The sequence below is a fragment of the Pyrus communis genome, chromosome 4, assembly GCF_963583255.1.
Source record: "Pyrus communis chromosome 4, drPyrComm1.1, whole genome shotgun sequence".
Classification (NCBI taxonomy): Eukaryota; Viridiplantae; Streptophyta; class Magnoliopsida; order Rosales; family Rosaceae; genus Pyrus; species Pyrus communis.
In genome coordinates, this window is record NC_084806.1 from 24,840,377 (window position 1) to 24,891,734 (window position 51,358).

The 51,358-nt window shown below is 39.0% G+C and overlaps 1 protein-coding gene and 1 pseudogene across 1 annotated transcript; both read left to right on the forward strand.

Annotated features, from left to right (window-relative positions):
* The first annotated feature begins 17,631 nt into the window (after positions 1-17,631).
* LOC137732871 (RING-H2 finger protein ATL13-like) lies at positions 17,632-19,102 on the forward strand (annotated as a pseudogene).
* A 3,296-nt stretch (positions 19,103-22,398) lies between these two features.
* LOC137732395 (RING-H2 finger protein ATL56-like) lies at positions 22,399-23,220 on the forward strand. The gene has a single exon (XM_068471702.1). It carries the CDS (start codon positions 22,441-22,443, stop codon positions 23,065-23,067), a length of 627 nt encoding a protein of 208 aa, XP_068327803.1. The 5' UTR covers positions 22,399-22,440; the 3' UTR covers positions 23,068-23,220.
* Positions 23,221-51,358: the final 28,138 nt, after the last annotated feature.

Here is a 51,358-nt window from a genome sequence, read left to right on the forward strand (position 1 = left end):
TTTAGAACAACATTGAATCGGAGTAACACTGCCCATCCACAAATGGATGGCCAAATTGAAGTGACCAATCGGACGTTGGGAAATATGATTCGTTATGTATGTGTCGATAAACCTAAGTAATGGGATATGGTTTTCTCTCAAGTCAAATTTGCTTACATTAGTAGTGTGCATACAACAACCGGCAAGTCGCCATTTTTTATTGCTTATACTTCGATTCCCCATAATGTGGTAGATCTTTTAAAGCTTCTTCATGGCCCAGGAGTGAGTGTTGCAGCTGAACATATGGCAGAATGGGTTTAAGCAGTAAAGAACGAAGTTGCCGACAAACTCACTCAAACGAATGCCAAAAACAAGGCTGTTGTTGATAAACACCGACGCTCGAAGGTTTTTCAAGTTGGTGATTCAATCATGGTATTCCTTCGAAAAGAGCGTTTTCAAGTTCGTCAATACAGTAAGCTTCAGCCTCATAAGTTTGGCTCGTACAAGATTGTGCACAAAATCAATGTCAACGCCTATGTGGTGGATTTACCAGCATCAATGGGGATTTCAAGCACTTTCAATGTTGCTGATCTGCATCCTTTCCATCCCGACGATGTTCCATTATATCCTGATCACTCGAGGAGTTCTTTTCAAGGAGATGAAACTGACGTAGGCATAAAGAAACTGCTTGATGATGCAAGAGTCGTTTAGAAGGTCTTTATTAATAAATGAGGATTTATTGTTGCTTGTCTTTTCATTTTCTTGAAAACAAGTCTTTATAATATGCTTTTATGCCTTGTATTAGACAGCTTTTAAATCAATACAAAAATTTAGAAATGAGAGTTTCTTCACAACTTATGGTATTCCAGAGTTCTTTCAAGCGTGACTGTTCTTGATTTTTTTTCCCTGCAACTTCCGTTGTGTCACACATACATCAGACTTGAGAGCTTTTTGAGAAATTTGAAGTGATAAGGTTTTGATTAGTGTGGCAATATTCTTGTTCATGGAAGCCATCTCAGCTAGCATACCATCATTAGCACTTGTCGCATATGCACCCTCTTTAGTCTAACGTCCCCTTGTATTAAATTGATGTGAATTCTCTACAAGTTCCTCATACATTTCAATTGCTTCCTCATCACTCATCTTCATTAACATCCCTCATAAAATGCTTGGTCCTTTTCATCTATGAGTAGATTATGATGAGGACAATTGATGAGCAATTTATTAAAGTGATCCCAAGCCTCATGGAATGAGTCGCCATGTCTTTGAACGAATGACTGGATCTCTCATTTCAATTGTTTTTTCCTTTGCGCAGATAAAGACTTCTTTACATACATATGTCTGCGGTCAAGTACACAAGCCAATAATTTCTCAAAGAGATGTGAATCTTACTGTGGTCAGGCTTAAACTCAACTATTCCTTCGGTTTATATGTCCATGGTCCAGTAATACAAACAAGCAGAAATCCATTCAGTACCGTGAGAAACAGATTAACTACTTATCAACTTGGTCACGTCAAACAAATAGCTAATTTTCAAGAAGTCACACAAACTAATATTTGTCTACGGTCAGATCAAAATATAAGTTCATGATTCTCCTTCGCACAACATGAATAAAACCCAATTCAGGGTCCGAAATAATTTCAATATCAAAATCCTAGGTTACAGTCAAGCACAAAGAACCAAATATCAAAATTGCAATTCAACTAGTGAATGAAAATTAATCACCAATCTGAAATTTATGAATTAGACAATCAAATAACTAAGGTACTCATGATTAGGGCTTCCCCTTGCCTTAGCTAAGAGTTTATAATTGTATTAAAGGTTATAATTGTAATTTGATTGTATTAAAGATTATAATTCTATCAGGCTGTCTCTAATAGGGGGTTGAAAAAAACAATTTCAAAATTGGGGCCCAAAAACTCTCTAAGGGATGTGTTTTGAAAGTGGGGAATTTTGGATTTGGAAGTGGGAATCTAGAATTGCCTCCTACCCGGGACGGTTAAGGTAAGCAAGTGGCGGTATGAGCCATAGCTTGCTACTGCAACATGTGAAGAGGGGGAAATGTGGGTGATAGGATTAAAAGCACACCACAAAGTAGCACACAAATGTCCTATTGATTTTCCTTATTAACAGTAAGATTTGTTTTATCTAACTACTTAAAATGTCACAAAAACCGGGCTGCTGTCCCTACTGACCAGCCACCGAAAAATAATTATTGGACCGACTTACACTTATCTAAAGTCTACAAAATTTTATATGCAAATACTAGACACACAGAGCTACACTCATACAAATTTTTGGGATTTTTGGAGTTGATTTACAATTTAAATTAAATCGAACAAAAACAGAATAGAAACAGATTTTAAGTAGTTCACAAATTAAGAAAAACAAGTTAGGGGAATTGCTATCCACCACCAAATAATCATACAAACTCCTTTTATTTCCGGATGAAGATGCTCAAGTTGGCTCAATGTTAGAACTCAACCTATTACTCTTTCTTATGTAGTATGTTAAGAGAATGGTGTTTTCAACTCAACTTAGTCCCTAACATGCAATCTAGAATGGCATGTTCATAGATTTAGCAAGTAGAAATCATTAAGACCAAAAAGAGTTTGAGTCATCACAAGGCATCGTAAGTACTGGCATTGTCTTACTTATCCTAGAAATTGATTCACATGTTAATTGCAATTAACAAGTACTACTCTAGAACATATGTAGGTCCTCATTCGACAAGGGCAGGCACACACATATTCATAGCATTAGATCCTAGATATGCTTACTAAGTATGCATCCGTAGAAAACACATAAAGAATTCATCAATGAGACAAGTAGTGAACCAATTTTTATCCATTCATAAAAGTAATTCAAACGAAATGTCATAACAAACTTGCAATCATATCAGGGGCTTCAAAACAGCCCCTAACTACTAAAAATTAGTTACACATAATTCTCAAATCAAACCAAAAGAAAGACATGAGTTTGAGAAGATAAAACCAAAAGAAGAGAATGCCAAGATTTCCTCCTTCCTTTCCTTCCTTCCCCAATGCAGCAGCCTTGCCTTTTTTTCCTTGCTTTCCTTCCTCTTTTACTATCTTTTTTTTTTTCACTTTTTTTTTCCACTCTTTGCCGTTGCAACCTGCAGCCCTTTTCTTCTTTTTTACTGCCATAGTTTTTTCTCCATAACTCACCCCACTAACAGCCATTTAGTGATGACAATTAGTGAGAGGAAATGCTAAAACAATTGTAACTCTTTGGGCAGCCTTTATGCCCATTACTCCCACTTAATTTTCCATTTCCTTTGATATTTGAATAGGTGTCAGCTGGCTTGGTCTTGGCTGCATCAGTTTTGGCTGCTAGTTTTATTGGATTTATTGCTTTCAATGCTTTCTTGTCAGTTACAAACTGCTCAGCCTCTTGGGAACCTTTCAGTATTAAAATGATCATAACTTCTTCTAGAAACATGATATTAGTAATCCATGAAATGCTCCAGAAAATAGACATCCGTAGCTTTCCAAGCATATAAGGTTCATTCTCTAATTCATTCTGAGTTGTCCGCAACTTGCTTCCAAAGTCAGCTGACCTGTACAGGCAGTTTTGACGAATTTGTTACTTAAAATCCCACTAGTGCTATTTTCTTTTCTTTGCTTGACAAATCCTACAAAACACAAAAACAAAGTAAATAACTCAAAAAAATAAGGAACTAACTAAGAAAAGACAAGTGAATTTGATATAAAAATATATATAAATATAAGCTTATCAGTGGGCCCCATGCAGAATGATTGTTTGGATAGTGTGGGACCATGATTTTTTAGGACCGGAGTAAGGTTGATCTGAATACTGCTACCTTAAAAGTCCGGTCATGAACTACCAGCTCTGGGTAGAGTTGTATCAAATGATTCTGATATGGATTCAATCACATCCTATATATATTGGAGTCCCTACAATCTAGGGATACGCATGCGCCGCAAGTAATCACACTCTTAAGGGAATGCAATATCTATTTACTAGATATCCTTTTGGATTCTCCCAGCTTAGAACAAGGATTCTATCCTAAAAAGGTCACTCTCCCATTGTATACATACACTCATTTAAGGTTCAACTATGGTAATGAAATCTATCCACTTGAATTATCTTGCCCACTGCTTGAATCTCAAATCATTTACTAACTTGATCGTCGGAGAATCTCAAATCATTCTCTTTGGTCTTTCTTACGGTTGTTTACTGTTTTGCAGGTTGTTCCAAAAACCACACGAATTTATGCTCAACCATTGCTTATGGAGGTGCGCAAATTTGATTCCAATAGGTAGATGATAGGAGCATATTTATGCGACTTAAATGGCTTGTTCTCGTACATTTACGTTATGTTTCTTTAGTTATTTTAGTTCTTTATGCTTCTTTTGTGTGTTTTCAGGTTCTAAGGGCAAAGTATGCAAAAGGATGCCTTTTGGAGCCTTTTGGAGCAAATTAGAGATTGGAATGGATATCATATGCTTGGAGCCAAAAGGATGGACGAAATTGAAGACTTGAAGTAGGAAAGTTAAATCCTAAAAAGACCTCATGTTTGAGCATCATTGAAAACTCCTACGCATTTTAGAACACAAAAACAACATTCCTAGCAACCTTAGGATATTGTCGTGTGTTTCCTTGTGTCTCCCTTCCTTGCCATGCAAGGAAGGGCTTTGTTCCCTATTTTAAATACTTAAACACTACCACTTATCATTCACCACATATCATTCACCACTTATCATATCATACATTCATTTATCACTTATCATAATCATTCACTTATCACTTAACATATCATACACTTATCACTTATCACTCATAATCACCTACAACATCCACCTACTTCACCTACAACATCCACCTACTTCACCTACAAATGACATAGCCATATGTTCCCTCCACTACTCCTATAAATACCCTTGCATTCATTCATTCAAAGACATCTTATTTTCATACACAACACACCACAAACACATCCCTTTCTCTCTTAGCCGTGAGTCTCCCTTAGAATCCAAAAACCATCTTTCCATTTCCATCACTCCTCACTCCATTCCACACTTCCATTCCCCCAAACCAACTATCCTTAGACCTTATGCTACAATAAAGAGGAAGAGAAGAGGGCCTAAACGTTCATACAATTCAAGTTTGAGTTGTTGGAATGTTTAGGTGTTTCTTTGATTTCAATGTTTAATTTTAATTCTCTTTGTTTTGTATGAGGAACTAAACCCCCCTTAGCTAGGGGGTGATTCGAAATATATGTTTATGTTTGCATTTTGATTTGATTACTTCTAATTGCGTTTCATAAGTTGTGGATTCAATTTGTTTAACCGTTTGATTGATAACTTATTTATGTATGTTTATTGAGAGTGCACACTTAATTTTCATGCATGAATATAACGCTAGAATACAAGTGAGTTTCACCTAATAGTTACGAACTTATATTCACAAATAGTGGAGGTTGCTTATAAACAATCGCGTTAAACGAATTCTTGGCATAAGTTTCATGCGTATTCCATAGTAACGAATGCCTCGTCAAAACTTATAATCTTCATAGAGCGTAATGATTCTTGCTTGTATCTCTATTATGCAATCATGTAGGGGACTTGTGGGGAATGTTTTGGGTTGTCGTATGCAATCATCCAATTCAATAACGTTAGGAAGATTTGAAGGTTAATTTAAGCGGATCTAATTAACTTGGAGTGTTGAGAATTAATGATTTATTGAAACGCAATTGGAAATCATTTTATTATGCAAGTGTAACATGTGTGGAGATGAACCCCTTGGCTAGCATCCATTCATCCATACTTTCATCATATTCATATTTACATATTTTTTATTCTGTCTAGTTTATTTAACTTGTTTCGTTATTTCAATTTTCGTATAAACTTAAATCCCCCTTTACTTTAATGTCAATTTAGTTAGAAATCATTTTAGTTTGTGTTTTTAAAGCATTTTGAGTTTTTGGTTTGTCTTAGTGTTTTAAACTTTAATTTTGTATTCTTTGAGTCTAGTTTAGTGTTTTAAACTGTGTTTTTAAGTTTTTGAGTCAGTTTCCAAGAGATTTGCAATCCCTCCTAATCCCCGATCCAGAACGATCCCTACTTACATTCTTCACTACAATTGACAAAAAGAGGGTTTAATTTGTGTGCGTATAAATCTCGCACCAAATTTTGGCGCCGTTGCCGGGGATTAGCAACTTTGCTAATCCCTTGGTTCTTTTCTTTTTTTTTTGGTTTAGTTGTTTTCGTTTTAGTTTCTAACTTAGTGTTGTTTTCTTTGTTTGTTGTTACTTTTGATATTTGATTTAGTTCTCTTTCTTTGATTTTAGGTACTAGAGAAGTAAGATATGGATTTTGCTAGCATTCAAGCTCAATTGGCAAATCTTACTTCTAAATTGTTGCCGTATGCCGAAAGGACCACAATGCAGAGTGTCCCTACATTTGGTGCTTCATATAGGCAAGGATTTCAAGCCAATCAATGTCCACAAAGAGATTGGAGGGATCATTCAAACTCTATATGGTGGGAAGATCAACAAGTTCAACGTGAAGCATATTGGCAACCATATGAGGAGTTCTATTCAAGACCTATGCAGCCACCACAACTTCATATGCAATATGCTCAATTAAATTCAAGTTCGCCAATAGATTATATTCAAATTCTTAATGAAATAAATTCTTTGGCGCAGGGGTCACAAAATCAAGCCAAGGAGGCTCAACAAGAAGCATATTGGCAACCATATGAGGAGTTCAATACAACACCTATGCAGCCACCACAACCTCCCCCACAACAATTCCAATCAAGTTCAAGTATGTCCATGGATAATGATAAAAATTTTCAATTACTAACCTCTTTGACACAGGACGAACAAAATCAAGACAAGAAGTTGGGTAAATTGGACGAGCAATTTGGGCAGATTATGGAGTTCATGAAACAAATTCAAGAGCAAAGTGAACTTTCCAACTCAACTATTGAAAACTCGAAGGAAGATTTTGAAATCCATAATGCTATCACTTTGGGAAGTGCTATGGAGGTTGGAGCTGACCTAAAAATGTCCAAACATAGCCTAGAAGTGGATGAAGAGCTGCTAATTGAGGAGGAGGAAGAAGACATGCACACGGCAAGGGTAGAACAACCCTTGCCCCAGCCCCCTAAGCCCTCTAAACCACCCACCACCAGTAAGCACGTCCCAATTCCATGTTATTCTGATGTTATTCCACCCAATGTCCCTTTTCCTAGCAGGTTTTTGATTCCCAACCAAGAAGAGAGTAAAAAGGACATCGTGGAAGCCTTCCCAAAGGTGCAAAATGCTATTCAAATTCTTGGTGCAACACAGCAAGTTTTAGATGGTGTTGAATTCTTCAAAGGACTTTGTACACCAAGAAGAATGATTCAAGAGAAGGTAGTGGCTGGAGAAGATGTAGAAGGCATCAAAGAGGACATATTTGAAACCACAATTCCCAAGGAAGTTGGATTTTATGACACGGGACAAGTCATCACTTTCGAAGGGGTGTTTATTTTGGAGTTCATTTTGGAGCACACAGGTAAGCTGCCTCCCCGAATTTCAATTTTCTTTTATACTAACATGTGGTTAATGATTCAGGCACCCAATCTGGAATTTAAACTATTACCGGATCATTTCAAGTATCACCGCCCATTCAAAGATAAATTTCATGCCGTTTGATTTTATTTATGTAAAAAAAAAAAAAGATACTAAACATGGAGAAAGATGGAGCCTTCACATAGGATGTTTACGTGAAGCCCCGCTACGAGGCGTCGAAGCTGAAGGAATAGGAGCGGAAGGCGCAGAAGCGGGAAGCATAGAAGCGGGAGGCATCGGAGCAGAAGCCATCGGAGCTAGAGCATTCCAGGCCTCAATACTTGGCCAAGCGCTGGATGACCCAGGAAAAATGTGCCTCTGGAGACAAGCCGCAAGCCTTTGACGGTCACTGTGAATTCGACCCTCAGATTCTTGCAGCTCATCAAGCTTTCTCTTCATGCCCAACGAATAGTTATTTGCAAGCACATGCAAACTTCTATTCTCGTACTTAAGCTGCTGGATCTCTTGCTTAAGACTCTCCACCTCTGCCATCAATGATTCCACCTGACGGGAGCGGGCAAGCAGGCGTTGGCCCATGTTGGACACAGAACTCGCACACTGAACACTAAGTGCGAGGGACTCTTGAACGGCCAACTCATCGGACCGTCCTGACAGCAGCCTACTATCTTTTGGAGTGAGGAGGTTCCTAGCTACTATTGTAGCTGTTGTGGCGTCCTGCATCACGGAGTCTTCACCTGTAAGAAGACCGTTAGAAGATAAGAAAGAAGGGCGTCATACGTTACCTTGACGCGACGCGCCCGTATCACTGCTAAGGCTCAATTCCAAGCTAAGGTTCGATGAGTTTGCCATTTTTCAAAAGTGTTCAAAGAAAAGGGATGGAGTTAAATTTCAAAAGGCCGGAGTCGATCTTCAAGAATGGGAAATCTTCAGAGAGTGTTTGTTGTGGTGATCGATAGCTCAATAAAAAAGCCAAGGCGCGTCCACCGATTCAAAAAACCGGAATTTCAGGCGTAATTTTGGCGACGCTTTCTCGGCTTTTCAGAAGACGCGTTCAACTTTGTCAAAAGATTTCTTCTTTTCAGACAACATGTGGAGGCCATCACCGCAACTACATATCTTTAGCCGACAAGCGCAAAGTTCGGCGACGCTTTCTCTGCTTTTCAGAAGACGCGTGCAGCTTTGTCAAAAGGAGCCGCATCTGCACTACCACGTGTCGTTCAGAAAGCGAAGGGGCGTCGTTCAGAAATCGAAGGGGCGCCTGCTCAGAAATCGAAGAGGCGTATTCAGAGATCGAAGAGGCGCCACTATTTCAAAAAGCCGGAATTGCGGGATCAAAACGTTTGTCGACAAGGGTAAAAAGTACCACCACTTGATATTATCTCTATATATGTCGACCTTCGTCTTTTATGGCAGGACAAACCTGAAGAAAATGCCCAACTCTCCCTCACCTCTGAGGGCGCACTCCCAGCAAAGCCTTTCGAAATACTAAATTTTTTCTTCTTCCCCAAAGATGATACCAGATGCCTGGAGTAAAGATGACCCAGGAGGAAATACATGTGCTGATTCATGCACCACTTCTTCAAAAGCAAAGGTATCTCATATCATCAAGGTCAAAAGCAAAAGTATCTCATATCATGCTCTTTCCCTGTCTTTTTCTTTGTCCTTGTTCTTACTCGCATGGCAAAGTAAAAGAAGCAATCAGCCGGCACTTGGAGTCAATCTTCCGATCTGGAGCCAACTGCCTGGAATCTATTCCTGATTGCTTACCTAGCGTTGCTCTCGAGTAGTCATCTTCAACGGTTGATACACTTCCGGAGAAGGGACCACTTCTGCAAAGGGGAGCAAGTAAGGCAAGTGAAAATGATACATTGAAGCATGTGGAGACAAACATAGGCTGAGTTATCCTCCAACCCTTTTCAATACGAATTGGAAAGATTGAACAAAGAAACAGACCAAAGGGGTAAGCTCAGACCTTCGGGGGAGACCAAATGAACCATCATGCTGCCCAGTTCAAGAAGTAGCACAAAGGAAAATCAACGATGGGCAGAAACCAGTTCAAGAGTAAGCCTGTGGAATCACAAAGATCAAAAGCCTCAATGCAATTACCAAGGAGAAGATGGAATTTACACTCTATAACCAGATTTGCGTCTCTAAACTCTTCTCTTTGTTAATTACATTCTGCCATGTTTAGTATGTTTAAATGTTTTTTGTGTGTTTACTTATGTTTTGTGTGAACCATATGCTTAAAACATTGAGGACAATGTTTGATTTAAGTGTGGGGGGGGGGGGGGGTAACTAAGTTTATTTAATGCAAATTCGTGGGATTTTATCACCCATAACTTCAAATGTTGTTCCTTGCTGTTTTAAGGTGTTTTTAAGTTGTTTTAGAGTGTTTTAGTGTGTTTTGTTTTATAACTCCGAAAATCACATAAAATTTTGAAAAACTTGTTTTAAAAACCCTAAAAAGAGTGTTTTGAGTCGTTTTTGTGTGTTTGTGTCTTAGGGTACCTTCCAACACAATGATAAGGATTTGGTTTATAATTGCATGACGGTTAGAAAGAGTTATAAACATAGAGAAAAGTATGATTTACTCTTGGTATATGCTTGGTTATGGTTATAATGTATGACTTCACATGCAATCATAAAAGAAAAAAAATTCGTTTTTGTAACATGCTTGAAGGAAGGAACTCAAACAAACGTTACAACCCTGAGAGACTTGAGCCTATAACGTTCTTTGGAGAGTTTAATCTGTGATTTCTTGTTTTCTAAAGTCGTTGCATGATCTCATTATTCTTTGCTTGGTTACTACTTAGAAGGCGTTTCATCATATAGTTCCAAATGCTAGAACTCATGCCCATTTCATTCAAAGCATGTTATTGATTTGCATAACACATATTCAAGAAGAAGTTGTGTAGTGACCACCACCATAGCCAAATAGCCTTACTTCCCATACTTCGTATATGTTGTAAGTTTTAACCCCGTTGAGCCTTGTTTAGCCTTTATTCTTTGTTTACCCACATTTTCCTCACCTAGCCTAGTTTAGGACAATCCCCACCCTTGTTCTTAAAAGATAGTGAGCATGACTTAATTGAATTCCTTTTGAGTTACATTATGAAAGAAAATAAGTGTGGGGGAGAGAATGTTTAAGTGTTGATGTTTTGAGATTCAAAAGAAAAGAAAAAAAAAAAAAAAAAAAAAAAAAGAGAAAAGAAAAAAATGAAAGAATAAGTGATTGAAGAAAGGTTCCAAAACACCAATTCTGGGTGTAAATTGTCTAAACTCTCCCTTTTTGTTCAAAAGTTGAGTTTTCATTCAAAAGTGAATTCTAAGTTGATTCAAATGCTTTGCTCACTATTTCTTTAAAAACCTTTGTTTTCCATATCCCTTCTTTGTTATCCACATACCCCAAGCCCCGTTACAACCCTTGACTTCTATCTTGAGTGTTGTGTATTTCAATTTGTGGAGTTGGAACTTGGTATGGGCTTATGGTGTCACTGGTTCTCGCGTCTAAGTAGTAGCATTCCATTCATGAGATCATATCTAAACATGCTTATTAACTCCAGAAAATGCTTTCCTTATTATAACATATGTGAGTGTTCGTCTACATGTTTACATCAATCTTCTCACATATACCTAGTGTAGGGTGTGTAGTCAGAAAATTTGTGTGAAAAACGAGAGTACATCTAGTAAGAAATTGAGGGAATTCTCTAAGGCATGTTACTACATTCAAAACATGGTTTTAAATGCTTAATTGTGAACTAGTATGTGGTGACTATGAGTAAGAATGTACTTAAGTGTAAAGATGGCTCAAATCTGTGAGAATAATGATTTTTAATTTGTCATGTGCATTGGAAGTCCCTGATACGATTGTTGGAAGGTGTACGTTGTGTTTTGTTCTTTTTGTTTTGTTTTTCTGTTTTGCTCGAGGACTAGCAAAAGCTAAGTGTGGGGGTATTTGATAGGAGCATATTTATGCGACTTAAATGGCTTGTTCTCGTACATTTATGTTATGTTTCTTTAGTTATTTTAGTTCTTTATGCTTCTTTTGTGTGTTTTCAGGTTCTAAGGGCAAAGTATGCAAAAGGATGCCTTTTGGAGCCTTTTGGAGCAAATTAGAGATTGGAATGGATATCATATGCTTGGAGCCAAAAGGATGGACGAAATTGAAGACTTGAAGTAGGAAAGTTAAATCCTAAAAAGACCTCATGTTTGAGCATCATTGAAAACTCCTACGCATTTTAGAACACAAAAACAACATTCCTAGCAACCTTAGGACATTGTCGTGTGTTTCCTTGTGTCTCCCTTCCTTGCCATGCAAGGAAGGGCTTTGTTCCCTATTTTAAATACTTAAACACTACCACTTATCATTCACCACATATCATTCACCACTTATCATATCATACATTCATTTATCACTTATCATAATCATTCACTTATCACTTAACATATCATACACTTATCACTTATCACTCATAATCACCTACAACATCCACCTACTTCACCTACAACATCCACCTACTTCACCTACAAATGACATAGCCATATGTTCCCTCCACTACTCCTATAAATACCCTTGCATTCATTCATTCAAAGACATCTTATTTTCATACACAACACACCACAAACACATCCCTTTCTCTCTTAGCCGTGAGTCTCCCTTAGAATCCAAAAACCATCTTTCCATTTCCATCACTCCTCACTCCATTCCACACTTCCATTCCCCCAAACCAACTATCCTTAGACCTTATGCTACAATAAAGAGGAAGAGAAGAGGGCCTAAACGTTCATACAATTCAAGTTTGAGTTGTTGGAATGTTTAGGTGTTTCTTTGATTTCAATGTTTAATTTTAATTCTCTTTGTTTTGTATGAGGAACTAAACCCCCCTTAGCTAGGGGGTGATTCGAAATATATGTTTATGTTTGCATTTTGATTTGATTACTTCTAATTGCGTTTCATAAGTTGTGGATTCAATTTGTTTAACCGTTTGATTGATAACTTATTTATGTATGTTTATTGAGAGTGCACACTTAATTTTCATGCATGAATATGACGCTAGAATACAAGTGAGTTTCACCTAATAGTTACGAACTTATATTCACAAATAGTGGAGGTTGCTTATAAACAATCGCGTTAAACGAATTCTTGGCATAAGTTTCATGCGTATTCCATAGTAACGAATGCCTCGTCAAAACTTATAATCTTCATAGAGCGTAATGATTCTTGCTTGTATCTCTATTATGCAATCATGTAGGGGACTTGTGGGGAATGTTTTGGGTTGTCGTATGCAATCATCCAATTCAATAACGTTAGGAATATTTGAAGGTTAATTTAAGCGGATCTAATTAACTTGGAGTGTTGAGAATTAATGATTTATTGAAACGCAATTGGAAATCATTTTATTATGCAAGTGTAACATGTGTGGAGATGAACCCCTTGGCTAGCATCCATTCATCCATACTTTCATCATATTCATATTTACATATTTTTTATTCTGTCTAGTTTATTTAACTTGTTTCGTTATTTCAATTTTCGTATAAACTTAAATCCCCCTTTACTTTAATGTCAATTTAGTTAGAAATCATTTTAGTTTGTGTTTTTAAAGCATTTTGAGTTTTTGGTTTGTCTTAGTGTTTTAAACTTTAATTTTGTATTCTTTGAGTCTAGTTTAGTGTTTTAAACTGTGTTTTTAAGTTTTTGAGTCAGTTTCCAAGAGATTTGCAATCCCTCCTAATCCCCGGTCCAGAACGATCCCTACTTACATTCTTCACTACAATTGACAAAAAGAGGGTTTAATTTGTGTGCGTATAAATCTCGCACCAGTAGACAAATTATTGACGAGCAAGTGCACCAGCAACAACCTTTACACGGTTGAGATTGTCGTGCCATCACCATCCATTGGCTATTGTGCCTCTTGGGTTTTTATCCAATATGGCGCGTCCAACTGCATCTCTTTTTTAATTCAAAGACTCAAATTCAATTTAATCAATTTCAACAGTAATAAAAATATACAGCATCTTAAATTTAAATTTAAGGATTGTAATAATATTATTAATTAATTCAAATCAAATCCAACACCAAAACTCTATACCCATCCATTTGTTCACTAATCCATAAAAAAAATTAAAAAATATAATAAAAAAAATCAATTTTCTCATATTTTACCACCAAATTCTTGTTTCGGAATTTGAAATTTTTTTACATCAAAATGCTCATAAAAATTAAACAAGATATATATAAACTAATTCCAAAATTAGTAGTGTGACAGCCCGTTCCGAAAATTTTTAAAACGTACGCGTGAAAAGACGATTTTGCCCCTAGTGTGATTTTTACGTTCTGTGGTTGTTTTGAGCTTGGTGTGGCTGGTTGTGGACCATACACATTTCCCTACACTTTTCCTTCACCCTTCCCTGTCCCTGCACCCTGTCCTGTGCCATTTCCCTTCCCCATTTTCATTCCCATTGTACGGACATACCCCAAAACCCTTGTAATCTTCACAGATCAAAGAAATAAAGTACATATTCATGCTCGTGAGGTCCGTAGGAGTTCAACCATACCCATTTCAGGTAAGGATACCTTCGTTTTCACATTGAACTCGGGATACCCGATTTTTGTCACTGTTCATGCACACGTAAATTCTTATGTTTTTGGGAATTTCAAGCTTGTAGGAAGCTTGGTGAGGTCCTTAGGAGGCTCGGGGTGGTTCGTTTGAAGGTTTTGGGCGTCGGGATCGCGAGTTTCGAGGTTGGCCGGAGTTGGTGGCGTTTTCACGGCAAGATTTCGTGGATTTTAGCACTTGAAAGTGGTATGAACTTGTTCCTCTCGTTGTAAGCTTCATTTTGGTACCAATTTTGTGAAATTTGGTTGAAAAACGAAGAAGATAGGACGATTTGAAGTTTTCTCGATTTTCCGGCGCTGGAGCCTCGCCGGAGAAGACAACGGAATATTCCTAACGCCGTTGACGGAATCCGTTAAAGTTAACAGAATATTCCTGACGGCGTTAACTAACGCCGTCAGCGTGCCAGGCACGTGCCTGCGCGTGGCCAGCGTGTGCGACAGTGAAAATTTTTTCTAAAAATATGGGGATGTTCCTGAGGTTGAGTAGATCACGTTGGTGTATTCATACACCCCATTTGAGCATTGTATGAGAAGTTATTTCTTAAGGTTTGTTATGTGCTTTAAAAATTAACGTTTTTATAGTTGTTTCGCATATAGGTGATACCTATCCCGAGGACGAGCGTGGTCACTCGAGGCAAAGGGGTTACGACCCTTCCACATACCAGTGAGTGGGCTTTTGGTTTTCCGTATATACCTATATACTTATACTTTTCCCAGAAAGTGAAATGAAACGTTTATTCGTTTATAAGCCATGCTTATAGTTTGTCATTTATTTACGCATTATGAATCGTATATGTTTATATATGTTTGGTGCTGCGGACGCATAGGTAAGTGTCAGGTGAGTTATGATTTATGTTTACGTTCAGTAGTGATTTGAGATGCATAGAGAGCTCATAACCTGCACCCCCGGTGTTAGTGCTCCCGTCCAGAGTTGGGCACAGTCCTTCACGTGATGTTCACATCCCGCACCACACACTTATCTTGGATCCAAGTTAGGTGCACAATCCTGTCGTACAGACCACTTTAGGTGGTTCCGACTCGTAGGTGACCCGCGATTATTCGCCCAGCCTTCACGTGATCGTAGCACTTGAGCGTACTTATATTACACCAGGCTTGTCGTACAGACCACTTTAGGTGGTTCCGACTCGTGTGCAGGTATAGTTAGTGAGACGGAGATTTAAGCTCTAGATTCAGCCGTATAGGTCACGTTAGGTGACTCCAGTTGACAGATTATATGACATTGATGTGTTGTTACCTGAGCACTTGCATTTTACTTTGAGGTTTTGGCATAGCATACTCTCCGAGCATGATTTATATTTATATATATTCTATTTTCTGGGAAGTATACAGGTTTTACGGCGAGGGGTTAGAACTTATTTATGAAATGGTTTTTGAAAAGCTTTGTTTTTGCCCACTCACGCTTTTGTTTTGCGCTCCTCCAGGTTCTAGTTGGCTAGCACGTTTGGTGGCTTCCCTAAGGTTTTCCCCGGCATATCTGACAGACTACTACCAGTGTAGGACCACCTTCGGGTGTGCTTTTGTAGTGTCATTTTCTTCCGGACTGCTTTAGGTCGTCGTGCTCTGAACTTTGTGTCTACACTTACGCTTGTACATGTTTGTTATTATTTTGTGTTGAGCTTGTTTTTTTTTTTTTATATATATTCGTACTACTTTTATTATTATTTTATTAGCTTCTGCACTGTGCACATGGTTACGTCACTTCCACGTGACGGCCAGCATGCCCTGGTCTTGATCAGAGTGTGTCAAGTAGCAAAAAAAAAAAAAATGACGAAATATAAAAGTTAAAAAATTATAAAGTTGTGGTGGGAATTATAAGTTCTTTACCGTCGGAAAAAAAAACTGTTTAATCTCATTCTATAGATTCTTTTTACGAACTTCACTCTATAGATGAATAATTAAAATGGTTAAGCGGCACAAAATGCCATTACCAAAATCCACAAAGAAAAGTTAAACAAAATGTCACTTTCCTTTTGTTTTGTTTTGTTTTTTTTTTTTTTTTTGCCTTTGCTGGTCTATCGCAGAACTCTCCACTCACTCTACATCACTAAAATACACGCAATCCTAAGCTCCCCCTTCCAATATTTCTAAAACGTACTATTGTTTGTACCTATCTTTCTTCTGACTTTTTAACTTTTTATCACATTTATCATTTTGAATAATACTAGAGAGGTTATTGTACATTAAACTAAATGAAGTGAACATTTAAGATTTGATTATTACTTAAATGTTGAACGTTCTTATTTTTTATTAATGACACATAATTTAGTTTGCAGGTTTAATCTACTGAGCAAATACCTAGAAAGAAAAAAAAAGGTTATCCATTATTAATGTATTTATCGACTTAGGTTATCTCCAGTTAAAAATTATAGACCACATTTAATTTTAAGATTGGCACAATAAATCTTCAACCAAAGAGCTAAAAGACATCGGCCTAAAAAAGTCAGGCTAACTGATTCCAGGACATGCAATATGTAGGCCAAAAGCAAACTAACTTTGCAAAAAAAATAAAAAATAATAAAATTTATAGCCTTGCATTATTCAATATAGAAAAGTTCGATCATAAATGAACAAATAATATTATCTTCACTAAGAAGAAGAGGTGGGCATAATCTCACAATAAAATTTCAATTTTAGAAAACTAAAACATAACCAAGCACTATATTTAGTCCTCCATTATTGAAGAGGGACTTACAGTTTTCAAATAGGAGAGATGATTGAATAGAATGGAAAGAATTATATCAGAAATAACAAAATGGGTAATGTTAGGAAAATTAAATTTATAAAATTTGCTAACTAAATTATGTGTTACCAATAGGAATGTGCATGCTTATCAACGCTTAAGTCATAATCCAATCATCAACTTTTATGTCATTTAGTTTAGGAAATTTGTCTAAATATTTTGTCTATCTAAGTATTACCCATAACAAAGGTTATTAAAATATGTTAACCAAATAAAGAAAATCCATTTAAGAATTATAGTTTCACATAACTTTCTGAAGACTTCTAGCATTATTTCCAGGTAAGTTGCATTGGGGTTGATGCAGGTTTGGTTTGTAGTCAACCAGAACAAGTTAAAGAAGAAGAGCCTTGCATTTGATGAAGAGCATGATTTCATGTTCTAAAAATTTTAAATTAAATAATGTGAGTGACTACCTAATGTGCCATTTATAATTTTGCAGGTTGGTGGATTTATTGGCTTTTCAAATCTCACCTGTGTCACCATTTATTTCCGTCTTTCACATTCAATATTTCCTCTCTCTCTCTCTCTCTCTCTCTCTCTCTCTCTCTCTCTCTCTCTCAATATTTCAATTTGCAACACATGACACCAAGCCTATACAACTTTCTGGGGTGTGGATGTTTTGGACTCGGACTTCTTTCCAGCTTTGCATACCAGATGGGGTTCTTCAGTTAGCTGCCTGAAGCTCAAAGCTGCAATATTGGGGAGCTCATTGTTCCAAACCCAACCTTTTGTCCTTGGAAAAAACAAAAACAAAAAATGGTGTGGACGTGGAAGCTCCTTGAAATCAAAGAAAATGGGGTTTCTTCAATTCCCACATTCCCACCATACTTTGTTCCTCAGCTTCCTCCCCCACCCCCAAATCTCCAATCAAATAGTTTGAGTTTTGGGAATAAAGTGAGTCCAAGCATACTGCTAATAATCATAATAGTAGCCACTGTTTTCTTTGTTTCTGTGCTGCTCCACCTCCTTGTTAGATTCCTCCTGAGGCCTCCAGCCAGAGATTCAGAGGACTTGGAGAGTGTGACAGTTCTCCAAGGGCAACTGCAGCAACTGTTCCGCCTCCATGATGCAGGCGTCGACCAGTCCTTCATAGACGGCCTCCCTGTCTTCCACTACAAAGCCATCATTGGATTGAAAAACCCTTTTGATTGTGCTGTTTGTTTGTATGAGTTTGAGGCTGAGGATAACCTTAGATTGCTCCCCAAATGTAGCCATGCCTTTCACATGAAGTGCATTGACACTTGGCTCTTGTCTCACTCCACTTGCCCTCTCTGTAGAGCTACTTTGCTCCCTGATTTCTCGCGCAGCAATGGCTGCTCACCCATTGTTCGTGTTCTTGAATCTGGGAGTGACAGTTCCAGAGAGATGGTCTCTGATAGAGATGGACTCACTTCCAATCTGGGTTTTCATGGAGATATTGAATTGGGGTTGTCATACAAATCTTGCGAAACTGTGGCGAAAAATGAGGCTAACACGGCGGTGATGGTGGATTCTGGGAAAAAGGTAGTGCCTGTGAAGCTTGGGAAGTTCAGAAATGTGGATAGTGGGGGTGAGGGGAGTAGTGACAGCAATGTGGATTCAAGGAGGTGCTTTTCTATGGGCTCATTTGCGTATGTGATGGATGACAAATCTGAATTGCGAGTACCGATTAGAGCCTCGATGAAAAGGCAAGCAATGTCGGAATGCGATTGTGAGTCGAAGAGAGAATTCAAGTTTAGTGGGGTTGAAGCAATTGGAAGCCTTGAAACTCAAGGAACTAGAACTGGTGCTAGTAGTACTAATGGCAGTGGCAGTAATGGCATTGGGAGGAGCATGCGGGAGAGCTTCTCGATATCGAAGATTTGGCTTATGGGGAAGAAGGAGAAGCCAAATGGGGCGGCAGATTCGTCACGAAGGGCCTTTTCATTTCGCTTTCCAGTGCACCAGAGTGCGGTGGCGGCAGAGGAGGGAGCGAAGGCAGAATGTTGGGAGTGAGAGTAGGGCAATTTCATAGACTGACATTGGGAGGTACAAAAATGGAGGGAGTGAAATGGGTTGTGATGAGGAGAATGTTAGCTGTAACAGTTTGGATTCACAAGCAAATCCACCATCTTTTGCAAGGAGGACGCTGGTGTGGCTTACGGGAAGACATTTGATTTGAACAAAGTTGTTCATTCATCACTTGATCCTAGTGTTTCTTAGTACTTATTTATTTTTAATTTATTTGATTTTGATTTTTTAGATGGATAAATTATTATCTTTGATTACTGCTTTCTGGAAGGTAAGTTTTGGTCTTGTGTAATTGGGAAATGAAGCAGACTTTGAGTAGAGATATTAACACAAAAATTTTGGCATTTATCTTGTCGAAAGATGCAAAATGTTTTATCTCATAGACTCGTAGTAATTGGGATTGAGAGTTGGATTTTGTTGCTTGATTTGTTTGTTGCGTGTCTACTTCAAACGTTGGTGTGCTCGAGATTTATATAATTTTATTTGACAACCGTTAGTTTCCCGAGTTGTTTCGGGAGCCGGAATCTGCGTTTTGCAGTGTGGTTTTAGAGGAAAACGCATCATTAGGGCTACAAAACCACGATTAAGCACCGCCATTAACTTTGGTGGATGCTCACCGCCCTCCTACTAGCCTGCAACGTCTCATTTTATTTATCCATAGTCAAAATTAATGCTAATTGTGTGTTCACTGTTATTTTTTAATTGAAACAATAACATATTACATCAGTGGCAGAGCCACATGGAGATCAGTAATGGCCTAGGCCCATCCTGAAATTTGATAATATATATGTATTGTTAATGTTTCCAATAAATAGCTTGTAGTACACTGGTAAGTGGAGTTTGAGAGTTCCACGGGCCCCTGGGTTTGAAAATCATTGATGTTAAAAGCCTTCTAGTTAGGGGTGGATACGGTGCGGTTCGATGCAGTTCCACCCTTAAACCGGAATCGGAACAGAAAAATATCAACGGTTTAATTTGGTGTGGTTCCGCTTAAATTTATTACTAGAACTGTACGGTTCGGTTTACCCTAGTTTCGGTTCGGTTCTTGCCGGTTTACAGTTCTGAATACTAAGCGTAAATGGAGACAATATAACATTCGATAGTAGCCTTACTCAATTATTGAAATTGAGTTGAAAACCAGATACCAAAGAACAAATATAACAGTAAAACTGATTAAGTAGGAATAGAGAAGTAGCAAAACCAAAATATGTAAAAAAATTTCAAGTATAAAAGTAAGGAGCATGCCAATAAAACATAAAAACTCAGGGCATACACATGGAAGAAGCATTGCACCTCATTTCAGCAATTATCTGTATCAATAAGTCCAAATGATATAAGCTAAGGAGCATGCCAACTACAGATTAAAAAAAAACCACATAAGCTATTAAATACCTGCCAATTTGTTTGAAATGGTAGAGAACTCCCAAACTCCTCCTTGAACAGGTTATTCCCTGAAGTTTGTTGTTCAAGGGGAACTCCAGCAGAACTAACTTGGTGAAACTAATTTTTCAACCTATTATACCATGTCATGTGTGTATATATATAATTAATTTATTTATTATTAATAAAATGGTTCAGTTCGGTTTCGCCCTGTTCTTGTTCATTCGAAACCAGAACCGGAATCGGTTTGAACGATCCGGTTTGGTTTTTTACTCAAAGTTGACTTCTCCAGTCAACACGGTTCTTTTCGGTTTTCTTTCATACGTTTTGATGTGGTTTTGCAGTTTGGCGGTTTTTATGCCCACCCCTACTTCTAGTTGTTTACCCAAAAAAAAAAAAAAAAAAATGGAAAGGCCTTCTAGTTTTTTTTTAAACTTAAACCTCCTTTGTTTTTCCATATAAAAGAAGGTCCATATTATAATTAGCTTTCAAAATAATTAGCCTTGTTGTAGGCCTATTTGATTGAACGATTTAGGGTTTAGAGAGAGAAAGGGGTTCGACACTATTGAGAGAGAAGAGAGATTGATTTAATTGTGAGGTGTGTTTGATTCATCCCATTGTGTCTTTATTTATAGTAGTAGAAAGGGTAAAACATTTCCCCTTAGGATTACAACATTCAATTAAAATAATAAATTATGTTTAACTCTATGATTCTTTAGTTCTTTCAGTTGGAAATGATTTTTTGTCACATGGTTATATTTGGTCTATAATCCTCTGACCCTTCAATTAGATATGATAAGAAGTACAATATGACTAGCACTCGGTGTTATCCTATACACTTTCTTTTTTTGTACCCTGGGTGGTTTTTTGTCGGAGGGAAGTAGTTCCAGCCAAAGGACATTTGGACGCCTCTATAGCAAAAGACATCTGCACGCCTCCAGATAAAGTCGCTACTTACATTTAAATGAAAAAATAATTTGCTTAATGTTATAAAGCGGAGAAATACAAGCAAAACACTTGTGTTATGTCAGCAAACCATAATGCTTCTAGTGATTACAAATAGCATTGCCTAGAAATCCTAATAGGTTAAACTGCCGATTTCTTCTCTAAACTTTTACTTAGCTTTCAATTTTCCTCTAAACTTTTTAATTGGATGATCAAGGACTTAAACTATAGTTTTTGGCCGATTTCCTCCTACCCATAGATTCCATCCAAATTAACAATAACTTTTATCACATGCACACCACCCGACTTTCCTTTGAGGATAAAATCGTCACTTTACTTGACATTCAAACATAAAAACCATAAAATCACACAAACTTGCATAGGTCGACATTTTAGAAATCTAGGATTTTCAACTACTTTAAAGAACGAAGCGACCTAAAGAACGAAGCGACCGAACTATCCTTACATGTTGTGCACATGATTCTATTTAATAGAAATATGGATGGAATGAATGAAATACTAACAGCAGGAGGAAATCGGCCAACAATTAGTTTGAATCTTTAATCTTCCAATTGAAAAATTTAGGAAAAAATTGGAAAACTAAATGAAAATTCAGGAGGGAAATTTAACAATCCCCTCAATCCTAATAACTGATGACAATCTGAAACATATACATGTTGTATTGGGTGTGGGAGCTGGCTTCTCTACCCTCCCACTTCCCATACACTCTCATCCTCTCTTATTTGTGCGGTCATGGTTAAGTCAGGTCGACATTTTATATTAACTGTGACCGCACAAAATAAAAAATAATAGAAATGTATGAAAAGTGGAAGGGCAGAAAAGCCAGTTCCTTGGATGTGGGCTCTTTCCGGCCCTAATTTGTTACGGCCTACCCCTAACCAGGCCTAGCTTAACATATGACCCCATTTTAAGAACACAATTAGGATACGAAAACAAAGACGACACAAGTTTACAGCTAGGTGGTTTAACCTTTAATGGGTATAATTGTCCTTTCACCCTGAACCGCCATAATGCCATATCCAATGGGCCACAAACCATCCCCTGAAAAGTAAAGTCAATAATTAAAAAATAAATAAAAATGGACCGTGATTTCTCTAACAAAAATATCCACAAAACCAAACCTCTCTCCCATTACTTCCTCCCAACATTTCCGAATCTAAACTCGTAACCTTCCTCAAAACATCATGCTTCCATCTCCATCTCCTCCTCCTCCTCCTCCCCACCACCACGACGACCACCACCACCACCACAGCCATGTAATTCCACAAACACCACCTCCAAAACCCAACCCAAAACTCCTCTCTCTAATCATCAAGGCCCTGGTGATGACCTTTATAACCTCCGTCTTCTTCCTCTTCCTCGGCTTCGCCGCCACCGTTCTCTTCCCCTTCTTCGCCGCTGGCGCTCTCCACCGCCGCCGCACCCAATCCCCCCATCCCTCATCTGGGTTCTTTCCCAAACATCTCAAGACCCTCCCCCAATTCCGCTTCAGAGCTGCCCGGCCCCAGCCCCAATCGCAATCCTCGTCCTCGTCCTCGTCCTCGTCGCCGTCGCCGCAGACAGACTGCGTTGTTTGCCTCGACTCGTTCCGGGAAGGCCAGTGGTGCAGGAAACTCCCGGCGTGCGATCACGTGTTCCATAGGCGCTGCCTGGACACCTGGTTGGTTAAGGTGTCGGCGTGCCCGATTTGCCGTACACGTGTAAGGTTAGATTACGGGGACACGGAGTCGGTGGTTGATTTGGACGGAGAAGAGGAAGCAAAGTACTTGTGGAATTTTAATAGAAACAACAATGGTTTGAGGGTTTGTTAGGACTTGCAATGTAAATTTTGTGCATATTTTGAGATTTGTAACATACTTGACACATTTTAGTTTCTTTTCTTTCTTTTCTTTTTTCAAATTTCTTATGTTTAATAGATGCTTTGGTTATGAATTTCAGCATGTTTGTGTTGATTTTTGTGCTTCCCTTTTGTTCCCACCCTCCCTTTTATCCTAGTTGTTGTCCAATGAGTTGATGGACTAGGAGTTTTTAAAACGACTGAAATCGCTTCTGGGGCAATCCTTTGAAGTGTATTGTTAGAGAAACACCTAGTTATTGGAATTTGTTTGTATTTCTATAAATAATTGGTGTAAAAAGTAGTCATAAAAATGTTTCTAGTCGTTTTGAAAGAACTTTGAAACATATTACTAGTTTACTTGTGGCTTATAAGAAATGATTTTCAGACTCTTTTTTCGTCGATAAGAGACGAAAATAAACTTATGTAAATGTGGTTGATGCGGCACGGCTTTGTTTCTTACGTTGCATCATATGACATTTCCATTCCAAGGTATGATTTCTTTTTCGTTGTTCAATTATAAGTTGCACAGAAAAACACTTTTTTCTGTTAGTGGGGAAAAGAAAAAATCATCCCCACCTACCTAATCCATGATATTAGCTGTGAAATTTAGTTTGATATGTTTATGTCCAAAGTGCGATGCTCTCCGACTTAATTTGAAAAGCTTGCATTACGATTCATATGGACTTTTGTTGATTTTTTGAAGTGATGGATTTTCACGATTTCGTAGCTCTTTACCAACTATTATAAATTTCATAGACTCTTGATGATATTACTTTTGTGGAAAAGACAATATTCATATTCTGTAACCCTATTTTGAATGCAAAGATTAAGGCTCAGATTTCCCAATTGATGGAGAGGCTAGCAAAGACTGTCAAGTGCCTGAAGAAGGAGCACTTTACTTTGATGTGTGCCCGGCATTACCAACAGAGGGCAACCCAAGGCCCTCTCCTAACGCATCTTTGTTCGATAAAGCAAACCATTCTTTCCGACAACTTCAGACCAGATTAACCCCGTTGATTTTGCCCATCTTACAAAATGGATCGGGCGGGACTCTCCTGGCCATAGTTTCCTATCGCATCTGTTCTATCCAGCCAAGCCAATCCCTTTCTGCTCGTGTCTGTGCTATGACGTTCTCTTACTTGATAGTGATCTAAGGAAAGTCGAAATCCCTCTCACTCAATAGTGGACGAGGAAAGAAAGTATGATCAATGATCTTCGCCTAATGATAGCCTCATTTTCATCTTTAATCTTGTGGCTCATAGAGCTGTGAAGTGAATGTCATATGGGTTATGAGACCCGATTAAGCATAGGAATAAGTGTTGGAAGCCCTTATAGCAAGCATAAACTAAAAGTAGCCCCAAGCTTATGAATAAGCTCAAGATAGTCAAAGATGGGTGGAGTAGGATTGGCTTAAGACAGGACAAATCGATCTCTATTCTTCCCCTATTTAGATAGGCTCGTGCACAAATTTACGTTCAAAAATTCCAAGCGCTTTCACCTTGACACGTCTTCACTCATGATCGCTTAGAGCCCCTAAAATGTCAAAGTTTTTTTTGGTTTTTTTTTGTGTTGGGGGGGGGGGGGGGGGCACTAGTGACTCCAAAGGAAAGGGTGAATAAACCACGCGTAGCACGCTTGCTTCGGAGTGGGTCTGCAAGGCTTTAGCCCAAGACTTATTGGAGAGGTAATGAACTACAAGGTGGTGTTGACTCTGTAGTACCTCCCTACTATTAGAAGTATGCCTATAAAGCCAATTTAATGTAGCTTTTGGAATACTTATTATGTTAAACTCTTGTTTACTTTATTGGAAGGGCATTGTTCATTGTCAATCCCTATTTAATGTATTGTGTGTTTAATCAATAACAGAATCAAAGGAATGTAATCCACCCAAGAGGAAAGTGATATAAGTGTTCCTAGCCATAGGATTGTCAATTGGACATTGACAATCCGATAAGGTTAGTATATGTTATGTCAACTCTATCAAGAGTATGACTATTCTCAAAGTCATTACTATTTGGACACTATGACAAACACATAGGTGCTCCAAAGGTTGTTGAGTACACTAAACAACGATCAGCGAGAGAGTTCTAACATATGTGTTATATAAGAACTCATTGGACGCAATAATGCAAAGTAGTCTTTTGACTTGAGGCATCGTAGTTGTTTAGTGGTTAGGTCATTGACCTTTGATTATGTCAAAGCCATTCCATTGAGGATGTCCACGACATTGTTGGGGTTAAGCTACCTAGTCATGTAGGCATGTGAATGTGCAACAACGGATCTCTAACCTTCCATAATGGAAGGAGAATAATCTGAGATATGATTCAGAAGTTTTTGGCCAAAGCATATGAATGTGATTTAGGAAGTGTGTTCCAAATCATATCCAATAGAATTATATAGAGAAGTATCACATTGGATAATAGACATGAAATATACTATCAACCAAACAGTATGATCAAGAGTATTGGATTAAAAAAGACTGTATTGTGTTGTAGTTGTAACTAAATAGGTTCTCCAACTACTTTTACTTAGTTTGGGTAGCCATAACATACTGCTAGGTGTCAGTCATGGTTTGCGGAAGCCCTGAAGATTAACAATCACTAATCTTCATCACAAGGAGAATTGGAAGTAAGTTTCAATTCACAATCGTTTAGTAAGAGTACAATCGCTCATTAGCTCGCTAATTGGAACCTATGGATCGTACATCGTGTAAGGACGAGTGTAAATAAATATTAATGAGATGGAAAAGATCAATTAAATAGTTTAATTGAAAATAGTCAAGATTGATTAAATAGTTAATTAATCATATGAAAGGTTCGTATTAGGCTTTAAATTAGTTTTAGACTTTCGAGGTCCAATGGTCTTTGGTTCATAAGGCCCATTAGGCTTGTGGCTCGGCGACTAACGGCTTGGTTCAGTTGCATAGGCTACTGGCATGGTGCTGGCAGTGCAGCTCGAAGCCTGTCACTCATGATTTAAAAAACAAAAAAAAGGGTAAATTACAAAAAACTACCTCAACTATGGATCCAACCACAATCTCATACCTCATGTTTTAAACATTGCAATATCATTCCTCAACTTATGAATTCGTTGCAATGTCAGACCTCCGTTAAATTTTCTGTCAATTTGGCTGATGACATGGCAAGAGCAGAGCCCACTCCTTTGCTAATTAGAATATAATTTTAATTAAATTGTAATTAATTTTTTATTATTTTTATTTAACAATTAAAAAATGTTAACATAAACAAAAAAATGTACACCTTGAGTGGAAAATGAGCCCATAATCTGGATTGAAGATTTTAATGCTTTTAATTAATTAAAAAAAGTTAACATATGTGCACCTAATCAAATTATCACATAAAATGATAAAAATTTCAAATTTAGGGATTCTACTATAAGGACTCTCTCATTAGAGACAATATTCCTTTAGGGACACAAAGATTCCCTTTAAATTCTTAAATGAGTACTCAAAAATGGTGTTGGGAGTCTCTAAATAGGGACTTCCATTAGAAATGCTCTTAGGGATTGTGTGATTCTCCTTATGCCCATGCCTTTATTTATAGTAAACCAAAAGGAAGGAGTAACTTGATTTCCAATCAGTCGAATAATGAGTAATCTAAAACCCAATATAACTAGGATTTGCGCAATCACATATAATAAATAATATTCACAACAATAGTTCTTTTATGGGAGCTTTATATAGAGAGACAAAAACTTTTACTGTATTTCAAGGAACTCCACTAATTTTTTAGCATGTCAAGGAGAGACAAAAATATAAAAACAACTAAAGCCTAGCCCAAAAACATGAAAACGATGTTCTAAAATACCAAATATACCCCTAAGGCTTATGGCTGTTAATAGAACCCAACGACTCACAACCCCAACAAAATTAATATATGTCATAAGCTCAACCCATCCTCGACTATTTCTGCAGAATCAGTTTAACCTATCTTTGACCAATTTGCAAAATCAGTTCAACCCGTCCTCGAGCATTTTTGCAAAATTAGTTCAACCCGTTATCGATCATTTTTTTTATAATCCGTTCAATCAGTTCTTGACCATTTTGTAGAATCAATTCAATTAGTCCTCGACCATTTTTGCAATTCCAACTCAACCTACCATTTTTGTAGAATCAGTACAACCAGTCATCGACCATTTTTACAGAATTAGTTCAACCCATCTTCGATCATTTTTGCAGAATCAATTCAATTAGTCTCGACCATTTTTATAGAATCTGTTCAATCCATTCTCGACCATTTTTGCATAATCAGTTCAATCAATCATCGACAATTTTTGCAGAATTAGTTCAACCCACCATTTTTGCAAAATCACTTCAACCTGTCCTCGATTATTTTTGCAAAATCAATTCAACCCGTCTTCGACCAGATTTGCAGAATCAATTCAACCAAAGTTTCTTTAAAATTGTGATTATAAACCCACACCATTTATTGGATCTCTCAGCAATGCCTATTGCTTGAATAGTAACCTAAACCAAAAACCATTTGTCGATAATTTGAATATCAATTCATTAGAAGATAGAAACGCGAGCTCACTGTGGAGAAATTTTTTGGTGTTCCCAGCACAAAAGCCAGCTGGTGGTCCCACCAATTGAAATTTGACACCTAAATATTCTTTTATATCTTTAATTCTTAAAAACTGAGATGCTAAACCGTCGACGGAAAAAAAAATTAATTTAATGGAGTTGTACTTCCACCGTCAATTCTTATCGTCATTAACAATTACTCATTTTGTAAATCTTTTCACTAATTCAGAAATCACCACAAAATTTACCAACACCCAGAAAATAAAAATGTGAGATAGAGAAAGAGGGAGATAATCAGGTTTGGGCGCCGCAGGCTTTGAGATTTAGAAGTTAACTTCCGTTAGTTTTTTTCTCTCTTCTTAGACTACGGTTTTCGATTCAAAAGTGGAGGGTGAGTGCTGGGCAAACAAGATTGAATTCGAAGTCAGATAGGAAATATGATGGAATTCGAAAGCAAGTTGCAGAGGCGCTTGATGGGGAAGTTCAATCCTTTAGTTTTTGTTTGATAGACTTCCAGCTTTTAAGAATTTATTTTACTAAAAAGAAATAAAATAAGATTTAGATGTCAATTTTCTATTGGTAGGGAAGACCACATGGCTTTAATAGATGAAGATATAAAAGTGTGAATTTTTTTTTTCTACTTAAAGGGTAATTTTGTAACTACACTCCTGAGGAAAAAAAAAATAATGATATCATATTTCACATGTATTAACTTTTGTCTCTCTTTGTAATGTTTAAAAAATGTTGTCTCAATATACAATTAAGTATTAAAAGTAAAGTATACTCTATGTGTAATTTTTTTTCTATTTTTAAATGAATAAGATAGAATTGAAATTAACTTTTCATTTGGTTTCTTCATTAAGTTGAAGAAAGAGCTATTTTGCATTTGAATTTAATATAGCAGCCCCGCACCTTTTTTTTATTTTTTGATTCACACATCTTTTGTTTTTCTTTTCCTAATCCTCGGCAGATTATAATCTAGGAATTATTGTAGGAGGAAAAACACTAACCGAAATGCAAAATTTCTCTTTGTCAGAAAAAAAAAAAAAAAAAAACTAAGTACAAGATTGGAATGTGGCTATATGTTAAAATGGCAAAATTATTAGCGGCTGGTTTTTCGGAAAATATTTTTAATCATCGAATCACTTGCTCATCAAGTCCCTTTGAGCCCCTAGTACCATCTTTGTTTTATCATTGTACTCGGATGAGAATATGTGCGTAAGAACACACCGACTGTCACATCCCGGACCGGGCCCCCACCACATCTCGGGCTCAACTCCACCGTAACACGATATTGTTCGTTTTAGGCCCCTACCACACCTTCACGGTTTTGTTTCTGGGAACTCACACGAGAACTTCCTAATGGGTCACCCATCATGGGATTGCTCTCGCGCACTCCTCGCTTAACTTCTGAGTTCCGATGGAATCCGAAGCCAGTGAGCTCCCAAAAAGCCTTGTGCTAGGTAGAGATGGGAATATACATATAAGGCATAGATGATCCACATCCCTGGGCGATGTGGGATGTTACAATCTACCCCCTTTAGGGGCCCGACGTCCTTGTCGGCACACTTTCGGCTAGGGATTGGCTCTGATACCAAATTGTCACATCCCGGCCCGGGCCTCCATCACATCTCGAGCTCGACTCCACCGTAGCATAATATTGTCCGCTTTAGGCCCCTACCACACCCTCACGGTTTTGTTTTTGGGAACTCACACGAGAACTTCCTAATGGGTCACCCATCATGGGATTGCTTTCGTGCACTACTCGCTTAACTTCGGAGTTCCAATGGAACCCGAAGCCAGGGAACTCCCAAAAGGCCTTGTGCTAGGTAGAGTTGGGAATATACATATAAGGCATAGATGATCCACATCCCTAGGCGATATGGAATGTTACACTGACTACATCATTTATGTGGAGCCAAAAATAATCACAAGATGACATGTGAATTTTTGGATTAAAAGGAAAAAATTACCCTTAAGGCACACCTAAATTCCTATGCACAAGTAGTAGGCAATCATCCCTCAACCAAGTCAAAAGTGCCCAAAATAGGTAATATTTCAAAACCTATTTCATCTATCCTAATCAAATCATCTCCACAAGGTAACTCCCAAATCATTCCTCTTTTATTATATTAATTAGCTAATTAATTGATTTATTATTCAATTATTTCTAATTAGCTACAAATCATGAACCTCGCCCAAAATACCAACCAAGTGGTTGGTCCTCCTCCTCCTAAAGGGGCCGACCACACCCCTATAAATACTCCCTCATTCTCTCCAAAACTCAATTCCAATTCTCTTGCTAAATTCTCAAAATTCTCCAAATACTTTTTCTTCAAAATTCTAACTTTGGCATCGGAGGAGGTTCTTCAGCCAAAGCCCCCGGCCCCAAAAAAATTCATCATGGGCGCGTGAGGCTCTTGACCTTGACCTAAGGTGTTTTTTGTTTTGTAGGTGCAATTTTGTCCAAGATCAAGAAGGAAGAAATTTGCATCCACAAATTGGTGTTTTCATTGAGAGTTTGATTCATAAGCTCGAAGAAGACTCTTGCCTTCAAAGTTTCTCGTTTCCCATTCATTCGTAAATTTTTCATACTTTCTTATTCCTATATATATTTTTTTAATTCTTTGAATAGAGGTGAGAAAAAAAATACAATGATGGGAAATTCGGAAACCATGACGAACGAAACTTCCTAGATTCCAAAGATCTGGATCAAATGATGGAGGACGAGACGTAGCCCCACCACGACGATCCATGAGGCTCAAAGCGATGGCAAGATAATCAACTTTGCCACCATGGAGCACCACCACCATGGCAGCCACGGGAACCACTATAGCAGTGGGGAGTGGGCCAGCTCCATGGCAGTAAGCCCATGGTAAGCAACGAGCAGCAAGCAGTGAGGCAACCACAAGCCTAGGCCCAGGCCACTTTTGCAGTAGCAAGCCCAAGTGCTAGAAGCAACCTAAGCGCCTGCCATAGTAACACAGGCCCAAGCAGCTGTGGCAAGAGAAGCAGCCCAGCGCTCGCGGGCCCAAGGCTAGCATGAGCCCAGCGTGTTTCTGAGCCGAGCCTAGGCTCAACATGCACACATGCTGCAACCCACTCCTGTGGTGTCTCAAGCAACCTAAGCTGGTCGAAGACCGGTTCAACCATCTGGGCTCCAAATTTCTAAGCTGACAATTGAACCGGGGGCATTTTCACCCTATTTCTCCACAGATTTGATATTTCCCAACTCAAATCTTGCACCCGGAGTATACTGCACTGCTACTTAAGGAGACTCATTTTGTCCAAGCTCTTCCAACCTATATGGAGAATAACACATTTCTTGACGAGTTATAGAGTTGATGAGCGCCCTTGCACAACAGACGACCTTGGTGAATTAGCTCTTGCAGGGAATCGAGATGCAACGTGCCCCTGACGAGGTGTCCCAAAGTAGGACAAGGGCAAACGAAGAACCTCTCCAGCAGTGTCCTGGCAAGCAGCCACTCGAGCAACCTCGAACCGAGCGTTCTGGTAGTGTACACTCTCGACCTGGCCCCCAAGATAGCGTATACTCTCGTTTTAGCATGCGGAGGAGTGTGCACTCTCGGTTAAAGCCCACAGACGAGCATATACTCATGGTTAAGGTCACTCTAATAATCAACATGAGTAACCTTCAAGGCGAAGTGTTCATTCGTGGCAATGCCCGCAATGAGCATCTTCTAACTCACATCGGAGTAGGCAGTACAGCGGACGAAGAGAAGCAGTCACTTAATCCGGCTCAAGTTCAACTAGTAGCCTGCGAGTTACTTGTTCGCCTGTTAGGAACATACCACATGCACAGCAGCCGCGACATAGATAAACCGAACACATGGAAGAGTAGCCTAGACCAGTAAGTGACGACCGAAGGTAGCCTAGAGCTCCGCTACCCAACAAAGAGAAATTCAGGAAGAAGTTGAGAGGCTTTTGACCGAACGAATGCACGATTTCCAACGTAATAAAGCTATTAATGAGATGCTTCGACAAGACATGTCCAACTTAAGTGAGTTATCTTTCAATGACAAGATCGAGTAGACGGGACTATCCCACATAGATTGTCGAATACAGAGATTATTTATGTTCCGACAAAGGTAGCAGCTCAGTTTAATGGCATGCCGGGGGCAAACGAGTACCAAAATGACACACTAGCCCAACTACCAAGAACCGGGGGCAGGCCTTGTTCTCAACACTCCAGACGATTCAATACTGAAGCAGCACATCACTAGTAGCCGAGGATTACAGACCTAGTGGTCCAATTCCTCCTGCTGCCCACAACCTAGCCTAAGCCAGGCCCAGCTCTGCTTTCACAGCTATGCCTACCTGCTCCACGGCTCCCGGCAGCCGTTGATCTATTACCATGGCTTATAACCGTGCCAATTTTGCACCACGGCTCCCAGCCGTGCTAATCTTACCCTGTGGCTCGTGCCAACCAAGCCTCAAAATGGAAAATGACGGAACACCTAATGATGGCACAATAATTTTAGGAGCAGCTCACTGCACTTACACCCTTACACAGGTTCCACAAGCAGTTTGAAGTCTCAAGCAAATACCCAAAACAAGACCTCACAGGCTGAGGATTGTTTCAGTTGTCCAGCAGTCCAGCTTTCCTTAAATGCACTCATGACAATGACTTCCAAGCTTTCCAGTGCGAGAGGGTAAACTAATAGCTCTCCAGTGCGAGAGGGTAAACTAATTGCTCTCTAGTGCAAGAGGGTAAACTAGTTGCTCTCCAATGCGAGAGGGTAAAATAATTGCTCTTCAATGCGAGAGGGTAAAACAATTCCCTAAGACCCATATGCGTAAGCTCTCCAGTGCGAATGGGTAAACTAATTGCTCTCCAGTACGAGAGGGTAAACCAATTGCTCTACAGTGCGAGAGGGTAAACTAATTCCCTGACACCTATCTAGGTAAGCTCTCTAGTGCGAGAAGGCCATATAGCTCAAAAAATCGAGTGCTTGAAAACCAACTAGGCAGCGAATGGTCATGGGGCAATGGCCACTTTGCACTCAACAGTTCACTCATCCGACTGCTCCATCTATAGCAACTGAGAAATCAAACTCAAGCAGTTTCCTTATTTTTGGCAAGCAGCACAGACGAGGCAGCCCAAACCATGGCCCATGCCACGCCACCTCCTTGGCCCATGCTAAGCCGACTCCTGGCCCTTGCCAGAAGACGTGCCACACCACCCCGACGGCTGCCCCGCGGCAGCACCACCCAAAAAGAAGACAAGGAGAATTAAGTTTTCTTACATCAATACGGCACAGAGAAGGGAAAGAAATCATCGAAAGACATTTCTTTGCATGGGCAAGCAAAGAATAATGCTAGGGTAGGGGGAACAAATAATCACAATTAGGAAATTATTCTATTAATTAGCTAATTAATTAATTTATTATTCAATTATTCCTAATTAGGTACAAATCATGAACCTCACCCAAAATACCAACCAAGTGGCCAGTCATCCTCCTCTTAAAGGGGCCGGCCAGACCCCTATAAATACTACCTCATTCTCTCCTAAACTCAATTCCAATTCTCTTACTAAATTCTCAAATTTCTCCAAGTACTTTTCCTTCAAAATTCTAACTTTGGCATCGCAGGTTCTTCGGCCAAAACTCTCTCCCTCCCCATTCATCATTGGCGCATGAGGCTTTTTGCCTTGACCTAAGGTGTTATTTGTTTTGTAGGTGCAATTTTGTCCAAGATCAAGGAGGAAGAAATTTGCATCCACAATTTATAGAGCACTTTTTACAAAGTAGGGGACTCTATTGTATTTTGTTCCAATCCTAATCCACACTGATCTCATTCGGTATGAGAGTTGTCAACATTATCAAAGTTTCTCATCTACTGGAGGCACCAACGTTTTTCACTTTGTTTGATGTGTTTATATGCATGTCAATGTCATACTTGTTAAAATAATAAATTGAGGTCCGGAGTGTGTCCCACTTTGAATAAATATTAGAAGACACATCATTTGCTGAACAAGGATGGAGACAAAAATGTGGTGATGTTATAAATCTATCATGCATCACAACATTTTTTAATGTTCTTACATGACATTGCATGATTGATTTTGAACTTGGTATATATGGCCCTCACTAACTTAAGACCCTTGAACACGACTAGAACTGAACAATTAATACACGATCAATAACCAATCGAGTATACAAACCATGGATCCATTTCAGCGTACAATACCTACTTTGCGAGCCCATGACAAGAACAAGAACAAGAACTAACTCAACTCGTCAACTTTGTCCCAGAAAATCAAAATGTCATCTAAACTCAAAAAGATTACACATAAAATAATGCAAACTAAACAACTAATAATCACAAACTCAAGTACAATAAAAGATCAACGAGCCACGGCCCAACCAATTCACTAAATCTTTCCACTATCCCTGTACGCATAACCAAGCTACTGCTGGAATTTATTGACGTTAACAACATGAAGGCCAAAAGAATACCTGGCAAAGCACAAGGTTTAAGTTTTTAAAAGCGTCATCGTGAGCCCAAACCCAAATGACAACCACCTTCATGCTACTAACACTTTAGACACCTGAAATTTCAAACACAATACACTCTACAATCTTAATACAAATACACAACACAACCATTTTACTGAGTATGCCAGTTCCAGCCCCCATCAATGAGTTTTACCATGTAAGCATTATACTCTACAACGTTTAACAATTCATTCCATTGTTAATATAACTATATCTTTGTTAAATACTGCTCCTCACCATATGAATAATCTGCAAAAAGTTGCAAGCCAATATGTTACATGGGAAAAAGCAGCGAAGGCCGTAGCCTTGGCAACATATCTAGATGTTATATTATCTAGGTTTCTAACCACTACGAATTGACATGATGATGATGAAGTGCTGCATTATTAAGCTATAGCCCTTGAACCGTTCATTCGGAGGAAAGACACCACTAAGCTAATATACAATTTTAGTAAGAGGAGCTGCATTACTAAAAGCTAACATGCAATTTGAGTAAGCTGGACTCAATGATGGAGATTAACCACAAATGAGAATATTCACTCATACAACGAAATGCATTCATTGGACTTACAGTTTCCAAACAAACACCTGTAATCAAAGATATCGAAATCTCAATTCACTATTTTTCACAGGCTCACTAAAATTGACATAGAGCAAAACGGTAATACATCAACATGTCATGTCAGAAAATCCTTGGCTACAGCATTCACCTAAAACAATAATCTTTGAATCAATACCATACCAACAACCAAAACAAGCTAATTTAACACAGAATAGCAATAAAATTGTAATTTTTGTACTTCGAGTAGTATCACACAAATCCATTTTTAGCAACTTAAATGAAGAAAATTAAACAACATTTTGAAATTGTTGAAAAAAAGGAGATCTGAAATAAATACTGGGAATGGGCAAAACGGGTCTGAACCCGTTGGTAGGGGCGGGTAATGGATGTTCGGGTCTGGGCGGGTCCGAGGCGGGTTCAAATTTGGTAGAGATGGAACGGGGTGGGGAAAGGAAGGGTAGGTTCATAAATATATAATCATTGGCCCCTGAACCGGCCTGTTGCTTATTTAATCTAACGGTTGTGATTTGATCCTCAGTAATGTTAAGATCTTCACTGTTGGATTGGATTAGGTTTTTACTCATTGTTTTCATTCAGAGTCTCAATCTCTCAAACTTCCCATTCGTTTCAGAATTCAGAGTCTCACACTTCCATCATTTTCCAGCCATCATCTATCTATCAACTTCCCAGAGTCCCAAACAGCTTTGGCACCACCTTACTCCGGCACCTCACTCCAGCACCTGACTCTCTTCCCATCCTCCTCCACGGCACAACATCACCTCACTCCGGCACCTGACTCTCCTTTCATCCTCCTCCACGGTTCCACCCAATCACGAGTTGTGACTTGCGACAACCACCACCCCATCCTCATTGTTGAGAACCACGGTCCAAACTCCATTTGTCTGTTAGAACCTACCCTTTGGGCCTAACACTTCTTTCTCAAGACCGGCCCTTATATATAAATAATTACCTACCTGGTTATCAGGCCCAAGCCCCAGGCTCTAGGAAAGACACCACATTTGGCGGTTACCATTGAGCTAGGGTTCCTTTTTTTGACTTAATATAAATATGTAGTTTTGTGGCCTCTGTGGGCAGCTATGAATGAAAAGACTTATCTTCCCCTTTTGCCTCATCTTCTCTCCTTATCTCTTTTAAATTTCCCTGCACTATTTTCAATTATTACCTTTTTCAGCTCTTGAACTGATTGGGTGTACCAATTGGTATTAGAGCCCATTGATCCAATGGGCAAAAACACCTATTCCTTGAGCTCTAATCCCGAAGCCGTCCCAGCGGCATTGGATGTCCGCCATGAACACCTTTGTACCTAGGTCAATGATGTATGCGATTCCCTCTCGGCTTTGGAAAACCAACAAGCCTCGTTCCAAAAGTCTTTTAACCAAATGAACAATTCTAACGTGGCCTTCCAAAGCACCATGGCATCCCAGTTCACAACTTTCCAGTCTTTAATGCTGGATGAGCTTTGCCTCTTCAAATCCACCCTCCCTCCTATCCCAACAACTACCTGCCCACCCACAGTCACCTCCACCCATCCCTGTTCCTCTACCCTGACTCCACACCCATCGTTTCGCTTTTTTTTCACCCCATCGACAACTTCCTATTTGGGTTTGGGCCTTTCTAACCCCCTATCCTCCACGCTAGCCCAACCACCCCCTTTAGCCCCACTACGCACTTATGTTCCCTTAACCCAGCCCACCCTATTTCCTACGACCATTACAAGTCGGCCCACCCCTTCTCAGCCACATCAAACCCCTTCGACCTTATTTTCACCCCACCCATACACCCCATTGCATCCTAATTGTATCCCAGTCCCACTCTTTCCATGTTGCCCCTTCACCCACCCCAGCTTAAACTATTCACACCTATCCACCACCACATAACTTCCAACACCCTTAACATAACTTCAAAGCTATAAAAATGGAACTCCCTCATTTCAACGGGGAAGACCTTTACAGTTAGTTGGCCATGGCTGAACGTTACCTCGACTATTATGAGGTCCCTCCTCAACAATGGTTTTCCTTATGGCAGCATGTAACTTTGGTGCTGATGCTTCCATTTGGATACGGGTTTTGAACAACGATTTGGCCGTTATAATTAGGCGCTCTTTGTGGAATTGTTGCTACAACGTTTTGGGGGTGGTGATCGAGCAAATATCGAATCACAACTCACCAACATTCAACAAACAGGAACAGTGGATGAGTATATTGTGGAGTTTACTAAACTTTCATGCTGGGTAATCGACTGAACCAAGAATCAATTGAAGCATGTATTTCGAGGAGGTTTAAAAGAGGACATTCGTCATGATGTCCTAGCATTAGAACTAGATTCCTTACATCAGGCTCAAAAATTGGCAAAAATCTTTTAGAACAAAAACTAAGCTAAACGATCTTTTCGCCCTTCATTATCTCGCCAATATTACCCTTCCAGCTTTTCCCAACCTCCCAACACTACCATTACATTAGCTCTTCCAGGCCCTAAACCCCCACAACCCCCTCTCGGTCCATTTAAAAGGTTAACCCCAGCAAAGGTTCAGGAGAAGATTAGGAAACGGAATGCTTCCATTGCTCGGAACCCCACATTCTAGGACATAAATGTAAAACCCCTATAATTGTGCTATTGGATGCTACTAGTTCGGAGGATGAATCCATAAAGTTTCATGATTATCATTCCAGGTTGTAGCATGGGTAGCCAATGCGTTTACAAGGGTTCATTCAAAATAAACCAATTATGGTTCTTATTGACTCCGGCATAGCTTGTAATTTACTCCACATTAACGTTGCAAAAACGCATGTGATTACCCATGGAATCAATCACCCCTGTTCAATTCACCACGACCTCTCACAAACAGGTCTCTTCGTCCTTGCAAGTTCATAACGTCGATGTGCAACTAGAGGGCTATACACTCACGAGATCATTTCTTCTCTTGGAAATACCAGGCTATGACCTTATTTTGGGGTCAGAATGGTTGCAGTCACTTGGGTTTATTGGATGGCACTTCAAAAACAAAACAATGTTATTCAATGTCCAGGGTACAATCTATACACTTCAAGGCTTAGTATCGGCTCAACCCAGCATCCGACCTTCCCACTTGATACAACCTACAACCCTTCCTACCCATTCCCTATTCTCCATTACCCCACCCAGCGATTTGTCCCTTTCCCCACCTCTCAACACTTACCCACACATTATGTCCCTGCTGTCCAGATACCAACACCTTTTTCCATCACATCCGGCCTCCCACCACAACGACCAATAGACCATAAAATACCCTTATTACCAAACACCACCCTTATCAATGTTCGACCCTATCACTACCCCCATTCTCAAAAAGCTGAAATAGAAAGGTAGGTACAAGACCTCCTCAACTCAGGGGTTATCCAAAACAGTAATAACTCCTTCTCATCTCGAGTCATTCTTATGATAAAAAAAAAGAGATGAAACCTGGCATCTTTGCATTGATTATAAAGCCTTGAATCCAGCAACCATTAAAAACTGTTTCCCCATCCTTGTTGTAGACGAGCTCCTTGACAAATTACATGGTGCATCCATTTTCTCTAAGCTTAACCTTTGGTCAAGATACCATCAAATTCGAATGTGTTTCGATGACATCCCAAAAATAGCCTTTCGAACACATGACAGCCACTTTGAATTTTTGGTTATGCCATTCGGCATTTCCAATGCACCATCCACGTTCCAAGCGCTAATGAACTCCATTTTTTGCCCTTACTTATGTAAGTTTGTTCTCGTTTTTTTTTTTTAATTTTCTTTTTTATGATATCCTTGTGTATAGTCTTTCTTTGACTACTCACCTCTCCTATTTGGAGACTGTTTTTCAAGTATTGTCTACTCATAACATAAGAGTCAAGCTGAGCAAATGCTCTTTCGAACAAACCACTATTGATTACTTGGGCCATTCCATTTCGGGCCAAGGCGTGATAGTGGACAATTCGAAGATCCGAGCAATCAACGAATGGCCTCAACCAATGTCCCTTAAAGGTCTCCAGGGATACTTGGGCTTAACCGGTTATTATCGAAAATTTGTTCACTACTACGGATTGATAGCGAAGCCTTTGACAAACATGTTACAACAAGGGAACTTCTCTTAGACCCCAGAGTCACTCGTTGCCTTCACCAACCTCAAGCATGCGTTAACCACTACGTCGGTCCTTGCCCTTCCAGATTTCACTAATCATTTTGTAGTGGAAACAGATGCTTTTGGGATAGGTATAGGTGTTGTTTTATGTTAAGATGGGCACCCCATTGCTTACCTTAGCAAGGCCTTATCAGGTCGTAATCTCTCTCTCTCTCCATTTATGACAAAGAAATGCTTGCCATAGTGTTCGCAGTGCAAATTAAAGACCATATTTACTTGGCCAACAGTTCCGTATAGTGACTGATCATAAGCCCATGTACTTTCTAGAGCAGCGTAGTACGACTCCTCAACAACAAAAATGGCTTGTCAAACTTCTTGGGTACAACTATATGGTCGATTACCAGCCGGGTTCTCAAAACGAGGCTCCAGATGCACTTTCTCGCCAGCAGGAGTTATTACCTTTAATGGGTTTGTCAACACCTATTTTCAATTGTTTTTAGGACCTGCAAACTGCCTACACTACGGATCCACAAGTCCAAGCTATTTGGCCTTCATTGGTCCAGGCACTAAACACAAGCACTAAGGGTTTCTCTTTTGTGAATGGCATACTTTATTACAAGGAGCGGGTTTTTGTTCCTCTTACATCTCAGTGGCGTGCCAAGATATTAGAGGAATTTCACTCTTCACTTCAGGGTGGTCAGTCTGGATTCCTTCGAACATATCACCGAATCTCTCGCAATGTTCATTGCCCAGGCATTAGGAAGGATGTCAAGAATTTTGTCTCTACTTGCAACGAATGCCAACGAAAAAACAATGACAATATTCACCCACCCGGGTTCTTACAGCCTCTACCCATTCCTCAGGGCATATGGCACGCTATCACTCTAGATTTCATTAAAGATTTACCTTCCTCTAATGGTCATACGGTAATTTTGGTTGTAGTGGATTGGCTCACTAAAAATGGGCACTTTATCCCGATCAAGCATCCATATACGGCTGCTTCCATTGCGGACATTTTCATCAAGGAAATCTTTCGCCTCCATGGCATGCCCAAATCAGTTGTCTCGGATCGTGACCCCACATTCCTAAGCCAATTTTGGCAAGAGTTTTTTAAACTCCAGGGCACCAAACTCTGCCTTAGCACCGCATACCACCATCAGTTCGATGGCCAATCTAAGGTCCTTAATCGAATATTGGAACATTTACTTCATTGTTTTTTAGCTGATAGGCTGCAAAAATGGGCGACGCACCATCAGTTCGATGGCCAATCTAAGGTCTTTAATCGAACATTGGAACATTTACTTCATTGTTTTTTAGCTGATAGGCTGCAAAAATGGGCGACGCTTCTTCCGTGTGCTAAATGGTGGTACAACACCACTTTCCAATCTGCCATTCGAATGTCTCCATTCCAAGTATTGTATGGTGTTCCCCCACTATCAGTTCAATCCTACTTACCAGGCACCACTACCATGCGGTTGATCAGGCATTGCAAGACCGCGACCAACTACTCTGCTTATTGCATACTAATTTGCAACTTGCTCATAATCGCATGAAGTAGATTTATAATAAAGGCCAAACAGAGCGAGTTTTCAATGTTGGTGATTGGGTATACCTTAAGCTTCAGCCCTATCGTTAACAATCGGTGGCTGCTTGACCATTTAACAAACTAGCACCTAAGTATTATGGTCCATTCCAAGTTCAAGAACGCATTGGCACGGTGGCTTATCGCCTACATCTTCTACCATATTCCAAAATACACCCCGTCTTCCATGTTTTGTTGCTGAAGAAAAAGAGAGGTGATGAAATTGCTCCTAACTCCAACCTGCCACCAATTGATACTATAGGTGTATTCCATTGTCAACCACATGCCATCTTAGACAGAAGGTTGTTCAAAAAGACAAATGCTGCAGCCACTAAATGGTTAATCAAATGGTCAGGACTTCTTGTTGAAGACGCCACATGGGAAGTAGCAGATGACATCCTTACTCACTATCCCGACTTCATGACCTGAGGACAGACCTTATCTCAAGGGGGGAGTTATTAAAACCTGCCCTTTGGGCCTCACACTTATCTCTCAAGACCGGCCTTTATATATAAATAATTACCTACCTGGTTGTTAGGCCCAAGCCCCAGACTCTTGGAAATACACCACATCTGGCGTTTACCATTAAGCTAGGGTTTCCTTTTTTAACTTAATATAAATATGTAGTTTTGTGGCCTCTGTGGGCAGCTATGAATGAAAAGACTTATCTTCCCCTTTTGCCTCATCTTTTCTCCTTATCTCTTTTAAATTTCCCTGCTCTATTTTCAATTATTACTTTTTTTTCAGCTCTTGAACCGATTGGGTGTACCATCATCCACCATTATCCTCCAAATCCCTAGGTAATTTATGAATTAGGGTTTGGTTTCCTCAATTTGTTAAATTGGGGTTTTTGCTCAGTCTGTTAAATTAGGGATTTTGGTTTGGTAGCTTGGTTTGCTAAATTTTGGTTTGGTAACTTGGGTTTGCACAATCTGTCAAATCTCCCAATTTGGTCTTAATTACCAATGTTCCTATGCCTGCCACATTGACTATTTCTCCTATTCTCATATTCATTTTGGAAGTTAAATTCCTCTGTTGATTGACAAGTAATCTCTCATCACTTGTCATGTGGTTACTACAACGACTATCAATATACAAAGAGTGGTTCACTTTCACATCTGTCACAACATTGCAAACATAGAACAATGATCTTGTCTCTTCAAACTGATTGGCATAATTCACCTTTTGTGTGCCTTTGTTTCCATTGCAAGAGCACATGACCAAATTTACCACATCCAGTGCATTTAGGCTTTCTTTCAAATTAACATTGTGATAAGCCACACATGACCAAATTTACCACATCGAGTGCATTTGGCTTTCCTTCAAATAAACACTTCCTATAATGTAGCAAATCATAGTGTTTGCAGGTTGTTTCATTCACATCTTGAATAAGATTTTGCTTGGGAGAAAAGTTAGGCCTATTATCCCACTTCTTTCCTTTTGATTTCCAATTCTTTTGAAACTTTTGATTTCTAGAGAATCCACCAACCTTAGGGTTCTTAGCTTTTACATTTAAGCTTGCAAAAGTATTTTTTTAGTTGAATTTTCAGCATGTTTGTCTTGTTCAAAACCTTTCAAGGAGGCTAAACTTCCTAGATGTCAAGTGCTTCAATGTCCTTGGAATGTTTAGTTGCAGAGCATATAAAGTCATATGATCTAGGCAAGTTAATTAATAATTTATGTACAATTTTCTCTCTAGACAAATCTTCACCATAACTCTTCATTTGATTAATTACAATAGTCTAGTGAGATATGCAGACAAGGATCCACTATCTTTCATGCGAGTATATTTAAAGTTTCAGCGCAAACCTTACACTCCTTACTTGCTTATCTCCTTTGAACTCTTGCTGCAGAATATCCCATTCTCCTTTAAAGGTCTCTTTATTCGTGATTCATGGGAAGATTTGGTCTAAAATAGCTCATTGGATCAATCCAATAGCTCATGCATCCTTCATAAGAGTTTCAGTTCTTTGGATCTGAGACATCAAAGCCACTCTCTTCAAGATCCTAGAGTCCATGAGAATTTAGTATGGTTTCCATATGAATTCTCTATAATTCATAGTTATCACCATTGAAAACTGGACTGGGAAGCTTTGTATTACTCGATCTAGCCATATTAGACTTTGAAATTGAGAAATCGAACAAACTTAAAACTTGGATGACCTCAAATACAACTTAAAACAATTCAAGTTTTCTTCCACGGGTTCACACTCAATTTAGACGATGAATCTAGGCTCTAAGGCCATGTTAGCATTTAGTAGTGTTTTTGAGCTTCGAAAATGGATTTGAACGATTTTAGATTTTTGGGAAAAATAGTTGCAGAGAATTTCAGAGAATGTTGAAGATGGTGATATGTGCATTACATTCATCAATCACACAAGAAGTGGGATATTACTGTTAGAAGAGAGAGGAAGGGATATTCTTCTCTCTCTTACATCAAAGCAGATTGTAGCCATTTATTTTGACAGCCTATGAGATGCTTACACTTGTTATAATTCATCACTTACAACAAAGGCTAGCTAGAGAAGCCACTTGGACTACGATCCCATGACTCTTGGAAATCAGCTGAAGGGTTATGCACCAGCACCTTGAACCATTACTAACTAGTTTTCAAATGATAAACCTCACCGCCGCATCTAACATTCCAGCATCAAACCCACTGCCGCACTCACTATCTATTACCACACCTCTGTTGATTTACACCAACTAGGACGCAATCGATGTTCATGTTGCTCGCTGCACTTATACGGAAGGAAGAAAAAAAAATGAAAAAGGAAAGTGCTAGTTTTGCATGAATTGAAGAAGGAAATGAAGGGAAAAAAGAAGAAGGAATTTGTGGTTTTGTTGGGGCCTACATGTTACTATTATTGAGCTTGTGTTTGGAGTTTGTTATTGCCTACTCACTCGAGTGCTTGGACTGGTGACTGCTTGAGTGACATTGTCCGAGTTATCATTTACATGGTGATAAGTTGGATCATTTGTTTGTTTGTTTGTTTGTTGCAATTAGGATTCACGAATCCCATTCGTTTAGTGATGGTTCTTTTTTCTTGTCTTTTAAGTATGTGCTGTCGAAATTTGTTGGTTAATTAGTTTGCTTGCTTGTCTTGTCAACCTAACGGAACTTGCCTCGTCCGCCTAACTGAACTTGTTTTGTCCACCTAACAAAGATTGTCTTGTCATGTTCGCCTAATACAGCTTGTCTTGTCTTGTCCACCTAATAGAGCTTGCATTCGCATTTGCTTGTTGACAACTCATAGCATGTACCGCCATGAGTTTGATGAGGCATGTTGGAAAATATTAATATTTAGGACCATTTTATTGTTAGTTTTAAGCCCAGCCTATTAGAATTAGGTTTTCATTTAGAGACTAGGGTTTAGTTTATTATAAATAGGATGTTTGTTATTCACCTCTAAACAAGCTAGTTACAATGTAGTTTTATGGATTATGTAGCTGTCTCAACGAGTTTGTAGTATTTCTTTACCTTCAATTGATAGAATAATATTTTATAGTCCATTTGTTTGTTGGTCATGTACTCTCCCTAAAGTTGCACACTATGAAGACCTGTATTTAAAAAAAGTATTTATTTAATAATTATATCGTTAAAATATGATTAATGTTGTAGGCATAATTTACTAAACAATTATGGAGGCCAGAGAGAGGGGGTGTAGCACATAGAGAGAGAAGAGAGAGATGTGTAATTGTGAGGTGTGTTTTATTCTACCCCATTGTGCCTTTATTTATAATAGCAGGGAAGGTTAATTCCTTACCTTTTTAGGATTACAACTCGAATAGGATAATATCTAACCCTAGAGAATATTCCAAGATATCCCTAGATACACTAGGATTTACACAATCATATTCCTAATATAATAGGACTGCAACACTCCTCCTTGAGTGTGTAAATACTCAACTAAATGGCGCATCCAGTCTTTAGTGACGAAGTAGATCAGTTGATGAAGTTGTCAGCACAATGAGCGAATGCGAATCTCAAATCAACGAAAGAATGCATAAAAGGTAAAACTCACAAAACCTCACTATGGTAAAACCCAAGTTAGGAGAAAAACCTATATGATAAGGAGAAAAGTGAGAAGTTGCATTAAGTAAAAACTATACGTCTTATGGATGCAAGTTGAAGAGCTCACAAGGGTATAACCAGCCTAGGATGGGTGCCTCGTCAAAACCTAGTTAGGTAGCAAAAACCCTGAGGGAAAAATGCTCATAATCATAGGGGAAAAAAGTACATCAAGATCAAGTGAGTATACTTCTGAGTTTGACAGAACTTCCAAATAAGAACTACAAGTATTGCATATGAATAGTTAGGCATACCAATTCCTCGAACAAGTTTCTGGAAGGTTGACTTCGACAGTGATGTCATGTAAAGGTCGGCAAGGTTGTCTGGGATCGGCTTGCATAACTTCAATCTCCTGATGTTTTGCTGATGTAGACGCAATAAGTCTTGGCGTTGACTTCATTGATGTATCATGTCTAGGCCGAGTTGATACATGCGTCATAATCTTCATGGATCGTCGTCGAGACTCAATGATAAATATGCTCAACAAGAACTCTTAACCATGTCTCAGGTGTGGCGTGGTGAAGTGAGGTGAGTCTTGGAATGATTCGAAGATTTTGCAACTAAGGTCATATCATGGAACTCCAAGATATTGCGATATCCCTTAACAATAAAGACATAACCATTCGGGGATTTTGCCTTGTGCGGGTTTGATAAGTAACCAGCATCAGCATAATAACAAGGTAAGCATCATTCAGATGATCAAGGGGTTGGATCCGCTCAAGGTGCGTTGGGATTTTCCCAAATTTGTAGTACCTTCAAGGTACGTCTTTAATACCAATTCAGTGGTTGCGTGTAGGTGCAGTGCTATATCTTTACCAATAGATCAACAACGAAGGAGATGTCCTATCTAACAAATGACCTAAGTATAATGAAGCCCAAAGTTGAACTTAGATATGGAATTTCGGATTCCATAACCTCTTCAAGAGTCTCATTTGCATATAGGGTATGGAATATCATAGGTATACTCAAAGGTAACACCTTTAGGGTGTAGTTTGACTAGTAGACCAAAGTACTGTCAAAATAATGCTTCAACTTAAGGTCAAGGCATAAACGAGTTTTCCCAAGATCATTCATCATCTCAAATTCCATCCTCAGGTACGAGACAATTTTCTCAAGCTCTTCTAGGGTCTTAGTGAGATTCATGTCAACGACATAAACTATAACTCTAGCAATTCAGAATAAGATTTCATAGTTTAACATGCAAGAGCATTCATTCATATCCCTGACTGATCAAACAATCACTTAGATGGGTATACCACATCCGCCAAATTGCTTTAATCCGTAAGTGAACGCCTTAAACAATTTAAGAGGGTGTTTCATGGTTTGGAACTATTTGAGCCAGTCCATGTAATTCTTCGGGAACTTACATGTCAAACTTCGTATCAATAACCCCGTGGAGAAACACTAACCATATTTCATAATGTTGTAAGGCGTGCATCATATCGCACTATTTCATTCATCTCATTATGCTTCCTTTCCCACTTGTAACACAACAGGGTTACCTAAGGCCGCATAGGAACGATAGGTCTAAAACCCATTTTCGTAAGGAATTTTAACTTGGGTTGTAATTTCGGTTGTTTAATCAGTTTTACGTTGTCACTTAGTCAACGAAACACGGTTCAATATCGTCGCTTTTAATTTATGTTGGCAACTACCATATAAGTGAAAACATCATCGATGGTGATCTTATTTCAATTCCATTAACTCATCTAAACTAGTATACTGGACCAAGAACTTCAAGTCTCGGGAGTAATCGGATTAATCTCATAAGATGGAAGTGATTTAAGACGACAATATGGATTCAATGTTATGTCGTGACCTTTCTCTTCCAGGGAAGTGAATCCTATGAACCAAGTGATTTGTCGTGTTCCAGGCCAAGACTGATTGTTTGGCTATCCGTCAGTGTACTGGACCGTCCAACATGGGCGTCCAAACCGTCCAATAGGGGTGGTACACCCTTCGGGGATGTTGACTCGACGTCCGTTAAGCACGTCTATCCTTGCAGGTATGTTTGCAGTTGGTATACGATCTTGTCACTTTAGCTTGATCAGAGGAATACGTCTGAAGCAACATTCTGAAAGCTAGAACACATCACACTTACTTATCACACTTGCGTGGTAAGGGGATCGAGATAAGACATAGTGGGCAACGTCCACGTAAATTTGCATCGTTCTATAGGAACGTTGACGTTTTTATCTCCCCCTAATGATGGGACGATTCTCTTATTGAAGTGATAATCAACAAATAAGCAGTAAAGAGATCGCATGCTTCGGCTTTAAGAGAGCTAGTGTGAAGGAGAATCATAATCGACAAAGATTCACATAATTCTTTGAGGACCCATAATGGTACGTTGCAGCGGCGCAACTTGGCACATGGAATCCACACCCAAAATGCATAAATACGAAGCGTCAGGTTCGTACCTAATAACCAACTGTAATGTCAAATAGGTTGGGTGGCAATGGGCCTTAAGGCAGACCAACATAGCTGCGTACAAGATTGCATAGCCCTAGGTAGAAGCCAAAAACTTGTTACGTTAACCAAGGTCTGGGCGATCATTTAAATTGCACTTTATGATCACTATGAGATGCTATTTAGGGTGAACATGTGAATTTAATGTTCAATTATAAACCCAAAAAACATGCAATACTTTATCGAAAACTGTCGATATAAACTCTTTGGCATTATCCAGTCTCCCGGACTTAAAGGAAAAAGTAGGATAGTGAAACATTAAAATCGACCAGGAGGTTTAGCAACAATGTGTATGGACAAACATGTGACCAGTTTATCGATTCATCAACCAAAACCATAAGTATTTATATGGTCCGCATTTTGGTTGGATTAGTCCACATATATTCCCTTGAATCCACTGTGAAAGAGGGTGATTTCGTATCTTTGCTAGGGATGATGTAGAAAATCAATTTCCCCAATGAGAAGGCTTGGCAAAGTGTGCTTGTAGGCACAAGATCCTTACTTTGGGTAAGGAGATGTGTTGTAGAATTGTTGGACCTAAGTGTCCCAAAAGGTCGTGCTAGAATAAGTAAACTGCTCAATCACCTGGCTCCAGGCCGGCCACATGTGGCATGTTCCCAGTTGGGAGGCATCCCATTGGCTCCAAACCAAAGCTTCAGGCTTATTTTGAGGCGGTGCAAAGATATTTCATTCTATTTTCTTCAGTGGTTTCATTCATGATCATTGTCATCTTGAATATCCTTAAGACTGATAAATCATATATTTCATGCATTTATACCATCCATTTCTAGTCTCTTTGTGATGTTTTTTTTGTTAAACTGGTTGCATTTTACCTTATTTTGTGTTTGTGTGTAGTTACTTGTACTTTAGGACCAATTTGAAGGCAAAAGAAGTGAAACATGCCTATTTTGAAGCCCAAATAAAGAATCCATGACGAATCTGGCTTGTTAGAAGACCAGGAATAGAATGGGATATCTAGCCTGATTTGGAGGTGCCAAATAAGGCAAAAACATGCAAAATAAAGGCTAAGTTGCTGGGATCACTTTAGAATATCTTACAGCCCCATTTAGCATATAAATACTAGAGTTTCAGATCAGTTTTACAGAAGCTCCCCCTTGAGGGCACCCAGAGCTTTCTCTCTTCTCTTTCTTTAGCCTTTCTTCTAGAAACAAAACCCTATTTCCCTTCACCATTCGCTGCCACCAAAGAAACCTGCAGCAATTCTGTTCTTGGAGAAGTTCAACATCAGAATTGCTTCAAGGGGTTTTCTTCTATGAACTTTAATTTCAATCATGTTGTGTAATCAAGTTCATAGCTGGGGAATTTAATGTAGCCTTGCAAACCTACTCTATGTTATTAATCTAAAGTATACAAATTACCAATTTGTGTTCTTGTTTCATTCACTGATTTTATAATATAATTTGTTTGTTAATCTTAATGTTTCATCACCATTAGAGCTGTTTATGAATTATTTGATCAAGGTTATAATACAAATCATGCTTAATCTTGGTAGACATGTGAATGATTGAAGAAACTGCTATGCATACATCCTGCCATGTGATTTCTTTGGTTCTTTGAAGATTTCTTGTTCTTAATGGATTCTTGCTTGCTAATCTACGTTGAACATCATAACTAGGTTGCAGATGAGGAGTACTTGATCACAACCACACATCAAAATGATGATCATAAATAAGTAAAACAAACCCTAGTTGTAGATTGGAGAGTTGAATGCTTTTTGACTTAATTTTCATGGAATTAACTTGTAATGGTGAAATCGGTATCCCTAGTTTTGTTCCCATCATTTCTAAATCAATCTATCATTCATCTTTATCTTGTCTTGCATTTTAAGTTACTTTAGCTTTCAAAACAAAAATCTAAATTCAGTTTTCATTTTTCATTTTCATTGCTTAATTAGGGTTCACATAAGGCTAGTAATTTGTAGAGTTATAATCAGTTCATGTGGTTTGACACCCTTACTTGTGCCATTATACTATCCTTATATTTTCACTTGAAAGGAACACAACAAAGATTCAACGAAGTTCTTCCGGAACGAGGAGAATATAAGGTCTCTGACATGGTAATTTAGTACCATTCATGCAATGAGGAGCGTGCCAATTCTCTTAATCAAGTTGGAAAGACCTGAAGTCATTGCTAGCGATGTGATTTAGGTGTAAAGTTAGTGTGCGTAGTATCGTATTCATCTAGACAACTAACTTTCCCACATTCGTACCTAATCACGTGTTTAATTGAATTCAGTCACATGTATACAAGAAACATGATTCAATTAACTCGTATTTGAGGACAATATCACTAAGATTATCCATAATGAAAAACAAACACCAAACTTGAATCCAAGAACATGGAAAAATGTTCACAAAGTAAGCCAAAGTTACTAAGAGGATTCAGCTAACAAGGCCATTCATGTCAAAATTCTGCTCTTCCAACGGTGTTTGGTGGAGCAAAATCAATCTCACATATTGACTACGAGAATGATACTCCTCAACGACATTGGTAGAGGCATAAACAAGTGCATGACCAATGATCTATTCCATCAAGACAAAAGTAGATTCTGCAGGGTTGAGGTTTGGAAATATTATCCCTTATTCTTGAAGTGTTAGGTCTTAGGTACCAAGGATCATGCTTTAGGCTTGATGCTACACCCTGGCAGGCCCTGATTCTACCATATGTTGTAAAAAACAAACTCAAAATTGGATTGTGAAAGAGACATACCCAGACTTGGGTTTGGTAGGCTCCAGCTAAAGCTGAAGCTGGAAAGGTTTGTTAGGTAGGCTTCTGTCGAAACAGAGCAGTACCGTTCAGTGAACCTCTGCTGAAGCAAAACATGCCCATCGGTGCATCCCTGCCGAAACAAGGCACCACCATTCGATAGGCTTTGACCGAACTAGGTTAAGCTATTCGGTAGACTCCAGCCAAACTGGGACTATACCGTTCGGTAGAATCCAGCCGAAGCTAGGTCCTTACCTTTCTTTCACGTTTATGGTAATAATCAGATCCGAGAATGTGGTAAACTTCCACTTTCTACACTGCTGCTTCAGGAGCGAGTTAGAAACATGAAAGGATGAGAAAAAGTATTATTCAGTCAAAATTCGATCGGATTAATAAACTTCAGAATTGTACTCATTCATGGACGTAATCATGGTGTGCTTCAGGCAATATCTCTCATGATTAGACGGTCCATAGAAGTGAACCAAAGAGCCATGGAATCCTCGTTTGGAAGGTATTTTTGTTTATAATGCTTCTGGCATAAGTCTTCGAATGAAGATCATGACGAAGGCTTATTCAGCTTTTTCATGCCATTGTTGGCTTCAATGGTTTCTTAGCTTCTTGATAGTCAAGTGGAGATTACGTCTTGTACCCACATAAAGTGGTTTCTGTTAGAAACATCCAAATCAGTGAGATCGAACTTGTGATGGTTGGACAATCCACTAAATGGAGGGAACAAGATTGTGAATAGTGTTATTGGAATGAATAATCCATAAGAATCAAAGTTAGAACATTCGAGTTCTAAGACATGGTTTTCATGAAAAACGTCGAATTTTCATGGGTGTATTTGTTTTATGAAAACTTTGGGTTTCAAAGGCACTAAATTTGAAACTACAGGTTCAATTTAGTTTACGAATGTGTAGTTCATAAAAGAGAGGTTCCTACAAGAACACATAATACAATATGCTGATTTAAGTGTTAGTGCTTCAGGACTACGAAAGGATGTTAACAATTCAAAGAAGAGAAATAAATTATTGAATTGTTAATGTCCAAAAGTGATCTTCAGGTCAATAATTCTAGATTTCTTGTCAGATTAAGGGATTGTTGGTCACTTTTAATTAATTCAATAGATTAGGACCATTTAGGGTCGATCGTGGAACCAAAATAATGACGTTCATGTCATATTAGCTTTGATTGGCGATGGGCTAAGTGACAAGTGTATTAAAGCTTAATTAGCGTTAACCAAAATACCCCAAAAATTAAATGGGTATGATTTATAACGCGGGAATGCCAAAAATTGGCATTGGGTCGAAAAAGGGTTGCTGCCCAGCCTTATTTGGGTTGGTTGCAGTCCACGGACATGCCCTATAGCACGACTGCAAGCCTTATAGGCCTTAAGGATGCTACGGGCCTTAAGGTCGTGGGTCTGGGGTAAGCCCAACAACAAGGGATGCTAGTTTGGGCCAAAACAGGGCATAAAGGTAGAGGCCCAGCACGTGGCTGGTCTGGGTGTGTGAGAAAGCCCAGTAGAAGCTGGCTTTTGGATTTTAGGCCAGGGGGAAGGCAAGCCCAGCAACATAGGTTACTGGCGAGTTGGGCCGAAGGCTTGGGCAAAGCCTTACAGGCTTCTAGCTTGTTGCAAGCAGGCATGGGCTTGAGGACGAAGGCCCATCAACATAAGGTT

Coding starts and splice junctions, on each gene's coding strand:
- LOC137732395 (XM_068471702.1), top strand. CDS start 22,441: ATGCTTCCATCTCCATCTCCTCCTCCTCCTCCTCCCCACCACCACGAC.